We start from the raw sequence: 72,089 nt of genomic DNA, 5'->3' as shown, positions 1-72,089 counted from the left end.
CTGTGCGAAAGAGTGAGAGAGAGCAAGTGGAAGTCGTGTGAGCTGCTGATCATCATCACCTTCGTCAACTCCAGCCATAAAAACCGCAACTCCACTCCACAACTCCATTGGGTTTCGGACCAAGAACAAACGAGAGAGAGAGACTTACCTCGTGAGTATCGAAGAGGAAAGAAAAGAGGAGAAACCGCGAGCTGCAAAAAATTTCCTGTTCTGTCCGCGAGCTGAGGGAAGAAACCAGGAGACCACCGCGTGAGAACAACCGATCCTACACCCTTCCCTCTCCTAGCTGTGGTCATTTTCAACCTCAACCAAGCTGCACTTTACCATTTCCAGCCGCAACTCATCAAACCAGGCGGCAGGTTAGGCGACGGGCAAAACGAAAGCTAGAGGGAGAAGAGCAGAGGAGCGGCTGGAAAAGGTTGGAGCTTGCCGGAATCTACTGCCATCACCGACGAACTGTCACCGAGAGGATAAGGTAAGCTATCCCTTTCCTTCAAATTTCATGCTCAGACTCTTAAAACTCAAAGCAGATTTGTTACCATAATTTTCCAGCTTTGCCGAGAAGCTGAAATGGAAATGCAATTTTAATTTCGTTCCCCTGAGGCAGGCTGAGCTTATAAATGTGATTAACTAGCTAAGAAGTAGGTGATTAAGCTTTGCATGAAGTTCATTAGTTCGGCTAAGCAAGGAAAAAATATGAAACAGAAAACTGCTACATGCAAGTTCATCCGAGGGTGGTGAACAGAATTTCTGGAATTGTGGATGATTATAGTTGCTGACCGAACTTGATTTGAACTAGTTATGATAGTAATTTCATTAAGTAGCCTTGCATGTTAGTTTTGGGTACTTAGCACAATGATTCAACCAAGGTAAATTCGGATTTAAGACCAACTAAGTGCTGGAAAATTTATGTGATTTGCCGGGGGAGTGAAACTGGAATTTGCAGTTGTTTTTTTGGAATTTTTCCCTGGAAAATAATGCTTGGAAATGCATGAAAAGTTAGAAAATGGCTGTCTTTTGCTTGCTTGGTGCTGAGTTTTGTGTGTTTGGGTTTAAAAGACATTTGAATCATGCCCAAGTACCTGCTGGAGAATGCATATTCATTTTGCTGCACCAGAAATTTACGGTTGTGTCTTGCTATTTTCTTCCATTGTGGTTCCAAGCTTTGCTGTTTTTGTTAGATAGTAATTCCAGCCTTAGTTTGCAAGCATGATAAGCTTAATAGGAATTTGAGTTTGGGTTTGTGGTTTGAGATGTTTGAGTGCATCTTGTCATGCAAAATGCTGAAGTTCAAGAACACTGCTTGTTGAAGTTTAAAAGTTTCCTGTATGCTTGAATAAAGTTGTCAAGTCTTTTTGTTTGTTTGGTCTGAATGAAGTTTATTGGAGTTGAAAACATCTAATCAAAGCTGTTTTTGAATCGAAAATCTAAGTTGAAAGCAAAGTGCAGCAGTTTTTATTTTCGGTTGTTGAAGCTTAATTAAATCAGTCACATAAGCTGCTTGTTTTCGTTCATTGCATGAAACTTAGCATGAAAATCCTCCAAGAGTCCCATGGTTCATAGGTGTTTAGCCATGTTGGATTGGAGTAATTTCAAGGCTGTTGTACGCATTTGCTTTGCTGAAATGCAGAACTTTGCACATGAAAATTTGCAGCAGAAAAAAAAGTTGTCGCATTCTCTTTGCTGTTTCCTTACCTGCATTGGCTCACTAAAGTGTCGGCCATTCAGTTTGTTAGTTAACCTTGTTTGCAAAAAGAAGATTTGGAAGACTGGTTTGGGTTTACATGTTTGGGTTTTGGAACATTTGAACCATGACCAGACAATTGCTAAAAAGGAATGAACTAGAATTCTGCCAAGCCATCTTCTAACATTTTGAACAATTTCCCTGCTATGTTTTTGCTTTGCTTGGATGTTGAAATCATGTTGCATGTTGCTGGGATAAGGGTTTTGGATGTCTTGGTTGAAATGTTTTGATCAAACTTGTGCTGAAGTTGGAGTTTGCTTGCAAAAAGTGTAACCTGCGGTAATATTTCTTGATTGCAGAAACACTTCTTCATTGCAGAACCTGTTTCACGTTCTTGCATGTTTTGCATGAAAAAGCTTTTCAAAATTTGCACTTTGGCCCCCCAAGTCTCCCTTTGTTGCATTGTGGCCCAATTATGTGCTGATTTCTTGCAATTAGATCCTTGGATAATTGCAATTGTACCATTTCCCAACCTTTCCTTTGCCCCTAGACCTTTGAAGTTCCTAAAAATATTTAATTAAGCTTGAGTGCTTGGTTAATGTTCGCAATTGGGTCCTTGGCAGCTTTATTTTTTTTAATTTAATTTCATTGTTTGTTTGCTTCAATTAACCTCCATGCTTTGTTTAAATTGCACTTCATGCATGAATTTAAGAGCTTTATGACCGAATGAGCTCGTGTTTGCCTATTTTCTTTAATTTCCCTAAATAAATTGGTTGTTTGACCTTTTCTTGGCTTTTGGAACCGTTAGAGTGCTTAAATGTTTCAATTGAATTCGAATGGTTGACTAAGGTTTGTAATTGGGTCTTTAGTTGGTAATTGGGTCTTTGGTGGATCCCTTTATTGAGAACTTATGCATTGTTTGATTTCATTTAAATTGCAATTAGGGGAGATTTAGTGACTTTGTGTTACTTTACTATTTGAGGTACCTTGACCTTTTTATTGTTTTGAAGCCATTTTTCTTTCATTTGGTCATCACTCGAAGGGGGCGGTATATTTTCTTTATCCCTTTTTGTGTCTCTCCTATGTGAACCAACATGCTACGTGAGAAATACATGTCTACTTTGCTTTCTTAGCCTTTCCTTAATTTCTTTTATTTATGTCATTTACTCTTGCTTTTCATTAAGTTATTCTTTTAATGGGGTATGTGTACACCTCTTGGCTTGTAATAGATAGGGCTTGGAGGAGCATTCAATGAAGACCTATCGAAGTCATGTGCCTAGCTAGCAAATGTAATAGTTAAGGCTTTAATTGTCTTATGTGTCTTGCATGCTTAGTTACTACGTGTTAATTTGCTTTGTTAGGGCCTTGCATCTAGTCGAGCATGCTAAATGTTATGTGCTATGTGTTTATAAGTGTTTGGCATGTCTACTCGCTTTCCATAGCCTGAATGAATGTGATGAATGAATGTACGTTTCCACTAGTCCAACGCTAGTCGGAATTCATAGAATGGGCTAGTCCAACGCTAGACCCTTAGGGACTTCCCCTCGTTAGTACATGCTTGCATGTTCATTACATGTCATGCATTTTTTTTAGTTTTATCATTTTGCATGCCCCTCGAACCCCTTTGCCCTCCATTTTAGGATTTTTGCATTTCATGCTAGTTATAGGGTCCATTTGCCTGAGAAACCCCCTTGGGTAAGGGAAACGAGCGAGTGTGGCTTCAAAATAGCCTTAGCACGCTAGTTTTTCCTTCTAATCAAAGGGAAAATTAAAATCACAAAAACTAGAGGTCATTCCCGTACCCGACCTGATGCATTCCTCTAAGTTCATGCATTTTCATATCATTTTCTCACTATTTTCCTCACTAATTATATATTTTAAATCCACATGTCATATTCACACACTTATTCACTTTCTTTACTTTTCACTTCACACATTGCACCTATTTTACTTATATATTTACTATTTTCATTCACTTGCACACGAGCATTTATATTTCATTCATTTGCACACAAACACTTTCAAATTGCACACATGCACTTTTTTCTACACTTTGCACACTTACACTCTCATTTGAGTCCTCATTTGCATCATTCATGATTTTCTATGAGGACTTTCCTTATTGGCCGTCACGACTCGTGTGAATGGGACCAAAAGCCTCATAAGAAACATTTCTTAGACTTAGGATTGCATTTCTCATTCATTAGTCAAATCCAATTTGCAATACATACTTTGGGTAGAAAATATAGGAAAATAAGGGTTAAATCACGCAACTAGCCTTGGTTAGGTCGAAGGGGTGCCTTGGATTTTTATCCTTGCCTTCCCCTTCGTCAAATGTGACTCCCGAACCTTTTTCTTTGTTTTACGTGGACTAGGAGTCGTTTAAAAAGGGTTTTCTTACTTTTTTCTTTAAAAAATTCATTTTTTGGGTGACTTGGTACACCCTAACTCTATACCAAGTGGCGACTCCATTTTTCATATAAAAACCCTTTTTGAATTATTTTTCTTGGGTCAAATCGTCGCATTTTCAAAAGTCCCATTTAGACCCATTTTTGTTTTTATCAACAAAATTCATTTTTCCCAAATCAATAAAATTCAACAAAAAAACAATTATTTTATTTTTTCCAAAAAAAGTGGGGCGCGACAGGTGGTGCTTTGTTCTTACAAACGCCGGTTAACCCAGATTTGTCGTTCCGTAATTTCATCATCAATGGTCATTGGGATGTTAATTTCTTATGTCACACAATACCAAGGGAGAATGTATCCTCTGTTTGAGAGCAACCCATCCCAGAAGAAGGGAGTGAAGTGGAAGTCATTTGGATTCCCACAACATCTGGAAAATTCCCTACAATCAGCTTTTGGAGATATTAGACAGGCCCGAAACAAGTCGATGGTGTTTACATCAATTTGGCATCCTTGTATTCCTTTGAAAGTTTCATTTTTCATGTTCAGATTGTTGCGAGGGAGGATACCAGTACCAGATACATTATGTAAACTTGGTTTTCATATACCCTCCAAGTGTTTTTGCTGTCCTTCGGCATCTGAGGAGTCTACCAGTACCAGATACGTTATGTAAACTTGGTTTTCATATACCCTCCAAGTCTTTTTGCTGTCCTTCGGCATTTGAGGAGTCTATTCTCCAATGGCCACACGGCGTCTGTAGTTTGGAGTTATTTTGGAGGTTTATGTGGATTGAGTCCAAGATCTTCTTTGCGGTCTCGAATAGTAGGGTGGTGGTTGCGGTCATATGATTCTGAGCTATGACGGCTTATGGGCCGAATTCTTCCTACTGTAATTTGTTGGCAGATTTGGAAGGCAAGGAATAAATCAATGTTTGAGGGTGTTCAAATAAGACCATCTGCAATTTGCCATGCAATTTTCATGGACATTCAGTCCATGGTGGGGATTCATTTCAAACAAGGGTTTCGACTACAGTTATTCTGGCAATTGTATGACTCGCCGAATTTGAATGTTGGTAGGGTCGCATTCAAAGCTATTCGTTGGGAGACAAAAGAGCCAGGGCGGTTCATACTTAATACGGATGGCTGTGCTAAGGGTAATCCAAGAGTGGGTGGAGGTGGTGGAGTTCTACGGGATTCGACGGGATTACCACTCTTTGCTTTTTCGGCCTATCTTGGAGAAACTACAAGTCTCCATGCAGAGGTTCGTGCCCTCCTCATTGGTCTTCAAACATGTATACAAAGGGGTTTTGTGAATATATGTATGCAATCATATACATTGGTCTTAGTTCGAATTATTCATCGCCAAATTCAGTGTCCATGGCAGATTCGAAGGGAGGTCAGGCAGATTTGGAATTTCGTGGAGGATTCGGCTTGTCTTTCACACTATTATCGGGAGGCTAACACAGTTGTTGATGCATTCTCCAATGTGGGTGCATCTCATCCACAGCAACAACTCAAGATATACGATAGCTTTTGTACATTCCCAAGATTGGCTCGTGGGGGAATACGCCTAGACAGATTAGGGATGTCTTCAATTAGGAAAATTAACCGTATGTAAAAGGAAAATCTTTGTGTGTTGTTGTTTTATTCCATAAATAAAAGGATGATTTTATAAAAAAAATGGTAGGAAATATACATTGTTTCATTACCTAAGTTTAATCCTCTGTTGCCTCTCGATTTGCGACCTCGGCTTGAATTTTCACTCTTATCCATTTTCTCTGTAGTGTGAGAGAAAACTTTCTAAATCTTTGTTCTTCATCTATTATGACACAAACATTATGTGACAGCTTGAAAATTTATCCACATATTACATTTATCCAAAAGATCAAATGCATTTCATTTATCTTATTATTGAATGATCTATGTGTTTAATTGTTTCTTTATAGTTTAAATGCATAAGAATGATTTAAATTATTGCATGATTATCTCTATAGGAATTGTACTAATTAGAACAAATTAATGGGGTAATAGTGTGACCACTAAAATTAGTTTGGCCCTAGTTGAATAAAGTTTTGAAACAACACATGCAATTGACAAATGTCCAACTTCTTGGCAGGTGTCAAAAATTTTGCCAAATGACCAAATAACCAAGGGAATGTGTCTAAACTACCATACACCAACCTGCCCCATTTCTTGTCTTGTAACCGAAAGGAGAAAAGAGACTGAGTCATTTCGTTCTTCACATCAAGACACAATAGAGAAAGCCAAGGGAGAAGATTGAGCTGCCTGCATTTTGAAACCGAGAGGAGAGAGAGTTTAGCCTCATTTTTCTTCTTCACTCCAAGACCAAAGACAAAGAGAGAGCGAGAGAGAGTCGAGGGAGAAGAGTGAATTGCCCGCATTTTCCAGCTTTGATTTATGAGGAAAAGGGAAGTAAAAATTGCTATAAACCACTCATTTTTTCTATTACTATTTAGCACTCTAGTTGTATGTTAATTTTAAGCCAAAATGTAGGAGGTTTATGAAAGAAAAATTCACTTTTCTAAGCTATATGTTGCTGGAATTTCAATTTAGATGCATGTGATGAATAGTTTTGATTTTCAACTTTGTATTCGAAACTTTGATGGATTTCTTTGCTAAGAACTCATGTCATATGCTTCTTCTTATGTTAAAAATGATATATGGTGTATTTGCCATGGATATGAGTGAGAAAATTAGTAGTTTGGTTGAAAAATTTTGAAAGAATCTGGTTGGAAATCTGTTGAGCTAACCGAACAAGTCACCAAAGTTTTACTTCCAAATCTGGAAAATTGCCTAACAATCTCGATTTTGACCAACTTTGAGCTGCTATATCTTGGTGCTCAAAACTCCGATTCTTGTTCCGCTTGTTTTGTTTTAAACTTTGATTACAACTCTAATTGAGTTTCAAACCTGAGAGACTAGTTCAAATTCTGTGAATTTTGCCAAATTTCCAAAGTTGACGAAAAACCAACCTCAAAACTGTCTCGCAAGCCTAAAACAATAACTTTGAGCTAATTTTTGAATGCCTTCCGTTAGGAATCATGGGAAAGTGTATTCTAGAAACTTTTAGTACTTTAGAAGTAGTTTTCAACAGTACCAAGTTTTCTAATTTTGGACTTGTAGAGAGTGGGATATTGATTTTTCAAAGGACGTGTAATAAATCTGAAAATTCCTAACTTAAAGGGAATTGAGTTTTTGGAACTCATCTTTTTCCTTCGATATTACTCGATCATTTTACACTTGATTTCAAAGATAAAAATCAGATTTCGCTTGTGTTTTAAAACCCCACTTTTAAGGCTCGTACTTGTGAGATTTTCTTAGATTGTACAAGTGTACAATCTTTCTTGATAATTAGGGGTTTTAAGCGATAGTGCGTAATAGTTTAATTATTAATTACTCAGGCACTCAAGAGAACCTTCGAGAGGATCCTACGGTGGACGGCTGAACCCTCAAGTAGGCATTTCTTTTTTGTTTACTTGGTGAGTGTCAAGTGCATGAATTTGTTGCTAAGTGGTTAACTGTTTCTCATCCGTTATGTGAATTGGAAATTTTGAGATGAGTGTGTACGTTACCGCACTCGTTCTCTTTCGAACGAAATTATATTCGTATTGTGCTATGTGAATTCATATTCGACTTGTACATAATATTATGGATGTGATTCGTATTTGTGATTCGTATTGGTGATTCGTATTTGTGATTCGTACGTGTGATTCGTATTTGTGATTCCTATTTGAAATCGTCGATTTGAGCGTTGCTCATCGACTACTGAACGATTGTAAGTACCACACCGATTTGGTGGGAGGTACCTCTCGAGTCGTCTTAGTACCCGAAACCATGCTAAGTCGATTGGAGCGATGCCTCATCAACCACTGAACGATTGTAAGTACCACACCGATTCGGGTGGGAGGTACCTCTCGAGTCGTCTCAGTACCCTAAATCTCTGAACGATAGCAAGTACCACACCGATTTGGGTGGGAGGTACCTCTCGAGTCGTCTCAGAACCCTAAAGCATTCTAAGTCGATTGGAGCGATGTCTCATCGACCTCTGGACGATAGTAAGTACCACACAAATCCGGGTTGGAGGTACCTCTCGAATCGTCCCAGAACTATAAATTGAACGATAGTAAGTACCACACCGATTTGGGTGGGAGGTACCTCTCGAATCGTCTCAGAAACATACATGGAATACGTGAAAGGCTACGAACTCAATTACCTACCCGGAGGACGGGGTGTCGTCCCGAAAAGATATTTAAAATTGAATTAGGGCAAAATAAGAAATCATTAGCTCCGGAGAGCTTCTGCATCCTACTCAAGGGTGTTTATTAAAATTGTGAAATTTCTTGAATGTTATAGTTGTCACTATTGTGTAAGTGTTATTGCTATTGAATAACTTGCCTTGCATGTTTTCTTGGCCTCACGAGCGTCCGCTCACCCCGTTAGATTTGTTTTCCCTTAACAGGAGCTAAAATGGGAGGAATTCTGGAGAAGCTTACTTGATGCTTCACTTGATTAGAATTGTGAATGTATTTGTTTAAATTTCATTTTAGAAACTGTATATTTTGGGAATGTAAAGTAATTGGGTAGATTATGATGTAAGACTTGAACGTTTATTGAGGAATTAACATTCCTTTATATTTTCGACTTTTAGTACTGATTGGTTATTCTTACGTTTGAATTGAATTTGTACCGAATCCTGGCGAGAGTTGGGCAGGCGTCCCGCAGATACCCTTGGGTTCGCCCTTGGGAGAAGTGGGGGCGTCACAGTTGGTATCAGAGCTTAGGCTTCAGATCTTTGTAGTGTATCCTAGGCCTAAAAGTTTAGGATGCCAGACTGTGGGATTTGATTGTGTATTACGTGCAATGTGATCTTGGTGCTGGAGGTTGTAGCACTATTTTTGCTCACAAAATACTATAAGACTTTACTCTTCAAATTAGGATGGAGGTAAGTCAAGATTAGGAAATTTAAATGGCCATTTGGTGAGTTTAAAGATTAGAAACCTTGCCTCCTCCATTATTTTGCTTGCCGAACTTTCCGAAGGAAAAGTTGAACCATTTGAACAATTTTGGGCTCCACTTTGAACTTGAAAATGAGACATCTATTGCATTCCGTTTGGTTTGACTTATTACCCTAACTTGTATAAGAACTTTCACCTTGAATCTAGTGAGGAGGCTAAGAATTTAGAAAGTAGCTTAGGCTTTTGGATGGAATTTGAAATTTACAATTACTCAAATGATGTGATTTGGTATCGTGGATTCTTCTAGTTTTGCCCTAACTAGGCTTATGGTTTTCCTCCTTTTGATCCCGCCTATGATAGCAGGGGTAATGCACGCCGTGAGGTCATTTGTAATTTGTTTACATGTACTTTTGTTTTTGTGACGCTTAGTTGTTTATGTCCTATATTTGACATACTTGACTTGTTTGCGATCTCTTGACTTGTACTATGACCTTTGATATATTCAAAGAATTATGCTTTAATTCTAAATGTATTTGTAACTTGTATATACATCTTGAACCTACGTGAGAATCGAAAATGACGCAGAGCTTAAATTCGGATCTTTTCTTAGGACTAAAAATGAAAATTTGTTGTGAATTGGAGAGTAAAATGACTGAAATTTATGCAACATTAGAATTAGCTCTCGAATTAGAGATGAAGAGTGATAAAAGTGTTGGATCGAAATTTATGCATATATGAACTTGTATGTTTACTCATATTTCTTAAAAGTGTTTTCCAGAATATACGCTTACTCAAACGCAACTCTTAACTCGAAACTTTGAGAGAATTTTTGAAATATCCTCCATGTATATGTTATTTTATCATAGATGTGTTTTAATACCATGCATTGAGTTGCATGATTAATCTTCTTAAACAAATTTGAGGAATTTGCAATATGTATTGATGAGGGTTGCAAAACACATTATTTGAAGTTTCTTACGAAGAAAACTTAGTTTCGGATCATGAAGAAAAGTTTGTATCTTTTAACTCTAATTTTGAAATTGTGAATCGCATTTTGCCACATATATATCCAAAATACGTTAAAACCCTCGATTATATCTCGTATGTTATGATTGACTTGATTTGAACAAAATTTGATTGGTCGTTTGGGACAAAAGAAACCAGGTCATTTCTAAAATTGTCAATTTAGAAAATCGAATGCCTGTAGATGGTTTTGGACAAATTGAATTCGAAAATTTTGATAAGCATAGCTAAAAGGGTATGATATTATCCTAGGTGTGAATTTCGAGGACGAAATTCTTTTAAGGAGGGAAGGTTGTGAGGACTCGCAAATTTTCTTATTTTAAATTCTTATTTCGAGCTTATTTAAATATTTCATTGCCCGTTCACTCCGAATATTATTTTCTAGTCTCTTGAGACCTAATTACATTGATCTATGACTTACTTATATTTTTAGCGTGGCTCGTTTCAAAAATTAATTTTTCGAAATCCGATAAGTGAAAATAGTGAATGCACGTTTGGGAACGATAACCGATTTAAGAGTACAATGAGGTTGGAAAATTGGAGACATGTATATTAGCCTTAAAATAGGTATTTTCACGTTTAAACGTTCAAATGTTAGTTAGTTATATTATCGTTTTAAGAATTTCTTAGAAGTTTCACTATATCGCGCAAAATCGGAAATACGCGTTTTCGCGTGCGCGATTAATTGAGGAATTTAAAACCATTATTTTTAGACCATTAAGAGTGAACAATAATTATATGAATACAAGTGCATTGGAGGTTTAGTGCACAAGTGAAACAAACTCGAGAGGAATCGAGCGCGAAACGCGCGTATACGCGCAAGTGAGAGTTGACTTTTGTGCCAAAAAGGGCACCAACCACCAAGCTTCCTCAAGAAGATTTATTCATCACAACACTCTCTCTCTTCTCTCTCATTCTGGACGTCCAAAACAGCAAGGAAGAAGGAAGAAAAGCTTCACCATTTTCACTCCAAATTTTGCACCAATCTTCCTCCATTTCATCTCAAATTTTCATCCAACTTGCAAATAACTTGGAGACTACCCTTGGACTAGGAGAGGAGCAGCTTATCCACGGTTTTTTTGGAGCTCTAAGGGCCGAAATTTCTGATTAAGATCATCCAAGGAGGTAATCAACAATCAAACCCTTGAATCTTAGTTTTTGTAAGTTATATTGCACCTAGAAGCTTGTAGCTTCAAGTGGGTAGCTTTGGATTGTTGTAGATCTTGATGTGTGGGCTCTATGAACTCCCACTATGGTTGGTGGACTGATTTGATGAGTTTTGATGTTATTAATGTTGGTTTAGTGGTTAATTTAGTGGATAAATGTTGTGTTGTTGAAGGAAAACTCAAGGGAGTGAGTTGAGCAAAAAGGGACCATTCTGCCCTTGCTCCTTCCGTGACCTTTAGTGCAATTTTAGGTGGTTCTAATGACTTGTTTCTGATGGATATGTGTAATATAAGTTGTGTATGAAGTTTCATCAAAAAAATTCGTGATTTGGTTGGCCAAATGTGATGTTTTCGGAAATCAGCAAAACTGGAAATTTTTCCCGTAACTGCTCTGGCAGTGTTTTTCAAACGGCTATAACTTTTTGCTCCAATGTCGAAATCGAGTTCTGTTTTTGGAACTGGAAACTAGACATTCCCAGCTTTCCAACGGTATAAAATTCACATTCTGATTCTACCTGAGTAGTCCATACCAATCATTTGAACATGACTGTCCTGTTTCACGTCTACACTGGGAGCTCTGTTTTGAGCAGCGAATGGATGCTCAAATATGAGCTAGCTGTGGACAGATTTTGAAAACGATTTATTCTGAGAAATTGTAGCTTTATGAATCTAGTTTTCAACGCCACTAACCATGCTTGATTCCAAGTTGAATTGAGTGAGTTGTGACCGAAATACGAAATTGACTCAATGATTTGAAAACCCTTACCTCGGACTGGTTTATAGCAAATCTTGACTTGGGACTTATTATTCGAAATTCTTGGCGATAACCACCTACCAAACGTATATTGGATGTTTCTTAGACAATGTCTACATAAATGAACCAGATTTGAGATGATTTCATTGACCAAATGTTTGAAAACGGAAAACAGAAGCTTGAAGACAGATTTGTCTTCGGATTCCCTTGAACTTTGGTAGTTTAGTTAACTACCTTCCCTTGTGAATTTTTAAGTGAAATTTCGTATAGGAGTAGTCCTCATGTGCAATTTGAAATGTATCAATTTTGGTGTCATTCTAGGACTGTTTTGACGTACGAACAAGTCACCAAAGTTTTACTTCCAAATCTGGAAAATTGCCTAACAATCTCGATTTTGACCAACTTTGAGCTGCTATATCTTGGTGCTCAAAACTCCGATTCTTGTTTCGCTTGTTTTGTTTTAAACTATGATTGCAACTATAATTGAGTTTCAAACCTGAGAGACTAGTTCAAATTCTGTGAATTTTTCCGAATTTCCAAAGTTGACGAAAAACCAACCTCAAAACTATCTCGCAAGCCTAAAACAGTAACTTTGAGCCGATTTTTGAATGCCTTCCGTTAGGAATCATGGGAAAGTGTATTCTAGAAACTTTTAGTACTTTAGAAGTATTTTTCAACAGTACCAAGTTTTCCAATTTTGGACTTGTAGAGAGTGAGATATTGATTTTTCAAATTACATGTAATAAATCTGAAAATTCCTAACTTAAAGGGAATTGAGTTTTTAGAACTCATCTTTTTCCTTCGATATTACTCGATCATTTTACACTTGATTTCAAAGATGAAAATCAAATTTCGCTTGTGCTTTAAAACCCCACTTTTAAGGCTCGTACTTGTGAGATTTTCTTAGATTGTACAAGTGTACAATCTTTCTTGATAATTAGGGGTTTTAAGCGATAGTACGCAATAGTTTAATTATTAATTATTCAGGCACTCAAGGGAACCTTCGAGAGGATCCTACAGTGGACGCCTGAACCCTCAAGTGGGCATTTCTTCTTTGTTTACTTGGTGAGTGTCAAGTGCATGAATTTGTTACTAAGTGGTTAACTGTTTCTCATCCGTTATGTGAATTGGAAATTTTGAGATGAGTGTGTACGTTACCGCACTCGTTGTCTTTCGAACGAAATTATATTCGTATTGTGTTATGTGAATTCATATTCGACTTGTACATAGTAATGTGGATGTGATTCGTCTTTGTGATTCGTATTGGTGATTGACAGGGTGTCGAAGCCTGCACAATAATAAAATTAAACCTAATTGCCAGTTAAAATGACCAAAACCCAATTCCAAGTACTGGAGCAGGGACTCTAGGTGTGCAATGGGTTACTTGATTCACCCTGTTCCCGAAGAGTTTGCTTGATCCAATATACCCGAATGGGATGGTTATTTTTTTTTACAAATAATTATGTATTTGTAGACAGGGCAAGTAGGGTCGTATCCACTGGGACTGGGTATATTTGTTTCTTGAGAAATCCAAAATAACACAGGGGGGTGATTTTGTCGGAACGACGACAATCAAATAAATTCAAATAAGAAAATAAAAAATAACTAACTAGAAATTAAACAACAATTCACTGAATTAAGAGTAACAATAATTAAAGGCCTAAATCAATTAAAACAAGAAAACAATTAAAAATGAAATAAAGTAGACAACTAAGAACCAAATGGCAATTCACTAAAATCAAGATAATACTAATTGAAGATCTAGCCAAGAAATAACTTCAGCAATGGTTCACCTAATTGATCATTGATGCAAAGGCAATTCCAGTTATTTACTGATAAATAGGTTATAACTGTCAAACAAGCGATGACAGTCAACCCCTCCTTACTGTGTCGGTGATTAAGGTACGCCCGTTAATCACTGCTCTAATTGGAAAATAATCCTAGGTACGCCCGTAAGATTTAATTTCCCAATTGCCTTACGTATTAGAGGAGCCCTATTCTAACCAAATAACACACTACCAGGGTTATTTTAAGTTAGCCCGCGTATCCCCCTGACGCGAAGCTAATCGTGCCAGTTGTCACTATTTCAGGACAATTAAATAATTACGGATTTAATGCTCTAATTGACAATAGGTTACCAGATCAATTAATTATCCGGATCCAAGACAATCAATTAATTGAATAACCATAAGCATAGCAATCAAGGAATATACGAATACCAATAAATAAAAGGGAAAGATTAAATTAAATCGATCTCACAATTTTTAGGTAACCCAAAGCATCCGTCGTTTCTTGAATAGAATGAGGAAATTAGTACATATTTGATGAACTAAGCCCACGGGAAATTTCAGCAAAAATCGCGGCCTTAGTCTGCATTTCAGGAATCCGCAATTCGTCGAACAATTAGAAAGCAAATGAGAGTCACAGACAGCAATTGAATCTCTCTATTATTCCTAGCATCCATAGAGCAAAGCCACTCAAAAGGTAAAAGGAGGAAAAGTCAAAGCTAGAGGAAAAGTTGCTTCCCTCCTGACAAGCGTGGAGCAAAGCAATGAAAAACTAGCAAGAAAAGTCAAAGTGAAGCTCTTAAGCCTTCCTCCATGCGTAAGAAGAAACTAGCTAAACTACTAAGAAGAAAAGTCAACAACTGCGGCTAAACTAAAGACGAAAAGCTCTGCTCCCAGTCCGCCGCTCACTGATCCTCTTTTCTTTCTTTTTAATTGCGGCGGCACATCAGCCGAACGAAGCCCTCCAGCCATCCTTCCTTCCTGAAATTTACCAAAATGGGCGTAATATCTTCTTTTCCAAAAATACCCCTGGGGCAAGCTCTATCATCTGGACTTCTTTTCTGTCAAATTGGTACCTGTTATCATATTTTCGTTCTACTCCCTGAAATAAATGCAAATTACGAGAAGTGAGTAGAATCTACTAATTAATCCACATCAGGTCAGGTAATAGGGGAAATTAATTATAAAATAAATGATAAAATTACACCCTATCAATTTTCCCCACACCTAAACCATGCTTGCCTTCAAGCATAAGAAAAGTGCACAGACACCAAAATTTGATAATGGTCATTGCTCTATCTACCAAATTGCCAAGATATCAAGAAAATCATAAATCAAGCATCAGTGATAAAACTCCAAAGAACATCACCCCGGTTAGCTTTTAAACTACAAACTTCTTCAATTTCCAAATTAGCTAATCTAAGAAAAAGGAATGACGGATGACATTTATCAGCAAACAATCCAAATATTAACCAAAGCCTCCATATTCAGTCCATAAATCGGCAAGCTGACCTCTAACATACTACAAACCTGCACTTTGCTGTTTTTTTTTCATTTTCTTTTTTTTTCTTTTATTAAAAATAACAATAACACGAAACGATTTAGTCTCTAGCCGTTGGAGCCTTTTGACGCGAACTCCAACATTTTTAGATGAAGGAGCCCGGTTACTTAGCTCCTACAACTATACGACCACGTACTCATAGAAAGTACTACTTTTTGACGCGAGAATCGACACTTTTAGGTGCAGATCCCCGGTTACTCAGTAGTAACTAATAGCGGAGTACAGTCAAGCTTATTCACAGCCAAACAACGTAAAAACGCGAAATAACAACACTAACAAACAAGTATAGGAGCAGCTCGCCTCATTATTGCCAAACATGGAGAACTCGAGTCAATATTGGACCAGTTCACATTAAAACGCCAACAGTCATTCCCTATGCCTAGAAAAGTTAACAAAGAAATCAAGAGAGTCAAGCAGTCCGATATTCACCAAGGAGATATCTTGGACCCAACCACATTAACTCGATACACATTTATTTTAAAAAAAAACTTGGCAAAAGTAGCATTAGAGGCAATAATCCAGCAAATTTTGGCATTCACGTGACAGCTCATCACTAGAAAGAAAGAAAATGACTGAATGGAAATAAACAAAGAACAAACTAAAAGTTAAGGACGCACCTAAAAACTAAAAATTACTAAAAACTAAAACACTGGCACCTCATTAGAAACCACCCCACACCTATAGGACACATTGTCCTCAATGTGACAAATAACCAACAAAAGTGGGTGAGAGGACAGCAAAACTTCCCTGAAGTCCGGTCAAAGTGGTGGGCGAGGCGGAAATGGAGGAGGAAAGCCCGCATGATGCAAAAATTGCGCCAAATTCTGCGCTATGCCAGCTACATTGAGGTCGACGTTGAGCATTCGAGCCTCCAAATTCTGAACCCGCTCCTGGAGTTGTTGCCATTCAGGAGTCCCAGGTGGCGGAGGTGGTGGGGCGAAGGTAGACGGTCCAGCAATGTCCTCGGCCGACCCAGGGAATGAAGAAGGCCCCGCCTGTGTCGAAGGGTGTGCCCCCGGAGCTCGAACTGGGCCCATTGGGGTAAACAGGTAGGAACTGTCGGGCAGGCGCTCGACGACTCCCATCTTCTCCAAGCAATCCACGTCCAAGAGCTCCATCTCGAACGCCAAATGTAGGTCATGGTCCTCCAAGTTAAGAACCCCCAACTGTGTCGCCAAGTGGGTGATATAGGACCCAAGGATTAGGGGCTTGTTCTTTTTGGCTAAGACGGTCTTGAACTGCGCCGCCAACCAACACCCCAAGTTGACCTTGATGTTATTCTTCATACTCCAGATGAAGAAAAACTCGGGTCGAGAGAGAATGCCGGAGCTGTCCTTCCGACCGGAGTAGCTGTAGGCTAAGAATCGATGAACGTATCGGGCGCTAGGGTCCTTAAGAAAGGAGCTCCTAGATCGAGAAGGGTCGCAGCGGTGCCGATCGGTAGACATGTCTTCCCACATAGTGCGGTAGCGGGAGAGAAAAGTTTCTATTTAGTCACAAGCACTCTCACCATACTCCCTAGTCTCAGCTTACGCTTGAGTAATGAACCCAAATACCAGATTAAATTGGGTAATCGAAAAATTAAATTCCCGACCCATCAGACGGAAGCGGATGACATTGGTTGTCTCAACGGTGTACCTCGTGGGCAGCTCAAACTCAAAGGTAGAATAAAATTCCCGAGTCAGCTCGACAAAGGCGGGGCAGAAGATATCAAGATACGGGCGCCACCCAATGGCTGTAAACATTTGCTCGACCTCCTCTCGTATGCCTAGACCCATCACGGTTAATTTGTCCCAAGTTTTGCAAGGTATAATACGCCGCTCACAGACCTTAGCATATCTCTGCTGATCGGCGGGTCTAGTGAAGGTTAGGTGCCCTCCAAAGTGAGGTGGGGTATCCACCTGAGCACCCCTACCCCTACCCAAGCGGGCTCGAACACTAGAAGAAGAGGGTAGGTTGGAAGGTGTATTCACAGGAATAGATGCATGTGGAGGGGGTTGAGAACGAGGGGCCCTAGACCTAGAGGATGATTTTGGTCTCACCATGTGGAAAATCTAGTAGAAGCAACTAGCAAAAGAAATTCAGCAAAAACAAAGCAGAAATCTCCCAGTAGTAACCCAATCAATAACAATCAAAAGGGTTTCAGCAATTAAAAATGCCCAATGCCCCACAGAAGGCGAACAAACTGTTATGAGCTCAATGATTATAGCAATGAAAGTAACCCCAGCAAGTGTGCCAGTCCACAGAAGTCAATAAGTATCCCGATATAGTAAGGCCCCTCCCAATCAGCAATTCAACAAGTAATTAAACCGAATATTACCAATCTCAACAAGTAATTCACCCGGCCAGCCTCCCTAATTCAACAAGCAATTTCAGAAATAACTCAACCAAAATCCCAAAAGAAACCTCAGCGAGTTATCCAGCAATTCAAGCAAAATAGTGCCCAGCAATTCACAACGAGTCAACCAATGTCCACAATCAACGTGTGCTTCAAAGTGTCCTCCAAAGTTAACAAACAATCACAGCAATTCAGTTCACCCAAAGTCCCAACAAATGGCTCCAGTTGGCCAATTAATTGCATAATTTAACCCAACCCAAAAGAAATAGCAGTTCCAAGCAAAAATAGTCCAACCAGTACCACTGGCGGAAATCACCAATTGAGAAAATAAACTCCAACCGTCAACAATGCCAATTGGGGAAAATCTGAAACAGCACCAATCAATATTAGAAATTGGGGAATGAAGTCCAAATACCTCCACCAGTACCTCGGCAGTCGGTGGACACAGCAGCAAGCAGTGTCGCGGAACTGGGGTGAGAGGGAGCAATGCAAACGGCCGGCGGTGAAGCGGTTGTGGTGGAAGTGGAGGAAACGGAGGACGAGCTGGAGGGAGAAGGAAGGGCGAGACTTGGTGGTGGCGCGCGCAGAGGGCGGCAGCTTGCTGTCGTTGCTGGCGGCGTGGGTGGCGCGCGTGTGGTTGAAGAGCGGCGGCGGTGCACGATGGATCTGCGGCGGTGGAAGTCAGCGGCGGCTACTCGCGCTTGGCAGAGAGAGCTGGTGGTGGACAGCAGCGGAGAGAGAGGGAGAGAAACACAGCGGACAGCAATTGGTCTCCAGTAGCGGCGGCCCGCGGCGTCGGCGCGTGCGCGTGGAGGAAGATGAGAGCTTGCGCCTGCGGCGGCCGTGGATGACGGCGTACGGCTGGGAGATCGAGGAAGACGGTGGCGCGCGGTGTAGGTGGAGCAGGAGGCGCGCGGTTGGGGAGCACAACGCGAGGTGGGTGGTGGACTTTAAGTGCGGCGGCGTGTGGAACAAAAGAAAGAAAGGGCGAACAGAGGCAGCGGGAAGAAGAAAGAAGAAAGAAAGAAGAAGAGGAAAGAAAGAAAAGAAGGAAAAAGAAAAAAAAAATTTTGTTTCTCTTTTTAGGCTCTATTTGAGCTACGGTGAGAAATATTTTTTTTTCTTTTTTTTTTGTTTGTTTGTTTGTTTGTTTTTTTTTTTTTTTTGAATCCTTACCTTTCTCGCGAACGTGACGCGGGCACGTCAAGAGGGCCAGAGGGCTCTCTGACCGTGAGCTTTCTGTTCGTCATGACGCGGGCACGTCATGAGGGCAGGATAGCTCTCTGACCGTGAGCACTCCCTGCGAGATGACGCGGGCGCGCCGAGTCAGATAGACACCTACAACTCACCAAAAACGAAAATTTCAAGCCCGAAACCAATCAAACTCAAGGAAAACACAGTGAGATTATCACACAAAGCCAAACAAACAAGTAAAAGAGATTGGGTTGCCTCCCAATGAGCGCATTTCTTTAATGTCTTTGGCTAGACATAGTAAAGTGTCACTGATTAGGACACGGTGGTGCGTCTAGACTTATTGTCTGCACTTCTCCACTTGAAAAACTTTCGTAATAATGTTTGAGACGGTGTCCATTCACTACAAACTTATTGTCTGATTTAGCACTCTGGATTTCAACTGCACCATAGGGAAAAACATGAGTAACAATAAAAGGTCCAATCCAACAGGAACGTAGCTTACCTGGAAATAGCTTGAGCCTGGATTGGTACAAGAGGACCTTCAGACCAACTTCAAATGTTTTTCTAGAAATTTGCTGATCATGAAATGCCCGACTTCTCTCCTTATAAATTAAAGCGTTTTCATACGCTTCGTTTCGGATCTCCTCGAACTCTTGCAAATCCAACTTTCGTTGGGCACCGGCCTCTTCCAAGTTCATGTTACATTGCTTAATCGCCTAAAAAGCCTTGTGCTCGAACTCCACTGGGAGATGGCACGACTTCCCAAATACCAACCTGTACGGCGACATCCCTATAGGAGTTTTGTACGCCGTCCGATAGGCCCAGAGTACATCTTCCAACCGTTGACTCCAATCTTTCCTATCGGGGCGCACCATTTTCTCCAAGATGGATTTGATTTCCCGATTCGATACCTCCGCTTAACCATCGGTCTGAGGGTGGTACGACGTTGAGACCCTGTGGAGTACACCATACTTGCGAAACAACGCAGCTATGGTTTTGTTGCAGAAGTGCGTTCCCCTATCACTGACAATAGCTCTTGGCATTCCAAATCGCACAAAAATATTAGCCCTGATAAAATCTGCAACTACTTTCGAGTCATTAGTCCTAGTGGCCTTAGCCTCCACCCATTTAGACACATAATCAACTACCAGCAAAATATATATAAAATCAAAGGAAGTAGGAAAAGGCCTCATGAAATCTATACCCCAAACATCAAAAATTTCCACAAAAATCAACAGGACTTGGGGCATATGATCTCTACGGGCTATATTACCTACCCTTTGACAGCGATCACATGACTTACAGAACACATAGGCATTCTTAAACAACGAAGGCCAATAAAATCCACTTTCTAAAACCTTATGAGCAGTTCTCTTGGGTCCAAAATGACCTCCACAGGCAAAAGTATGACAGAAAGCTAAAATCGATTGAAATTCCACTTCACTTACATATCTTCTCATCACTTGATCTGCACATCTCTTCCACAGGTACGGGTCATCCCAGATGAAGTGCTTGGCGTCGCTCTTCAATTTATCCCTCTTCGATTTTGGCCAACCTGCAGGAAAATTACCCGTTACTAGATAATTGACTAAATCAGCATATCAAGGCAATTGAGAATCTAAGGAAAATAAATGCTCTTCAGGAAATGCATCTTTCAACGGCTCGCTCTCCTCTCCAACTGGTATGCGACTCAAATGGTCTGCTACTAGATTCTCTGATCCTTTTTTATCTCTTATCTCTAAGTCAAATTCCTGCAGTAGCAATATCCACCTGATGAGCCTCGGTTTGGCATCCTTCTTGGTCATTAGATACCTTAATGTTGCATGATCAGAAAATACAATTACTTTAGCACCTAGCAAATATGACTTGAATTTTTCTAAAGCAAAAATTACTGCAAGAAGCTCCTTCTCAGTGGTAGAGTAATTCAACTGGGCCCCATTCAAAGCTCGAGATGCGTAGTAGATGACGTGAGCTGCCTTTCCCATTCTTTGCCCCAACACAGCCCCTACAGCATGATCACTGGCATCGCACATGATCTCAAACGGTAAACTCCAGTCAGGGGGCTGGATGATTGGGGGTGAGGTCAACAACTCTTTCAACTTGTCGAAGGCTTTCTCACATTTGTCATTGAATTCGAAGGTCACCTCCTTTTGTAAGAGTTGGAACAACGGGGCTCCAATTTTTGAAAAATTCCTGATGAACCTTCGATAGAAACCTGCATGTCCAAGAAAAGAGCGTACCTCCGGCACACTCGCGGGGTAAGGCAAAGCAGATATAATATCTATTTTCGCCCTGTCAACTTCAATACCCTTAGACGACACAACATGACTTAAGACTATCCCGTGGTCAACCATAAAATGACATTTTCCCAATTGAGCACAAGATTAGTCTCTATACACCTTATCAGGATCAATTTCAGATTATCTAGACATGTATCAAAACTATCACCATACACACTGAAATCATCCATAAAAACTTCAATTATTTTCTCCACATACTCAGAAAAAATACTTACCATACACCTCTAGAATGTTGCAGGTGCATTGCACAACCCGAATAGCATTCGTCTATAGGCAAAGGTCCCGAACGGGCACGTGAAAATAGTCTTCTCTTGATCCTCTGGTGCAATTGCTATCTGAAAATATCCTAAAAATTCATCCAAAAAGCAATAGTAAGCTCTACAAGCCAATCGTTCAACCATTTGGTCAATGAAAGGGAGAGGAAAATGGTCCTTTTTTGTGACGGCGTTTAGCCTACGGTAGTCAATACATTGCCTCCATCCAATGGGTTTACGCACTGGCACGAGTTCACCCGTTTGGTTGGCTTCCACCGTCACTCCTGCCTTTTTCGGGACTACCTGGACCGGACTCACCCAAGGACTATCTGATATTGCAAAAATGATCCCCATACCTAGCAATTTTAAAATTTCTTTCTTTACAACTTCCATCATGAGGGGGTTGAGCCTCCTTTGAGCCTGCCGAACAGGTTTAGCATTCTCTTCCAGTCTAATCCGGTGCATACAGATGGCCGGGCTGATCCCCTTAATGTCTGCGATTGTCCAACCTATCGCCTCTTTATGCTCTCTAAGGACCCGGATCAGTTTCTCCTCCTGGATTTTTGACAGTGCCGATGAGATAATCACCGGGAGTGTCTTATTGTCACCCAGATATGCATACTTCAGGTGCTCTGGTAAGGGGTTCAACTCCAAAACAGGCGTCTGCACCACCGATGGCAATACCCTCTGGTGAGATTCGGGAATCAATATAGGTGAAACTTCGTACCTTTTTGTGGAGGTTGGCAATGAGTGTAGTGCTCCTATCGTGCATTTTAAATCTTCACTCCACTCCACCTCAGGAGTTGTCTCCAACTCGAGGTACTTGGTCAAAACTACCTCCAACTCATCCCTGCCAACAGTTTCAAATACTTCCTGCATCGCAGGGTCAATAGCACTCACAGAGAAAACTGAGCTAAAGTTGGAGTTTGAGGGATATTTCATAGTATCAAAAATATTAAAGTGCACAATTTTCCCATCAAATTCCATGGACAAGGTACCCTTATTAACATCAATTTTTGTTTGTGCTATGCTCATAAAGGGTCTACCTAATAACAAAGGTGAGGAATCGGGTGAGTGATCATCATCCATATCAAGTACATAAAAATCAACTGGAAACACCAAATCATTAATTTTTACCAACACATCTTCAATCAACCCATCAGGATATGCATTGGTTCGGTCAGCTAATTGAATAATTATTCCAGTTTCTTTTAATGGATCTAGTTTTAGAGAAACATAGATAGATTTAGGTATGACATTAATTGATACTCCCAGATCCAACATGGCCCTTCTAATCACAGTGTTGCCTATCCTACAGGGGATAGTAAACATACCTGGGTCCCCGCACTTGGGTGGAAGCTTTCTCTGCAGGACCGCTGACACATTCTCCCCAACAATGACCCTCTCATCTCCCCTCAACCTCCTTCGGTTGACACACAAGTCCCTTAGGAATTTGACATATTTTGGTACTTGTTTGATTGCGTCTAACAGGGGGATATTTATCTCAACCTTGCGAAAAACCTCCAAAATCTCCTTCTCCATATCCTGCTTCTTCGATTTTTCTAACCTGCTAGGAAAAGGAGGCGGGTTAGTTTTAACTGTAATTATTGGGTCTGGAAGTACCTTTGGACCAGCACCATTGCTGTCCTCCCTCTCAAGTTCATTTTCGATCTTTTCCTCATCCTTACCCTTAGGGATCACAGGTTCAGGCCCTTGAATTTTCTTCCCGCTCCTTAGGGTTATTGCGCTCACATTCTTCGGATTTAATTCAGGCTGAAACGGCAATTTACCTTGGTTCTGGGAATCCAAACGGTTGATGGTAGTAGCCATTTGACTTATCTGATTCCTTATGTCCTGCATTTCGGAGTCCGTCCTTTGCTGATTTTGCGTAATGGTTGCCATCATTTGTTTCATCATCTCCTCCAAAGATGGACCAGAGCTTGGGGGCGGAGGTGGTCGGGGTTGGTATTGCTGCTGGTACCCTGGTTGCTTATTTTAGATAAATTAGACTGCCTGTTCGGTGCAAAGTTGGGCTGCCTATTTCCTCCATAACTGAGGTTGGGATGATCTCTCCACCCGAGATTGTAGGTGCTTGAGTAAGGGTCGTACTGCTTTCTTGACGCGGGCGCATGGCCAGCCATGTTCACCTGTTCTGCAGTTTCTTCCTGAATCATTGGGCACATGTCTGCAGAGTGACCCATACCAGTGCAAATCCCACACACCCTAGCCTGAGATGCATTCCCTACAGCCAGTTGCCTAACAAACGAGGTCAACTCAGTTAGCTGCTGCTGGATAGAGGATGTCTCTATCTCATTCACCTTACGTATTGGGACATCCTCTCTCGTACCGAATTGTTGTGAATTCTCTGCCATCCCTCCTATTAACTCCCATGCTTCCCGAGGGATTTTGTTCACCAGTGCCCCTCCACTTGCAGCATCAATTATGCTCCTGTCTCTGAAAAGGAGCCCCTCATAAAAATACTGTATGAACAACTGCTCACTTATTTGGTATTGGGGGCACTTGCTGCACAAATTCTTGAACCGTTCCCAATACTCATAGAGTGACTCCCCTGGGTGCTGCTTGATCCCGCAAATTTCTTTCCTTAGACTCGCAGCCCTGGATGTAGGAAAATATTTATCTAAAAATTTTTTCTTCAATTGGACCCACGTGGTGATGCTACCTGGCGGTAGGTAGTACAACCAGTCCTTTGCAGAATCCTTCAAGGAAAAGGGGAATGCCCTCATTTTTATCTGCTCTTCTGTAATTTCCGGGGGTTTCATACTGTTGCAAACGACATCAAACTCCTTCAGATGCTTATACGGCTCCTCGCCTGGTAAACCATGAAAAGAAGGTAAAAGGTGAATTAGACCCGATTTCAATTCGAATGAAGTGTTATCACCCAAACTCGGGAAAGTAATGCATAAAGGCTGCTGATTTAAATCAGGAGCAGCCAACTCCCTTAATGTCCGTGCATTAGCCAGAGCAATCTCCTATCTCCTCTTGATCAGAGTCACTCGAAGTGTCACCAAACGAATCCGTCGGTTCTACTCCTGGCTCAGGTATCTGAGATGCAACACTGGACTGCTCCTCTCTGAGCCGTCTGGTTTCCCTTCTCGTTCTACGCGCGGTCTTCTCTACTTCAGGGTCAAAAATCAAATCACCTGTACGAGAAGACCGAGGCATACACTAGAAAAATACCAGAAAATTAGAATAAAAATGAATTTAAAAAAAACAAATAATAACGCCAGTCCCCGGCAACGGCGCCAAAAATTGACAGGGTGTCGAACCCTGCACAATAATAAAATTAAACCAAATTGCCAGTTAAAATGACCAAAACCCAATTCCAAGTACTGGAGTAGGGACTCTAGGTGTGCAATGGATTACTTGATTTACCCTGTTCCCGAAGAGTTTGCTTGATCCGATATACCCGAATGGGATGGTTATTTTTTTTTACAAATAATTATGAATTTGTAGATAGGGCAAGTAGGGTCGTATCCACAGGGATTGGGTATATTTGTTTCTTGAGAAATCCAAAGTAACACAGGGGGGTGATTTTGTAGGAACGACGACAATCAAATAAATTCAAATAAGAAAATAAAAAATAACTAACTAGAAATTAAACAACAATTCACTGAATTAAGAGTAACAATAATTAAAGGCCTAAATCAATTAAAACAAGAAAACAATTAAAAATGAAATAAAGTAGACAACTAAGAACCAAATGGCAATTCACTAAAATCAAGATAATACTAATTAAAGATCTAGCCAAGAAATAATTTCAGCAATGGTTCACCTAATTGATCATTGATGCAAAGGCAATTTCAGTTATTTACTGATAAATAGGTTATAACTGTCGCGCCCCACTTTTTGAGTAGTGAAAGTAGTGTGTGGGATATGTATGTGAATGTCTGTGAAAATGAAAATAAAAGGCCGTGGGATTGTGAAATGCGACGGTTTGGCCAAACAAAGTTTTAAAAAGGGTTTTTTGAATGAAAAATGGAGTCGCCACTTGGTATAGAGTTAGGGTGTACCAAGTCACCCAAAAAGTGATTTTTTGGAAAAAAGTAAACAAACCCCTTTTAAAGAATTTTTAGGTCTACGTAACCAAAGAAAGGGATCGGGGGTCACATTTGATAAGGGAGAAGGCAAAGGCAAAGCCTAAGGCACTCCCTCACCCTAGCCAAAGCTAGTTGCGTGATTTAGCCCTTCTTTTCCCAATTTTTTTTTCTACCCAAAGTATGTGTTGCATGTCGGATATGACTAATGGATATGAAAAAAAATGCAATCCTAAACCTAAAATGTCTCGTATGAGGGTTTTTGGTCTCAATCACATGAGTTGTGATGGCCAATAAAGAAAGTCCTCATAGAGGTCACGCGTAATGCAAATGAAGACCCAAATATGAGTGCAAGTGTGAAAATGTAAGAGGGATGCAAAATAAAATAAAATAAAATAAAAACAAATGTAAGTGCAAGTGTGCAAATGTAAGAAAAGTGCATGTGTGCATATTGAGAAAATAAAGGTGTTTGTATGCAAGTGGATGAAAATATGGTATAATAGTAGTAAATGCATATAAGTACAATTGGGTGCAATTTGTGAGGTAGAAAATAAATAAGTGATAGGGAAAGAAGAGAAGTGTGTGAACATGGCATGTGGAGTGAGAAAAATATAAGTAGTGGAAAAATGTAGATAAAAAATGAAAAAAGTGATATGCATGAACCTAGAGGAGTGCATCAAGTCGGGTACGGGAATGACTTCTAACTTCATGATTTTAATTTTCCCTTGGATTAGAGGGAATACAAGCGTGCTAAGGCTTAGAAAAGCCACACTCGTCTATATCCCATATTTAAGGGGTAACTCTCAAGCAAATGTACCCTATAACTAGCGTGGAGATGCAAAAAGCCTAAAATGAAAGGGAAAGGGTTGGAGGGGCATGTCAAATGCTAGAAAACTAAGAAAAATGCATGAAATGTAGTGAAACATGCAAGTATGTACTAACGAGAGGGGACGGCCTATTGGGTCTAGTATTGGACTAGCCCTTTTCTAAAATTCTCTCACAAGCATTGGACTTGCGAGAGCTCGGGGGGAAGACCATGACCAGCGTTGGACTAGCCACGGTGACGTGCATTTGCATCCATCGTACACATATATAAGTAATATGCACAATTAAAGCAAGTAGACATGTGAACACGTAATTCACATAACACATAAGCATGCATATCTAGATGCCAAAACCTAAGAAAGCAATTAAACACATAGCACATAGACATGCAAACACCCAAGGCAATTAAGGCCCTAACTATTATATTTTTAGGGGGGGAGGCCTGCTACAATCTAAAAGGGGAAATAGAAAGAATAAAGCAATTAAATCCCTAACTATTACAATTTTGGCATTCGAGTGCCTCCCAAATGATAAAATTGAAGCCCAAAAATAACTATATGAAATTAAAACGACCAAAGCGAATAAATAAATAAAATAAAAACATTCAAAAGGCATGCAATTAAACCCATAGATCACATAAGTACACATAGGGTCAAATAAAGTGCAAATAAAGGGTTAGCGTGTACCTCCCTTGAAATGGTGTCCCTAGTGAGGCGAAATTACTAAATTACCCTCCAAAATAATAAAAAGGTCAAGACATCACTTTAATTAACGAATAATCATATGAAATGAAAATAAACATGAAATTGAATCAAACAAATCATTCAAATGAAAATAAACGACCCCTATTCATCAAATTAAAACAAACGAGGATCCATTTGAAGGATTAAAGAAAAATTCAAGGGATTAATTTATTATTTGCATGAAAAGTTAAGAGCCTAATAGGGAATAAAACAGAATTAAGGACCTAGAGTGAGGCCCCCCAATCAAATGATAAAAATCACATAAAACAAATAAAAATCCATTTGCTAGGATTAACACCAAAGATTCCAAAATCTTACTAAAAAACGAAATTAAAGTCGTAAATCTCTTAAAAGCTATGGAACCTCAAAAAAATTCATCCCAAGGGCTCATGCATGCTTTGTTCATAATCATATGAAAGCCAACCAAGAGAAAACAGCATGTTAAAGGGGGCAAAATTGACTAACTTTCAAAAATTTCTGGGCCGTAAGGGAACAAAGGGAACTTCAGGGGGTTAAAAGCCATTTTTAGAAGCTCATCATGCACATTCCATGCAAGCTGCGAAGAAGTTTTACTTTAGCAAACATTCGCATGCAACTCTGCAACTTTCAGTTGTGCACCTTTCGGATCCATGGCAACATCAACAGAGCAAAAGTAGGAAACTATGGCATGCCATTTTAACGAAACAAACCTTCCAACCAAAGAATCAACTACCCCAAATCTGATAAACAGAATTCCAGAACAAGAAGCACACAAATCTGGTCTAACCGACAGCAAAAGAAAGAAAAAAAGAAAAGAAAAAAAATGCGGCGAGAGCTTCTCTGCAACTTCGCACCTCTTGCTGCGAAATTGCAGCTTATCAAAACACAACCAATACACAGCAAGAAATCTTATTATTTTGCTTGAAAACATTAAGCTACAACATTCAAGAAAACATCCCAATCCTAAGCCAAGCCATGAGCTCCTCATGAATGTATAATGTTGACACACCAAAGACAGTTTGGAACAAACATTTGCTGCTGGAAAACACTCGCACAAACAGCGAAGGATTGGGAAGAAAAGATTGCATGCCCTTAGTTCAAAGCTAATAGCTTTTCTAAATGCAAACTTTAACAAAACTAATCAAAAAAAGAAACATTGTTCAGGTTGCTTCATACAAACAGCAAACAATCAAAGGAAAAGAACAGCTGTTGCAACAAGTCGATTGCTTTAAGTTTATTGCAGCAGACTTTAGACACGAAGCTCAGCCCAACAGGAATAAAATTCAACCCTCTTCGAATGCAGAAACAGACGTGAAGTCGAAAGTGTTGGATAGAGCATTACAAGCACAAGACAGATTCGGACTGCAAAAATGCAAATGAAGTGCAAGAAAACAGCGAAAAGTCTCCTTTTTATTTCGTGCACTCGAAGAACTGGGAGCTAACATGAGGAAACAGTCATCAACCTGGTGACAGACTTCAATACAAATAGAAGCGAACCAGGGGAACCAAAACAGAAATAAAGGTCATGCAAGTCAAGGAGGCTTTCTGCCATTTCCTCGGTATTCTTAATCAAGCACAGAAAATCAGCATTATCTATTTTATTATGAGCCAAGTAGTTTACACACAAAAATCAAATCATCCTAATGAGGCTGATAAACGAGTCCAGACCACAAACCAAAGGCATACAGCTTCAACTTGGATTAAAAATAAACCCCAACAATTTGAGTTGGTCAGACCCAAACACATAACAGAATACCAGAACAGAAAAATAAGGAAAACGTCAAAACCCAAGTTCCTTCCACGTTTCTGGTTAACAACTTTTGCAAACAAACTCACCCCAACATTCACCCATTACCCAATACCGAACCCAAAGTAAGAGAAAGGAGAACCATCTGCACTTATGAATATGAACATAAGTTTCAGTTAGAGCAGCTAAATTTTTTCAAAATGCAAAAGATCCTGTTGCTGCAATGAACTTGCCATATTGCAGCCGACTATGACATCACACCTTGCTACTCTATGATTTTCGACAAACTGGTACATGATATCACAACCAAACAGCAAACAGACCCAAAGACGTCAAGCAAACCAAAACCTTCGGCAACCAAAGAAGGAAAAATCTGTTCACACTGCTACAACAAGTCAAAAGTTGGCGCTTGTTGCAGCAAAATCTCTCATATGCGCAGGTCTCTTTCTAGGAGTCCTAATAGACTAGACCCTGATAAAGGATCCAAGAACAGGGGTATAATATCATAGTCATCAGAAATCAGCAACAAATCGCAATCATGAATAAACAAACTAGAAAGCTGCAAACTCTCACACAACCATCACCAGATCTTGAAGATAAAATGAAAGTTTTGCTAAAACCCAAAGACAAAGATATATTACCTCTATCCCAGCAAGAGTTTTGGACGTGGAATAACCCCAGGAGAATCGTGGGAATGGTGAAAAAACCTTTGACCCGCAACTTGAAGCTCTTCCTCCTCCCGGTCTTCTCCTTGCTTTCTTTCTTTTCTGGTTTTTAGCCGAAGACTCCTCTCGAAGCCTCTCCCTTTTTGCTTTTCTTCCAATGTTTTCCTTTCTCCCTCACCAGAGTCTCTCTTTTCTAGCTTTGCTTTCTACCCGTGACTTCCCCCAATCTCTTCTCACAGCTTTTTCTCAGTTTTTTGGTTCTCTCCGCCGCCTCCCTTTCTAGCCGTCACCAAACTCCTCCTTTTCTTGCTATCTTTCCTTTCTTATATATGGGGAATCATACCCCTAAACCCTCACCTCAAAGGTGGGGATGAAGGGTTGATTCCCATATAAAAATTCCAGCCATCCGATCCCCGCAAAAACCTCCATGACAAAGGACCATATTATGCTGCTGCATGTGCGGCTTTTCCCCCCCCCCCTTTTTTTAGTAATAATTTAACAAAATATAAATAACTAATTAAGAAAAATAACTAATTAAGAAAGATTGAATAAAATGAGCGGAACTAGGCATAAAAAGATAAAAAATGAAATGCTAATTTTTCTTTCTTTTTTCTTCTTTTTTTTCATTTTTCATATTTTTTCCAAGAAAACATTGAATTTAAACCAAAACAACTAAAACATAATTTTTGAATGCTTTTTCTTTTTCCCGAGAAATTCTATGCTAAAACTTAAAAATAAAATACATAAAATACATAAAATAAAAAACTAAAAAACCTAAAAAGTGAATAAACCTTGCACAACAAATAAAAACTAAAAAAAAAGTAAATGAAATTACACTGAAAATTTGGTGTCTACAGTTTGCCCCTCTTTGTCTGAATTTTGGAAAAACTTGAGACAAAGAAATAGACACCAAATACTACCTGTGCCATTCGACCACAAAATGATTCCGACGGACAGGAATTTAAGACGGGACTGACCCGAACAGGAAATTTAAAACGGGATTGACCCGAACAAGAAATTTAAAACGGAATTGACCCGAACAGGAATTTAAAACGGGACTGACCTGAACAGAAAATTTAAAACGGGACTGACCCGAACAAGAAATTTAAAACGGGATTGACCCGAACAGAAATTTAAAACGGGACTGACCCGAACAGGAATTTAAAACGGGAATGACCCGAACAGTAATTTAAAACGGGATTAACCCGAACAAGAAATTTAAAACGGGAATGACCCGAATAGTAATTTAAAACGGGATTAACCCGAACAAGAAATTTTAAGACCCGAACAGTAATTTAAAACGGGATTGACCCGAACAAGAAATTTAAAACGGGAATGACCCGAACAGTAATTTAAAACGGGATTAACCCGAACAAGAAATTTTAGACGGGATTGACCTGAACAGGAAATTTAAAACGGGATTGACCCGAACCGAAAATTTAAAACGGGAATGACCCGAACAGGAATTTGAAACGGGATTGACCCGAACAGTAATTTAAAACGGGATTGACCCGAACCGAAAATTTAAAACGGGACTGACCCGAACAAGAAACTTAAAACGGGATTGACCCGAACAGGAAATTTAAAACGGGATTAACCCGAACAGGAATTTAAAACGGGACTGACCCGAACAGGAATTTAAAACGGGACTGACCCGAACAGGAATCTTAAAACGGGATTGACCCGACCAGGAATTTAAAACGGGACTGACCCGAACAAGAATTTGAAACGGGATTTCGCTGGGGAGGTTTAAATAATGAATTGAGTTTTTACCTGGGAGCAGTTCAAACTTTTTGTACCAAGAGGGAGATTTGACCTCTGTGGCTGAAGCGATAGCTGATGTTGTTTCTTATGGTCAAACTTTGCCAATAGCATTATCACTTCGTCTTGCTTACTGGTGAACTGTTTCTGACATCGATTTAGGTGCGAAAAGGAGGGTGGTTGTTTCCGTTTGTAAATGCAACGTTCCTGCAAAAAAAGAAGAAATAATGGACTTGCCACCATTATTTGATCCGATTTGCCTTAAAAATCGTGTAAACATGAGTCTTGTGACGCCTTTGCCTCTGTTCTGCGGCGTCTATCTTAGTCGAACTTGTAATTTTGAAACCTTTCAATTTCTGAGACTGATAAAGTACGTATTTACCACGTCACCAAATCGATGTAGCAGCTTTGTTGCACTTTACCCACTTTAGTAGATGATTGAATCCCCTATCCTTGCACAAACTCTAGGGTTTATCATCCATTCGAATCCAATGGTGAAAGAATGATGCATGAAAATTTGTCATATAAAAATCAATGATGTATGCAAGATGATTTCCTATGTCAGGTAAAGATGAGCATGCAAAAGAATGCAGACAATCACAAGCAGTCGAACGCAAATAATCGAGAGGAACCAAGGGGTTTATAAAGATACATTTTACAAAAGAATATTCGTAAAGAAAAATGCAAATTTGGCCAACGAATATCATATTCAAGACTTGGGATATATTTGCTTCGGAATTCGATACTGGCAGAAGTATCACAATCATGAAGAAAAGTCCAAATGAACCAGGTCACCAGCTGTTCCTTCTCGTGTTCGTCTGTTGAGAAAACCTGTCTTGGCGCCCTTTCGGGTTTTCACCAAGGTTACCCCCACCCTTTTGTTTTTTTTTTATTTTATCTTTTTTTTCCTCTTTTCTCTCTTTTTTCCTTTTTTTTCGAGGCGCCCTTTCGGGTTTTCACCTAAAGAACAATGAAATATCTCGACCATGATCGACTCAGAAATATGAGTTAAAGATTTCGGGTATCAGTAAAATGCACTTCCCTTGTAAGATTAGGCGAAGGCATTATGGACATCACTTGCCAGTTGATTACCAAATTTTCTAATAGAAATACAACAAATGACGAAAGCCAGGACTTTGGGCTTTGTAATGAGGTCAGGTGGGGTGTTTTTCAAGAAAAGTTGAGGCTTGAAAGCAAATTTTGATGCGAGGTGTGAAATAACTTGATATTGCACTATTTTGAAATCGTTTCCGATTTTGAACGAAACTGAGGAAAATTTGCCCCAGTTTGATCGGATTTTCTCTCTTCGCATTTTCTTCATTGCATTTTCCTCACTTTTACATTTTTCTTTAAAAACTAAATTTGCCCCAGTGTGAGGTTCTTCTTTCTTTTTTGTTTTTTCTCTCTTTCAAAATAAATTTACCCCAGTGTGGGGTTTGCAATTCTCAGGGGTTGTCAAACGAAAATTTGTCAATTCTGATGGCTCAAAGGGGACAAGTAGAGATAAAATGTTTTAAGTGTAAAAGAAAATGGCCTGACTTGCATTTCGCCGTTTGTATGAATTTCTAAAGAAAATTTGCATAATCAAATGAAAAACTTCTTACACATGTCTGAGTTGATGGGTTGAGGGAATGTTCGTCCATCCATTTCTGCCAAGATAAGTGCTCCGCCAGGTAATACCTTTTGGACAATGAACGGCCCTTGCCAATTTGGAGCAAATTTGCCTTTAACTTCATCTTGCATCGGCAAAATTCGCTTTAGTACTTTGTCACCTTCTTCGAATGCACGCCGATGGACTTTTTTGTTGTAAGCCCGGGCCACACGTTTCTGGTAGCACTGACCATGACAGATAGCATTGAACCGCTTTTCATCGATCAAAGTCAATTGCTCATGGCGCTGCTTTATCCAATCAGTCTCCTCCAATTTAGCTTCCATGAGGATTCGTAGCGAAGGAATTTCAACTTCGGCTGGCAATACAGCTTCCATTCCCTACATGAGTGAATATGGCGTTGCCCCAGTCGATGTCCGGATAGAAGTCCGATACACCATTAATGCATAAGGCAACTTTTCATGCCAATCGCGATGCCTTTCAGTCATTTTGCGGATAATCTTCTTCAAATTCTTGTTTGCGGCTTCTACAGCTCCATTCATCTGAGGCCTATAAATGGTAGAGTTGCGGTGTCTGATCTTGAACTGCTCACACAGTCCATCTACCATGTCATTGTTCAAATTCTTAGCATTGTCTGTAATAAGCGTTTCGGGTACTCCAAAACGACAGATGATGTGATTTCTCACAAAATTGGCAACTACTTTCTTCGTTATATGTTTGAATGACTCCGCTTCAACCCATTTGGTAAAATACTCAATTGCCACCAATATAAATCGATGTCCATGATAAGTGACTAATTTACGTAATAATTGTATGACATTTTATATTATTTTTAGTCACTTTGGTTATATTATTGGAAGAATATGAATCATTTTGGCTATAATTGGTGAAAAATGCTTTTAAGTGATTAAATGAGGTTTTTATCACTTTTTACTGGGATTTTGTGTATTTTGACAGTTTTGACACATTTTCGTATTTCGGCTATAACTTGAGTTACAATGATCGGATTGGGATGATTCTTGAACCCATTTGAAGATAAGAGATAGATCTACAACTTTGGTGAAGACATCTAAATCCAGTTTGAAGGTTTTCCAGGTCAAAATGCCGAATTACAATAGCAAATTTCTACTGGTCGAAACTGGAACAGGGCAATGAGCAGGCAAGGGTATTTCAGTCATATCTCAGCCTACACAGATCCAAATGAGGTGATTCTTGATGCATTAGAAAGATAACTCAAAAGGCTACAACTTTCGTGTTTTAGACATGAGCTGGTTCAGCCTCTAACATCAAGAAAAGATTGGTTGAAGTTGGGCCAAAAACAGAGCAAGTGATCCACACTCGGATCCACTATTCATCCGAACCCTCGGTTGTTTCTGGGTTAGTGGATCCGAGCTCGGATCCATACGGATCCGAGGTACTGTAGCAGCTCGGATCACTGGTCAGAAAAGGCTGCTCTGTACGCGTAAAACTCAATTTCACCTCCACCAACTCACATTGGATGCTAGACATGTGAGAAACATTCCCAGCTGTAAAAGGGAGATGTAATCCTCATTTCTTGACCACCTTTCATCATTAAATAGCCAAATGCATTGCAAAAATAGAGATGGGAGTTCATAGCAGAAAATAGAGAGAGACATACGGGAGAAGCTGGAAGTTGTAGAAATGTAGCTCTTTCATCTCCTTAGTGTTAGTTTAGCTTAGTATAGAGTAGTGTAGCTTTTCCATTCTTGTTTATTATCTAGATTAGGATGAAGATGGAGGATGAAGAAGGCAAGGAAGAAAGCTCATGTGACAAGGGTTGTATTCCTTCCAAACTCTTTATCTTTTGTATTTGATTCCAAGTTTAGTTAATATACAAGTTCTGGATTTTGTGTTCATTATGTGTTTCTAAAGTTTATACCTTGGGTTTGGTTGAACTTTCTATAATTGTTAGTATTTATTATTTGGTTATTTGATTGCTATGATTTGAGCAAGTTATTTAGCACTTTAGCTCTTGAAATCATGATTAATCTGGTACCATTAATTGTGATTATCTAAGGTGTTGTTTCTGCAATGAAAATTGAGATTTAACACTAGTTCAAGAAGTGCTAAACATAGGGAGTACACTCACGAAAGTAGAGGTGCACTTATGTGGTTTTTAGTGATTCATTTCATGTAATTTCATTGAAGAAATGAACTTGTAGCTAATTTCATAACCATGAAAATAGGTATGGATTAGTTATGAGTATAATTGATTCACTACGAAAGTAGGATTCAAATGCATAAGGAAATTACACCATAATTAGCCTAGATGTAGTATTCAATGATCCAAATATAGCACTTGCATGAGTAGTTAGGGATACCACAACCCAAGGAGCTTTCATTTGTTATTTTGTATAATTTCAGTAGGTTTAATTTGTTATAATTCATTGATAGTCTAAATAATAGAGAAGCTTTAGTAGTACCGGTAATTGCAATCTTCCTTGTGGGATCGACCCTTAATACCCTATACTCGCTCACGATTCGTATACTTGCGATAAATCGCGTGTGGGGTATTTAGGAGTTTATAAATGTAAAACTTGATTAGGATGAGCTTAATTGTATATGTATACTCCGCGCACGTCAAGTTTTTGGCGCCGTTGCCGGGGAAGATTTGGCAATATCGGTGTGAAGAGCAACTTTATTAGTTTAGACATTTTATTAGTTATAGTGTGAATGTTATTTTCTGTTATTTTAGTGTTTTTATGTGTATGTGTTTTATAACTTATTCTTCTTACTAATCTTGCTCTTAAGTTGTTTAAAAGCAATTTTAGGTGATGAGAAGGGTAGGTCAATTTGGAGGACAATGCTTGAGAAATGGAAGATTGGTAATGGATGGTTACCAAGTGCAAAGCTCCTTTAATAGAGGTAACCAAGAATTTACTGAATGTATGTCTTTTGAAGATGGTTTAAGGTGCTTAAAGGCAAAATTTGATGTAATTAAGTTACAAGTTCAAATGGACACCATGATGCATGAAATTGAGCAGAGGAGGAATGTTAATGTTTTTAATTCTTATCATGTGATTTGTGACTTGTGTGGAGGTTATCATGCTACTAATACATGTATGCAAGCACAAAATGTGGATTATTATTATGAATTAGAGCATTACAATCCTTGTTTTGATCAATATAGTGCTAATTGGAGCAATTCTCCTGCTTATGGTTGGGATAATCAATGTACTTATAATAATTCTTCATATTTTTACGATTACCAACCTGAATGTGTCCAATATGAATCAAAACCATCTTGGGAGTTGGCAATAGAGAAGTTAGCTAATGCACCTCTACCTTGGGAGTTAGAAAATGAACCATTAGCTAATGATTCTAATGCATCTTGGGAGCTAGCTGTAGAAAATTTTTCTAATCAATTTGATTTAGCCACAGAAAAGCTAGCAAATGCAACCTCCGACCGTTTTGATAGGATTGAGGAAAGGTTAGATGAATTAGCTTCTCACTTTGGTGATATACATGAGCAATTGAGTGCATTGTGTGAAGTTATTTCTTCTAATAATTTGCAAAATGATCCTAGCATGAATGGTGGGAATGTTGTATGTGAAAATGGGTTGCATTTTGATGAAAATGATGAATCTCAATTGTGTTTCAATGAGCAAATGTCCATTTCACATGATAATATCTTTGGAACTAACTTTGAGCCTCAAGAGGTGAGTTTTAATGACTCATTTTTCACCCCTCTTGAGGAGTGCATTGAAAGTATAGGTTCTAAAGGTATTCCTGCTCAAGATACTCTCATGACATTTCCTTTGGTAAGTTCTCAAGTGGTGCATATTCAAGGTAATATCTATGAAACACTTGGAATATGTAAGTCACTTCCATCTCTCACATCATTAGATCATGTGGCTTTTTCTATTAAGTCACCTTACAATGATCCACCAAGGCCTAAAATGGTGGATTATTCGTTAACTAAACCTCCTTGAAAAATGAGGAGAAATAGTCAAGCTATTGACTTTAAAGAAGCGCTTATTGGGAGGCAACCCAATGCTTGTTTAAGTTGGTGTTACTTTGGAGTGATTTTATGTTTAAAGTATGAGTTTGAGTTATTTTGTTATTTTTTCATTTGTAGGTTTTGGAAAAAGATGCAAAAGTGACCAAATGAGGTGAAAAAGGCGAAGTTTGATCAAAGATCTCAATACCTCAAATTCAGTAATTATGGTTTTTGATGCATTAAAGAGGTTTAGAATGCATGTTTAGATCATTTTACATGTGTGTGAATGGTTTATTTTGACATAGAAATGATCTAGGGTGTATTTTGAAGAATTGAGGTCAAACTGAATATTGCAAAAATTCTGCAATAAGTGCAGATTCAATGGATCCAAGGCCTCGGATCCATATGGATCCAAGGCCTCGGATCCACTTCTGCAATCAGAGAAAAACTTCGAGCTTCTTGATCCGAGCTCGGATCCGTATGGATCCAAGGCCTCGGATCCACTTCTGCAATCAGAAAAAATTCGAGCTTCTTGATCCGAGCTCACTTATCATGATCCGACCTCGGATCCTTTCAAAAACGACCTCGGATCCTTTCCAAACGAAGCCTCGGACCACTTTTCTTCATTCTTCCCTCTTTTTCCTCCTTCAACTCCACTTTTCTTCTTGTTGGTTGCAAGCTTTTATTCTTAAGAATTGTATTTTTGTTTTTTTTTCAAGGTGCATTAATTGAAGTCTCCATTCTTTCAAGTAAAGTTGGAAATTCATCACTTGGACATGGATTCGGATTGCGCAAGTCATAAGGGGAGTATTTTCTTTTACTCTTTCTTTATTTTCCTTTTCTCACATTGAGGACAATGTGAAGTTTAAGTGTGGGGGAGGAAATATGTGAACTTGCATTCTAATGTTATGTGATGATATTTTGTGGATTTAAATGCTTAGAAATATTGGAATTGTGTTTGAATTATTTGCCATGTGGATAATTTGCCTGAAATTGGGTTTGTTGGCAGGGAGTTTTCTTCCATTTATATGGGGAAACTCCGTCAAAATTTGTCTAACATCTTGTCCAATATGTCACTATGGCCCAAAAGTTCTTCAAATTTTTGCATTTTCATTCAAAAAGGGCTAATTTGTTCCAACTTTAAATGTTTTTATTCTTCCAATTGTTGAAACTTTATGTGTATTTTGGAAGGTTTAGTCCTCATTTAACTTGGAAATAGTTATTATGCAATTAGAATTTTTACATTTTAGAAAGTATATTTGGTAAAGTGAGGAAAATTATGCCTATAATTTTACATGTTTAATGAGATTTCTTCTCTTTACTTAATTTTGCAAGTAAGTGATTGACATAGTTGATAAAATGTTATACTCCTCCTTTGATTAGTCTTATATATTTTCTAAGAGGGAATATCTATTTATTGTCCTTTAGTTAAAAAAAAAAAAAAAAAAAGAAGAAAAGAAAGAAAAAATTATTCTACTCCAATGATTTTTGTACCGAGTAACCGGGGGTTGGCATCTACAAATGTCGATTTTCGCGTAAAAAGGTACTTGAATTAAGAGTATGCATTGCAACTTGAATAAGTGAAATGTTGAGTACCCGGGGATCTTCACCTAAAAGTGTCGATTTTCGCGTAAAAAGGCATTTTCACTATTTAAGTAAAATTAGTATGAATAAATCCCTCATAGATGTAAAATTTTGAGAAAAGGATGATTATAGGAGGAGGAAGGCTATAAATCGACTATGTGGGTTGCTTATTTGTGAAATTAGGTTAGGGTAAGAGATTAAGTTTAACTTGTTGAATTTAGGGTATAATTATCTTTTCTTTACTTGATATTATAAGTATTTAGTGTAAATTGAATAATTGTATAATGATTATTTTCCAAGTCTTGAGGAATTAAATTGGACAAAGTGCATATATTGTTTCACCTCTTGAATCATTGCATTTGATTATGTGTGAATTGCTTGAGGACAAGCAATGATTTAAGTGTGGGGGAGTTTGATAAGTGACTAATTTACGTAATAATTGTATGACATTTTATATTATTTTTAGTCACTTTGGTTATATTATTGGAAGAATATGAATCATTTTGGCTATAATTGGTGAAAAATGCTTTTAAGTGATTAAATGAGGTTTTTATCACTTTTTACTGGGATTTTGTGTATTTTGACAGTTTTGACACATTTTCGTATTTCGGCTATAACTTGAGTTACAATGATCGGATTGGGATGATTCTTGAACCCATTTGAAGATAAGAGATAGATCTACAACTTTGGTGAAGACATCTAAATCCAGTTTGAAGGTTTTCCAGGTCAAAATGCCGAATTACAATAGCAAATTTCTACTGGTCGAAACTGGAACAGGGCAATGAGCAGGCAAGGGTATTTCAGTCATATCTCAGCCTACACAGATCCAAATGAGGTGATTCTTGATGCATTAGAAAGATAACTCAAAAGGCTACAACTTTCGTGTTTTAGACATGAGCTGGTTCAGCCTCTAACATCAAGAAAAGATTGGTTGAAGTTGGGCCAAAAACAGAGCAAGTGATCCACACTCGGATCCACTATTCATCCGAACCCTCGGTTGTTTCTGGGTTAGTGGATCCGAGCTCGGATCCATACGGATCCGAGGTACTGTAGCAGCTCGGATCACTGGTCAGAAAAGGCTGCTCTGTACGCGTAAAACTCAATTTCACCTCCACCAACTCACATTGGATGCTAGACATGTGAGAAACATTCCCAGCTGTAAAAGGGAGATGTAATCCTCATTTCTTGACCACCTTTCATCATTAAATAGCCAAATGCATTGCAAAAATAGAGATGGGAGTTCATAGCAGAAAATAGAGAGAGACATACGGGAGAAGCTGGAAGTTGCAGAAATGTAGCTCTTTCATCTCCTTAGTGTTAGTTTAGCTTAGTATAGAGTAGTGTAGCTTTTCCATTCTTGTTTATTATCTAGATTAGGATGAAGATGGAGGATGAAGAAGGCAAGGAAGAAAGCTCATGTGACAAGGGTTGTATTCCTTCCAAACTCTTTATCTTTTGTATTTGATTCCAAGTTTAGTTAATATACAAGTTCTGGATTTTGTGTTCATTATGTGTTTCTAAAGTTTATACCTTGGGTTTGGTTGAACTTTCTATAATTGTTAGTATTTATTATTTGGTTATTTGATTGCTATGATTTGAGCAAGTTATTTAGCACTTTAGCTCTTGAAATCATGATTAATCTGGTACCATTAATTGTGATTATCTAAGGTGTTGTTTCTGCAATGAAAATTGAGATTTAACACTAGTTCAAGAAGTGCTAAACATAGGGAGTACACTCACGAAAGTAGAGGTGCACTTATGTGGTTTTTAGTGATTCATTTCATGTAATTTCATTGAAGAAATGAACTTGTAGCTAATTTCATAACCATGAAAATAGGTATGGATTAGTTATGAGTATAATTGATTCACTACGAAAGTAGGATTCAAATGCATAAGGAAATTACACCATAATTAGCCTAGATGTAGTATTCAATGATCCAAATATAGCACTTGCATGAGTAGTTAGGGATACCACAACCCAAGGAGCTTTCATTTGTTATTTTGTATAATTTCAGTAGGTTTAATTTGTTATAATTCATTGATAGTCTAAATAATAGAGAAGCTTTAGTAGTACCGGTAATTGCAATCTTCCTTGTGGGATCGACCCTTAATACCCTATACTCGCTCACGATTCGTATACTTGCGATAAATCGCGTGTGGGGTATTTAGCAGTTTATAAATGTAAAACTTGATTAGGATGAGCTTAATTGTATATGTATACTCCGCGCACGTCAGTCCATTTGAAGCGGGAGGATCAATTGTACCAATCACGTCCATACCCCACATTGAACAGGGCTATGGGGCGATCATACTATGCAATTCAGTGGGCGGAGCGTGTATAACGTCACCGTGCATCTGACATTTTATACATCTCCGGACAAAATCTATACAATCACGCTCCATAGTAAGCCAGAAGTATCCGATTCTCATGATTTGCTTTGCTAGCAAATGGCCATTCATGTGAGGTCCACAAACGCCACTATGCATTTCTTTCATCATGTATTGAGCTTCGTCTTCATCAACGCATCTTAAAGGGTTCAAATCTGAGGTTCTTTTGTACAAAACTTGTCCACTCAAGAAAAATTTTGAAGCCATTCTACGCAGAAAACTCTTGTCTTTTGTACTAGCATGCAGAGGGTAAGACCCAGTTTTGAGAAACTTCTTAATATCATTATACCAAGGAATATAGTCAGAGGACTTGTCTACAACCCAACAGTGGGCAGGCTTGTCTTGAAGTTGAATCTGAATAGGTTCGATCTTCAATTCATCTGGATACTGGATCATAGAGGCTAAGGTGGCCAAGGCATCAGCAAATGCATTTCGGGCTCGTGGGAGATGTCTGAACTCCAAATTTTGAAATTGCTTGGCCAGAGTGAGCAAACTACAATGGTAGGGCAAAATTTTTGAATCTTTGGTTATCCACTGCTTCAAGGTTTGATGCACGAGCAAATCTGAATCACTGAAAGCTACCAACTCTTTGATTTCTATTTCTAAAGCCATTTTGAGACCAAAAATGCAGGCTTCATATTCAGCCATGTTGTTTGTGCAAGCAAATTGCAATTTGGCAGCGGCAGGGTAGTTCTTCCCTTCGGGTGAAACTAAAACAGCTCCAATTCCAGCTCCGAGAGAATTCGAAGCTCCATCGAAGAAAAGCTTCCATTCAGGGCTTTGCTCACTTATATCGTCCGTGGCGCCTACAAATAAGACTTTCTCATCAGGGAAATAAGTATGAAGTGGTTGATAATCATCATCCCTTGGATTTTCTGCCAAATGATCAGCTATAGCTTGCCCCTTGACAGCCTATTGTGAAGTGAAAACAATATCGAACTCTGAGAGAATTATCTGCCATTTAGCTAGACGTCCAGTTAGCATCGGCTTCTCCAAGAGATACTTCAAAGGATCAGATCGGGAAATAAGATAAGTGGTATGGCTCAACAGGTAGTGTCTCAGCTTTTGAGTTGCCCAAACCAATGCACAGCAGTTTTTCTCAATGAATGAATAATTAGCCTCATACTGCGTGAACTTCTTACTTAGATAGTAAATGGCTTGCTCCTTCCTTCCAGAGTCATCATGCTGCCCGAGGACACAACCAACTGCTTCTTCAAGCACAGATAGGTACATGATGAATGGTCGACCCGGCTTGGGTGGCACCAAGACTGGCGGATGTAACAAATAATCCTTGATTTTATCAAAAGCTTGTTGGCATTCTTCACTCCAGTACAAAGGCACATTCTTTCTTAACAATTTGAACAACGGCTCGCATGTGACAGTTAACTGGGCAATGAATCTCCCAATAAAATTGATCTTTCCCAAGAAGCTTTTCACGTCCTTCTGAGTTTTCGGCACTGGCATATCTCGAATTGCTTTGATTTTTACTGGATCTATCTCTATGCCTCTTTTACTAACAATGAAACCCAACAATTTACCAGCTGGTGCCCCAAATGCGCATTTTGCAGGATTTAGTTTCAAATTGTACTTTCGCAACCTTTCGAACAGCTTCTTCAAATCAACCAAATGGTTCTCTGCTCTTTTAGACTTGATTATGATGTCATCTACGTAGACCTCCATCTCCCGGTGGATCATATCATGAAATAGGGTGGTCATGGTCCTTTGATAAGTAGCTCCGGCATTCTTTAAGCCAAATGGCATCACTCGGTAGCAAAACGTGCCCCAAGGGGTGATAAAAGCAATCTTCTCCCTATCCTCTTCTGCCATCAAAATCTGGTGGTATCCAGCGAAACAATCGCAAAAAGATTCAATCTCATGCCCAGCGGTATTATCCAGGAGAATGTGAATATTTGGCAAAGGAAAATCATCTTTAGGACTGGCCTTATTGAGGTCTCTATAATCAACACAAACTCGCACCTCTCCATTCTTTTTTGGAACAGGGACTGGATTCGAAAGCCAAATAGGGTAATGGGAAACAATGATAATGTTGGTTTTGAGCTGTTTTTCAATTTGTTCTTTTATTTTGAGGCTCATATCTGGTTTGAATTTTTGGGGTTTTTGTTTTACGGGTGGAAAAGTAGGGTCTGTGGGCAACTTATGCACTACCACATCAGTTGAAATACCAGTCATATCATCATAGGACCATGCAAATACATCCTGGAACATAGTAAAAAATTCAAGCATCTCCTTTTTCTGCCTCTCATTCAAATGAATACTGATTTGCACTTCCTTAACTTCATCTTCAGTGCCAATGTTAACCTTTTCTGTTTCTTCCAGGTTCGATTTTGGTTTCTCCTCATATTGTTCAAAGTCCTTTGCAAAAGAATCGAATACCTCCTCATTATCACTCTCGCTTTGGAGCTCGGATTCCCAGACCTCCAAGTCGTGAGTGATATAGAGATTGCCATTATTGAATTCCAGAATAGTGATATCCAAAGGGTCAAATAATTTTATTTTTGGCCATCGAAACTCCTTCCGAATGGGCAGAAACTCGGCTGTCCAATTGGAAATTGATCCTTCAGGGATGTCGGGAAACTCAGTCTCATCTGGGAAACTGTCTTCAAATGTTGCCCCAACGAACAATTGGGCCAAACTAGTTTCGATTCCGTCAATTGGGTTAATCTCTGATGTAATCACCTCGATTGGTCGTGGAAAAGTATAATGCAGTGGTGGAATATCAAGGGCCTTTTGCCTGCCTTCTTTCTCTGCTCTTTTCCGTTCCTTCATTTCTTTGATGTTTCTAGCGGTTGGTCGGAAACCCAAACCGAATGAATCCTTTTTCTCCATAATTTTCACTGGTTTCAGAATTTCTTGTAGATCACGTCCCAGCCCTTTGTCAAACTTATATCCTCCGCGGATCATTTCCTTAGCCATCATGACACTGGCCTTTGACAGAGCTCGTTCCTCTTTGGTTATCCAACTTACAAAGACGATATCAGCTGTGTTATGAGGGGTTACTGTGGCGCTTCGGCTACCATCTTCTTTGGACCCAGAATCAGCAATCCTCCTCGGCAAAGATAGTTATCAATTTGTCATTTACTATGAATTTCAACAATTGATGCAATGAAGAAGGCACAGCCCCAGACTTATGAATCCACGGCCTTCCAAGCAAAACATTGTAAACACTAGGAAAGTGCATAACTTGGCAGGCTATTTGAAACTGTGCGGGCCCTATCTCGACTACTAAATCCACTTCTCCTATAGGTTCTCTTTGTGTTCCTTCAAAACCTCTAACTATGGTCCTTGAAGGCCTCAGCTTGATATCTTGCAACCCTAGCTTTTCCAAGGTACTCCAAGGACAGATATTAAGCGCAGATCCATTATCAATCAACACCTTTGGCAAAATTTTCCCATTGCACCTCACAGCTATGTACAGAGCCTTGTTATGTCCAATGCCTTCTGCCGGTAGCTCATCATCAGAGAAAGTGATTTGTTTTGTAAATAACACACTCCCAACTATATGTGAGAAATTAGCAACCGAAATGTCCTTAGGGATTTGAGTTTTGGTCAACACTTCGAGCAACGCATCCCTATGCATATCCGAAGAAAAAAGCAGATCCAACATGAATATTTGGGCGGGTGACTTGCTTAGCTTCTCGACTACATTATATTCACTTCTTTGGAGTCTTTTAAGAAAATTCAAGGCTTCCTTCTCAGTAACTGTTGGTTTAGCGGGCAGCTCGGGGTTATTTGTTTGAATCGAAACGGTAGCTCCAAACGGACTTACAACCCTCCCTGATCTGGTGACCACTGACACCTCTTCTTTGGCAACTGACTTTTCTCCAATTTGTATGACAGGTTCATCGTAGTTCCATGGCACTCACTGTAAACTTAGAACAGGCTCCTACTCTGGAAATTCGATGACCACTGGCTCCAAAGCCTTGCTCTCAGCTAGAGTGAGATCCAAAATAAAAGGCCTTTTATCCTCCTCAAATGGCACCTCTATTATAAATGGTTGGTCTGTGACCCCAAACACCTTAGCTTCCCTTGCCAATTTATGGACTTCCTCCTCATACTCTGCGTCGTCCAGAATGACCCCAATGGTATTAGTGTGTTCCGGCAAGGGGTTCCTATTTATATTCGGCCCTTGTGCCTTCTTTTTTCTGATTACAATCTCTCCGGCTTCAATCATATCTTGAATTTTATGCTTAAGAGCCTTGCAATCAACAGTTGAATGTCCGGGTGCCCCTGAATGATAAGCACAGACGGCTTGTGGGTTATATCCAGCGTATATGCCATATGGATAGGTCGGAGGGGGTACCGTGCCAATCTTTCCGGCGGCCTTCAACTGGTCATACAATTGGTCTAGAGGCCTGCCTAAATCGGTAAAGGTACGGCTACGGGATTGGTTGAAAGGTTCAGGAGGTTGAGGATGGCTATAAACAGGTCTATTTGGGGGAGAAAATCTTGGGTTATATGGAGGGCGAGGTCGGTTTTGGGGTGAATTTGGTTGAGAGATTTGAAAAGGGGCTAAAGGTGGGTTAGGATAGCTTGGGCGAGGTCGAGAGTGATGGATATTGGTAGTATATACATGGTGCGGGTTTGAATAATAAGGGTAATGTGGTTGGTAGGTTGGATTGTGTTGGTATTGGAGTTTGGGTGAAGGGCTCTGGTTCCAGATAAAAGTTGCATCCCCCTCTTTCTATTTAAACTGCGGCTTCTTTCCACTGCTCCCTTGCCCTTGCAAAGCTTCTACTTGTGATTTTAGGGCAGAGACGTTAACAAATTTTCTGACTCTCACAAAATCATCATACTTTTCGAGTTTATTCACAATCGTAGCAAATGTACACCCGATCATACGGAAGATTTCTTCGAAGTATGGAGGATCATGCACCTTTATGAAAGTGCGAATGATTTCACCTTCAGTCATCGGAGGCTCAACCTTGGCAGCTATCTTCCTTCATCTTTTGGCGTATGTCTTATGATCTTCAGATGGTCGCCTCTTGGTGCCTTCCAAAGTAGTTCTGGTCGGTGCTAGCTCGCAGTTATATTCGTATTGTCTGATGAAGGCGTTGGACAGATCAAGCCAAGTCTTCACCTCCTCTGGCTTTAAGTTTGAATACCAATCGAGGGCGTCTCCTTCTAGACTCTCTGGAAATAACCTTAATGGCAAGTTTTCGTCATCCACCGGCTTGCCCAACTTGTTGGCAAACAAACGCAAGTGTGTCTTAGGATTGCCCGTACCATCATATTTATTGAACTTCGGGGTCTTGAACCCCACGGGCAACTGTACATTTGGAAACAGGCACAGATCATCGTAGTCTAACACCCCTTGTTTGCTTTAACCTTGGCTTTTCCGGATGAACTCATCGAAACGATCCAACCGCTTGAGTAACTTCATATCAACCGGGGCAGACGACTCTCCCATTTCTGGTTTGGCTTGAACAGTGTGCTCTGGCACAACAGGCTCTGCGGTAGTCTGATAAAAAACTTGTGGATCCGGAGGCATGTTTGGACCACTTTGACCACCTTGAGGCTGAAATCCTTGCCTATAGGGAGGATAGAATGGAGGATTTTGAGTGTAAGTATACTGCGGGTTGAAAACTCCCTCAAAAGTGGTTTGAATTGGAGGAATGACAAATGGTTCGGATTCCGGTTGTTTGACGGGCGGAGGCTCGGGCTGCACTCCGCTACTAATGAGCTCGTCAATCAACTTCTTCCGGGCGGCCATCTCAGACGCCATTTCCCCAAATTTGGTGAGCAATTCAGTCAACTGAACCCCGGGACTTGTGGCCTCCGGCTGGGTAGTTGCAACGGTCTTATCAGACGATTCTGGCTGAGTACTCATGTCTACACGATTCCTTTGGGCTCGACTACGGGATCGCGTTATGATGGGGTTTCGACGAGAAGTTATGTTTAAATATTACCTGAAAATACGAAATGGCGTGCTTTAGATTTAGCCCTGGCTTAGCTTTTTTAACAAAAATAAAACAAAGGAAAAGAAAAAGACAAGAGTTAGTAGATGTTCCAAAAAATTCGGATGCATGTCCTATCGGGGGGCCCTTTTTGTGCCAAGGGTAGGCCTAGCATGATGCGACACCTTCGAAATGGGACCCGTAACACAAACCTGTTTTTGACAACAATTCCAAATGAGTGCAAGAGAAAAATCGCTTTCATTGATAAACTTGCCAATATTTACATCATGTCACGAAGACGATTCCGTACAAGATTGCCAAAACTTTTAAGCCTATCTAATACAGAGTCCCTGGTCTCTCTAGCATATGGAATTCTAACACGTTCAGTTTAGTCATATAATTCTCCGCATTTCCTTTTCAACTCTTGACGCTTTTCTCGTTCATTTTCATACAATTGCCTGTTTTGCTCCGCCATCCCTTTGTATGCTTCGACAGACTTACTTAATTGCAGAATTTCCTTATCCTTTGCTTCGATAATGGCTTTCAACCTTCCCACCTCCTCGGTTGGTTCATCTTGTGTTTCTTGTGTAGCGGACCTTCTCACCCAGTCTTCGTATTGCGTAGTGGTCAAACCCTTTTGCTTGAGTTCCGGGATGTATTGAAATCTCTCGTCATCCGACAGTGTCACCCATGTCTCGATAATCTGGTCTTTCATAGGGAGCTCGTTTGGGCACATTCCTTTACTGAAAACGACGGTAAGCTTACTCATATCAACCACAGGCGGCACTTCTTGTGTACGTCCTAACTGTCTGAGGAATCTCTTTGGAGTGTATGAGGCGATTCCTTGGGTACCCAATAGGAGAACAAAATCTGACACTTTAGTGCGGAGTATCGGCCTAATGCAAATCATCCAGTCTAACACCCACCTAATGTCTTGATCTGGCAACATCTCTAAGTATTTGACGCATTCAACCGCATCGCTCGGCAGACCCCCGTCGTTGACTCGCTTATGATGCGTGATTACCCAATTGTACCCAGCTACTGGCAAACTTTTCGGAACGGACGCTCGTCTCTTAAAATGTTCTAGAGCCCAGATATGCAAAACTATATTAGTCCCGTAGAAGAACTTTTCCCCTTTCTGGCAGTTGGTACAAGCTAGAAAAATGTCCGCAAGGATGGTCGGGATTATGGTGCATTGTTTACTTCGGATTCCTGAAAAGAGGTCTTGTATAACCTTTGCTACCTTGAAAGCTATTTTCTGATCTCTTCTCGGGAAGAAATAAACTCCCGCCATAACTATTGCATACACCACTGGCCTTTTGCGTTTCCAAACATCCTTGGATTTGAATGAAAAATCCTCCCTATATCTCTCGAACCCATTTCGTAGTGCAAAATGCTCAAACAAAGTGTTCACGGGGACTCCCTGATCCGACCCTCGCAATACAGCCTCTCTCAATCCTATGATCATGCAAAATTCTATCTTGTCTGAAACGTATGGAAAAATCAAGGCGGTTCCATGCAAAGGTAAATTGAAGAGACCGGCTATTTCCTCCAGTGTCACTGTCATGTGCTTATTGCCTACCCTAAAGGTCGAATATTCCGGATCCCACAGATGTACTAATGCCTCTACTAGATAGCCATTGGGCTTGATCTCCTTAAGGTCTCCAATTGGCCCTAAATATTGAGCTACTTGATGTAATTCGCTAGGTAGCATAAGGGCAGGCCATCTTTGAATCTCGGCCGACGGTACCAACAACTGGCAAATTCGACGGGGGCACTCCATCTAAAAATGGAAGATGCGGGTTGTCAAATTACCTTATCTACGAGTCCCATTCTCCGGTTGGCAAGAATTTAAATGTGCAATCCCTTGAAGGGTTATGTACCCATGGGAACAATCAAGGTGAGTTTAATCCTAATAGCGGGATCCCCTAAATGGCATTCCCCTTCTAGGGTTTATGCATGATGCCAGTTTATTAAAGCGATAAAACATGCAGTTTGAAATGAAATATGACCTAAGGGACCCTTTATTTGCCAGGGTAAGCCTAAAATGATATGGCATTATTAATCTAAGAATGCAATATACCAAAATCTTTAAACGTGCAATAGCCTATCTACAAGGGTAAGTTCTAAAAGAAGGTCATGCCAGACCTCTTATTTGCTAGGGTTTGTAAATGCAATGAGGACAAAACCAAGAAAGTTAGTTCAGCCAGATAAATACACATAACACATTGTAGCAACGAGATAAAATAAAATCAATACAAAGAAATAAAGCAATAAAAAGGAAAAAGGGGTTGGATCCCTCCCCTCGTGAATAGTGTCCCTAATAAGGCAAGGCAGACTCTACCCTAGGCAAGCTATTATGGATACATGAGGTATTGGTTCACTAATGCATCTAGACTCGATAGGTTTTAGGTCCCCGAGCCTTCAGACTTGGAAGCCAAGGGTCATCAATCCCAAGGTTCTTTGTCGGTGGCTCGAGCGATTTCCCAAACATTGCTACGCACACATCATGTCATGGCTACATGTCATGAGTGAATCTATCAAAAATTCTCAACCTTCAACTAAAAGCTAAAGGCTATGAACCCAAGCTTAAAATGGAAGATTGAGTGACTCCTAGGATCATGCTACGCACACATCGTGTTGCGCTCACACGTCCAAGTGAGTCGCCTAAAATCCTAATAGGGTGGAGTGGCGTGACAAGCCACTAAAGAAAAATAAAGGAGGGATAAATAATTAAAGCGTATGCACGTATGCTAGTGCTCGTTTGGAGGGGAGGGATCAAGAACCAACGCGAGGCTTTAGGGTAATATCCCCCACCCAAATGCAATGCAAAGCGCGGAATAAAACAAGTACAAAATACATTCAAACAACCAATCATACATACGTGAATAAGGGAATAGTTTGATACGCGCGCGAGGTAAAAAGTTCTAAAATGGAAAATGCAACCCTAATATCCAAATGCTATGCATAAAAAGGGTAGAAAAAAGGAAAAGAATAGCTAAATCAAATGCTTGGACCCACTTAGGAAGTCCCCAGTGGAGTCGCCAACTGTCGCGCCCCACTTGTTGAGTAGTGAAAGTAGTGTGCGGGATATGTATGTGAATGTGTGTGAAAATGAAAATAAAAGGCCGTGGGATTGTGAAATGCGACGGTTTGGCCAAACAAAGTTTTAAAAAGGGTTTTTTGAATGAAAAATGGAGTCGCCACTTGGTTAGAGTTAGAGTGTACCAAGTCACCCAAAAAGTGATTTTTTGGAAAAAAGTAAACAAACCCCTTTTAAAGAATTTTTAGGTCTACGTAACCAAAAAAAGGGATCGGGAGTCACATTTGATAAGGGAGAAGGCAAAGGCAAAGCCTAAGGCACTCCCTTACCCTAGCCAAAGCTAGTTGCGTGACTTAGCCCTTCTTTTCCCAATTTTTTTTTCTACCCAAAGTATGTGTTGCATGTCGGATATGACTAATGGATATGAAAAAAAATGCAATTCTAAACCTAAAATGTCTCGTATGAGGGTTTTTGGTCCCAATCACATGAGTTGTGATGGCCAATAAAGAAAGTCCTCATAAAGGTCACGAGTAATGCAAATGAAGATCCAAATATGAGTGCAAGTGTGAAAATGTAAGAGGGATGCAAAATAAAATAAAATAAAATAAAAACAAATGTAAGTGCAAGTGTGCAAATGTAAGAAAAGTGCATGTGTGCATATTGAGAAAATAAAGGTGTTTGTGTGCAAATGGATGAAAATATGGTATAATAGTAGTAAATGCATATAAGTACAATTGGGTGCAATTTGTGAGGTAGAAAATAAATAAGTGATAGGGAAAGAAGAGAAGTGTGTGAACATGGCATGTGGAGTGAGAAAAATATAAGTAGTGGGAAAATATAGATAAAAAATGAAAAAAGTGATATGCATGAACCTAGAGGAGTGCATCAAGTCGGGTACGGGAATGACTTCTAATTTCATGATTTTAATTTTCCCTTGGATTAGAGGGAATACAAGCGTACTAAGGCTTAGAAAATCCACACTCGTCTATATCCCATATTTAAGGGGTAACTCTCAAGCAAATGTACCCTATAACTAGCGTGGAGATGCAAAAAGCCTAAAATGAAAGGGAAAGGGTTGGAGGGGCATGCCAAATGCTAGAAAACTAAGAAAAATGCATGAAATGTAGTGAAACATGCAAGTATGTACTAACGAGAGGGGACGGCCTATTGGGTCTAGCATTGGACTAGCCCTTTTCTAAAATTCTCTCACAAGCATTGGACTTGCAAGAGCTCGGGGGGAAGACCATGACCAGCGTTGGACTAGCCACGGTGACGTGCATTTGCATCCATCGTACACATATATAAGTAATATGCACAATTAAAGCAAGTAGACATGTGAGCACGTAATTCACATAACACATAAGCATGCATATCTAGATACCAAAATCTAAGAAAGCGATTAAACACATAGCACATAGACATGCAAACACCCAAGGCAATTAAGGCCCTAACTATTACATTTTTAGGGGGGGAGGCCTACTACAATCTAAAAAGGGAAATAGAAAGAATAAAGCAAATAAATCCCTAACTATTACAATTTTGGCATTCGAGTGCCTCCCAAATGATAAAATTGAAGCCCAAAAATAACTATATGAAATTAAAACGACCAAAGCGAATAAATAAATAAAATAAAAACATTCAAAAGGCATGCAATTAAACCCATAGATCACATAAGTACACATAGGGTCAAATAAAGTGCAAATAAAGGGTTAGCGTGTACCTCCCTTGAAATGGTGTCCCTAATGAGGCGAAATTACTAATTTACCCTCCAAAATAATAAAAAGGTCAAGGCATCACTTTAATTAACGAATAATCATATGAAATGAAAATAAACATGAAATTGAATCAAACAAATCATTCAAATGAAAATAAACGACCCCTATTCATCAAATTAAAACAAACGAGGATCCATTTGAAGGATTAAAGAAAAATTCAAGGGATTAATTTATTATTTGCATGAAAAGTTAAGAGCCTAATAGGGAATAAAACAGAATTAAGGACCTAGAGTGAGGCCCCCCAATCAAATGATAAAAATCACATAAAACAAATAAAAATCCATTTGCTAGGATTAACACCAAAGATTCCAAAATCTTACTAAAAAACGAAATTAAAGTCGTAAATCTCTTAAAAGCTAGGGAACCTCAAAAAAATTCATCCCAAGGGCTCATGCATGCTTTGTTCATAATCATATGAAAGCCAACCAAGAGAAAACAGCATGTTAAAGGGGGCAAAATTGACTAACTTTCAAAAATTTCTGGGCCGTAAGGGAACAAAGGGAACTTCAGGGGGTTAAAAGCCATTTTTAGAAGCTCATCATGCACATTCCATGCAAGCTGCGAAGAATTTTTACTTTAGCAAACATTCGCATGCAACTCTGCAACTTTCAGTTGTGCACCTTTCGGATCCATGGCAACATCAACAGAGCAAAAGTAGGAAACTATGGCATGCCATTTTAACGAAACAAACCTTCCAACCAAAGAATCAACTACCCCAAATCTGATAAACAGAATTCCAGAACAAGAAGCACGCAAATCTGGTCTGACCGGCAGCAAAAGAAAGAAAAAAAGAAAAGGAAAAAAATGCGGCGAGAGCTTCTCTGCAACTTCGCACCTCTTGCTGCGAAATTGCAGCTTATCAAAACACAACCAATACGTAGCAAGAAATCTTATTATTTTTGCTTGAAAACATTAAGCTACAACATTCAAGAAAACATCCCAATCCTAAGCCAAGCCATGAGCTCCTCATGAATGTATAATGTTGACACACCAAAGACAGTTTGGAACAAACATTTGCTGCTGGAAAACACTCGCACAAACAGCGAAGGATTGGGAAGAAAAGATTGCACGCCCTTAGTTCAAAGCTAATAGCTTTTCTAAATGCAAACTTTAACAAAACTAATCAAAAAAAGAAACATTGTTCAGGTTGCTTCATATAAACAGCAAACAATCAAAGGAAAAGAACAGCTGTTGCAACAAGTCGATTGCTTTAAGTTTATTGCAGCAGACTTTAGACACGAAGCTCAGCCCAACAGGAATAAAATTCAACCCTCTTCGAATGCAGAAACAGACGTGAAGTCGAAAGTGTTGGATAGAGCATTACAAGCACAAGACAGATTCGGACTGCAAAAATGCAAATGAAGTGCAAGAAAACAGCGAAAAGTCTCCTTTTTATTTCGTGCACTCGAAGAACTGGGAGCTAACATGAGGAAACAGTCATCAACCTGATGACAGACTTCAATACAAATAGAAGCGAACCAGGGGAACCAAAACAGAAATAAAGGTCATGCAAGTCAAGGAGGCTTTCTGCCATTTCCTCGGTATTCTTAATCAAGCACAGAAAATCAACATTATCCATTTTATTATGAGCCAAGTAGTTTACACACAAAAATCAAATCATCCTAATGAGGCTGATAAACGAGTCCAGACCACAAACCAAAGGCATACAGCTTCAACTTGGATTAAAAATAAACCCCAACAATTTGAGTTGGTCAGACCCAAACACATAACAGAATACCAGAACAGAAAAATAAGGAAAACGTCAAAACCCAAGTTCCTTCCATGTTTCTGGTTAACAACTTTTGCAAACAAACTCACCCCAACATTCACCCATTACCCAATACCGAACCCAAAGTAAGAGAAAGGAGAACCATCTGCACTTATGAATATGAACATAAGTTTCAGTTAGAGCAGCTAAATATTTTCAAAATGCAAAAGATCCTGCTGCAGCAATGAACTTGCCATATTGCAGTCGGCTATGACATCACACCTTGCTACTCTATGATTTTCGACAAACTGGTACATGATATCACAACCAAACAGCAAACAGACCCAAAGACGTCAAGCAAACCAAAACCTTCGGCAACCAAAGAAGGAAAAATCTGTTCACACTGCTGCAACAAGTCAAAAGTTGGCGCTTGTTGCAGCAAAATCTCTCATATGCGCAGGTCTCTTTCTAGGAGTCCTAATAGACCAGACCATGATAAAGGATCCAAGAACAGGGGTATAATATCATATTCATCAGAAATCAGCAACAACAAATCGCAATCATGAATAAACAAACTAGAAAGCTGCAAACTCTCACACAACCATCACCAGATCTTGAAGATAAAATGAAAGTTTTGCTAAAACCCAAAGACAAAGATGGATTACCTCTATCCCAACAAGAGTTTTGGATGTGGAATAACCCCAGGAGAATCGTGGGAATGGTGAAAAAACCTTTGACCCGCAACTTGAAGCTCTTCCTCCTCCCGGTCTTCTCCTTGCTTTCTTTCTTTTCTGGCTTTTAGCCGAAGACTCCTCTCGAAGCCTCTCCCTTTTTGCTTTTCTTCCAATGTTTTCCTTTCTCCCTCACCAGAGTCTCTCTTTTCTAGCTTTTCTTTTTACCCGTGACTTCCCCCAATCTCTTCTCACAGCTTTTTCTCAGTTTTCTGGTTCTCTCCGCCGCCTCCCTTTCTAGCCGTCACCAAACTCCTCCTTTTCTTGCTATCTTTCCTTTCTTATATATGGGGAATCATACCCCTAAACCCTTACCTCAAAGGTGGGGATGAAAGGTTGATTCCCATATAAAAATTCCAGCCATCCGATCCCCGCAAAAACCTCCATGACAAAGGACCATGTTATGCCGCTACATGTGCGGCTTTTCCCCCCCTTTTTTTAGTAATAATTTAACAAAATATAAATAACTAATTAAGAAAAATAACTAATTAAGAAAGATTGAATAAAATGAGCGGAACTAGGCATAAAAAGATAAAAAATGAAATGCTAATTTTTCTTTCTTTTTTCTTCTTTTTTTTCATTTTTCATATTTTTCCAAGAAAACATTGAATTTAAACCAAATCAACTAAAACATAATTTTTGAATGCTTTTTCTTTTTCCCGAGAAATTCTATGCTAAAGCTTAAAAATAAAATAATAAAATAAAAAACTAAAAAAACTAAAAACTAAAAAGTGAATAAACCTAGCACAACAAATAAAAACTAAAAAAAACTAAATGAAATTACACTAAAAATTTGGTGTCTACAATAACTGTCAAACAAGCGATGACAGTCAACCCCTCCTTACTGTGTCGGTGATTAAGGTACGCCCGTTAATCACAGCTCTAATTGGAAAATAATCCTAAGTACGCCCGTAAGATTTAATTTCCTAATTGCCTTACGTATTAGAGGAGCCCTATTCTATTCAAATAACACACTACCAGGGTTATTTTAAGTTAGCCCGCGTATCCCCCTGACACGAAACTAATTGTGCCAGTTGTCACTACTTCAGGACAATTAAACAATTACGGATTTAATGCCCTAATTGACAATAGGTTACCAGATCAATTAATTATCCGGATCCAAGACAATCAATTAATTGAATAACCATAAACATAGCAATCAAGAAATATACGAATACCAATAAATAAAAGGAAAAGATTAAATTAAATCAATCTCACAATTTTTAGGTAACCCAAAGCATCCGTCGTTTCTTGACTAGAATGAGGAAATTAGTTCATATTTGATGAACTAAGCCCACGGGAAATTTCAGCAAAAGTCACGGCCTTAGTCTGCATTTCAAGAATCCGCAATTCGTCGAACAATTAGAAGGCAAATGAGAGTCACAGACAGCAATTGAATCTCTCTATTATTCCTCTCATCTGTAGAGCAAAGCCACTCAAAAGGTAAAAGGAGGAAAAGTCAAAGCTAGAGGAAAAGTTGCTTCCCTCCTGACAAGCGTGGAGCAAAGCAATGAAAAACTAGCAAGAAAAGTCAAAGTGAAGCTCTTAAGCCTTCCTCCATGCGTAAGAAGAAACTAGCTAAACTACTAAGAAGAAAAGTCAACAACTGCGGCTAAACTAAAGATGAAAAGCTCTGCTCCCAGTCCGCCGCTCACTGATCCTCTTTTCTTTCTTTTTAATTGCGGCGGCACATCAGCCGAACGAAGCCCTCCAGCCATCCTTCCTTCCTGAAATTTACCAAAATGGGCGTAATATCTTCTTTTCCAAAAATACCCCTGGGGCAAGCTCTATCATCTGGACTTCTTTCCTGTCAAATTGGTACCTGTTATCATATTTTCGTTCTACTCCCTGAAATAAATGTAAATTACGAGAAGTGAGTAGAATCTACTAATTAATCCACATCAGGTCAGGTAATAGGGGAAATTAATTATAAAATAAATGATAAAATTACACCCTATCAGTGATTCGTATTTGTGATTCGTACGTGTGATTCCTATTTGTGATTCCTATTTGGAATCGTCGATTTGAGCGTTGCTCATCGACCACTGAACGATTGTAAGTACCACACCGATTTGGTGGGAGGCACCTCTCGAGTCGTCTCAGTATCCGAAACCATGCTAAGTCGATTCGAGCGATGCCTTATCAACCACTGAATGATTGTAAGTACCACACCGATTCAGGTGGGAGGTACCTCTCGAGTCGTCTCAGTACCCTAAATCTCTGAACGATAGCAAGTACCACACCGATTTGGGTGGGAGGTACCTCTCGAATTATCTCAGAACCCTAAAGCATTCTAAATCGATTGGAGTGATGTCTCATCGACCTCTGGACGATAGTAAGTACCACACAGATCCGGGTGGGAGGTACCTCTCGAATCGTCTCAGAACTATAAACTGAACGATAGTATGTACCACACCGATTTGGGTGGGAGGTACTTCTCGAATCGTCTCAGAAACATACATGGAATACGTGAAAGGCTACAAACTCAATTACTTACCCGGAGGACGGGGTGTCGTCCCGAAAAAGTATTTAAAATTGAACTAGGGCAAAATAAGAAATCAATAGCTCCGGAGAGCTTCTGCATCCTACTCAAGGTTATTTATTAAAATTGTGAAATTCTTTGAATGTTATAGTTGTCACTATTGTGTAAGTGCTATTGCTATTGAATAACTTGCCTTGCATGTTTTCTTGGCCTCACGAGCGTCTGCTCACCCTGTTAGATTTGTTTTCCCTTAACAGGAGCTAAAATGGGAGAAATTCTGGAGAAGCTTACTTGATGCTTCACTTGATTAGAATTGTGAATGTATTTGTTTAGAATTTGATTTTAGAAACTGTATATTTTGGGAATGTAAAGTAATTGGGTAGATTATGATGTAAGACTTGAACGTTTATTGAGGAATTGACCTTCCTTTATATTTTCGACTTTTAGTACTGATTGATTATTCTTAAGTTTGAATTGAATTTGTACCGAGTTCTGGCGAGAGTTGGGCAGGCGTCCCGCAGATACCCTTGGGTTCGCCCTTGGGAGAAGTGGGGGCGTCACAAAAACAATTGTAAGTTTCGACAGATTATTTTTGGCATGGCTTGTTCTCTCTTAATGGAGAACTAATTTCATATTTTTCTAGTCAAGGGACAACTGAAAATTTGGTTCAACTATCACTGTGAGATCTAACTGATTTTATTTATTTCTTCTATTCGCTGGTATTTGTAAGTTTTCTGCTTTTATAGGCTATGATTATTGTGTGTAATTGAATAGGTGTGCAATATTTAATTATTTATGTAATCTATTTGCTAATTAGAGTAGTTGAATCCGTAATTGTTTGACTACTCTAATCCCAGTAGCAACTGACATAATTGGATTTGTGTTAGGAGAACGTACAATCTAATTTAAATAAACTCTCGTAGCATGTTTATTAATTAGAATAGGGTTTCTCTAATTTTTAATGCAATTAAGGAATTAAATCCTATGGTCATACCTAGAATTATTTCTAAATTAAGGAAATAGTCAATGGTCGTACCTTGACTATCGAAACAGTACGGAGGCCAATGAATATGTTTATTAATGAATGTTGGAATTATATTTGAATCAATGATCAGTTGCATGAACCATCTCTGAAGTGTTGTCTTGGCTAGAGTTTTTTCCATTATTTCTCTCCCTTAATTATTTTTCACAGTTGATTAATTTGGTTAGTAATTCGTTAGTGTTAATTCTCGAAATCCCCGTTTCTTCTTGACTTGAAAAAGAGCGAACTTTCCCCAATCCCTGAGGATACGACCCTACTTGCCCTATATACAAATTAAAAATTTCTCGTGAATAAATTCTGGTATATCGGATTTAGCAAACTCTTTGGAATCAGAGTGAATTTAGTAACCCATTGCATATCGAGATTCCTTGTTCCAGTACTAGAACTGACTCGAAACTGCTTTTGTTGGCAATTAGGATTATCATTATTATTATTGCACAGGCATCGACCTGTCAATTTTTGGCGCTGTTGCCGGGGGCTGATGCCTGAATTATTTGTTTCTTTTTTAGTTCATTTTATTTTTGATATTTTTGCTAGTTTATACCTCGTTCTTCCCGCAAAAGTGAAATGATATATGATCTTGAGGTTGAGAAGACAGCACGTAAGCTGAGAAAAGAGACTAGAAATCACAAGGATGGACAGTCGTCTACTGCATCTCACGGGCTTAATTTGGCAACTGTACTAGTAGAATCTTCAACTGACTATTCAAGTGATTCGGGACGAGAAGAGAATACCATGACCAATAACAAGACTCTAAGGGAATTGGCTGCTCCTGAGTTGACCCAACAATCCTTATGCATTATTTTTTCAAATTTAGCTGAAAATACTTCTTTTGAACTGAAATCCGGATTGATTCACCTCTTGCCCTCTTTTCACTGTCTTACAGGTGAAGAAACCCACAAACACTTTCAGGAATTTGACATGGTCTACTTGAGTATAAAGTCGTCCGGGGTTACTGAAGAACAAATAAAGCTTGGAACTTTTCCCTTCTCACTCAAGGATACCACAAAAGATTAGCTATACTACCTACCGGCAGGTAGTATCACCTCATGGGTGCAGCTAAAGAAGAAATTTCTGAAAAAATACTTCCTTGCTTCTCGGGCTCCCAGCTGAAGAAAAGAAATATGTGGTATCAAGCAAAACCCCGAGAATCCCTGTATGAGTATTGGGAGAGGTTCAATAAATTGTGCATTAGATATCTGCAACATCAAATTAGTGAACAATTATTGATCCAATATTTTTATGAAGGACTCCAATGGTCTAATCGGAACATCATTGATGCTGCAAGTGGTCGAGTATTAGCAAACAAGACCCCTAGAGAGGCATGGGTGCTAATCGAAGAAATGACAGAAAATTTTCAACAATTTGGTTTTCGTGAGAATACACTCATCCGTAGAGTGAACGAGGTGGATGTGTTGTCTATTCAGCAATAGTTGTCTGAACTGATATCTTTTGTTCGACAACTAGCTATAGGGAATTCTCAAGAAACTAAAGTGTGTGGAATCTGTACAAACGTGGGGCACTCTATAGACACGTGTCCAATGCTGCAAGAAGATAGGGAGGAACAGGTGAAAATGGTTGGTGGCTTGGAATCAAGATGTTGATGGATTTTCGTTGCGAGTTTTATGCTCTAAATTATTGGCAACGAGAAGGGCTATTCAATCATGGAACAAGAAACACTTTGGGAATGTCATAGACTCTGTGCGTTCTGCGGAAATGGCGGTACAACGGGCAGAGGAGATGGTTGATCAAGATGACTCCGAGGAATGCCAGATTGAGCTAAACAAGGCTCAAGCGGAGCTCCATCATGCATTGTTAATTGAAGAGCAGTTATGGAGGCAAAAGGCTAGAGTCAAATGGCTTCAAGAAGGAGACAAAAATTCAAGGTATTTTCACGCGGTAGTAAGGCAGAGACGTGTTCAAGGAATGATACACCGCATCAAAAATTCCAATGGAATTTGGGTGGACACGGATGATGATATAGCAAGTGAAGCAACAACATATTTTCATGATCTTTTCACAGGCCCTTTGGATTCATATTCCAATATGTCGTACCTAATCCTGCATATGGTTTCTCGAGAGGAAAATGGGAAGCTGGAGTCAGTGCCTACGATCGAGGAGGTATATCGAGTAATAAAATCAATGGATGGGGATAGTGTTGCTGGCCCGGATGGTTTCACAGGAAAATTTTTTACATTTGCATGGGACGTGATCGCCCAAGATGTATACAATGCAATACTCAGTTTTTTCTGTGGGGCGGAGTTATCTCGGTTTATCACTTCTACCTCGATTGTATTAATTCCAAAGATGCCAAATCCTTAGGAATTTTCTCATTTTAGACCAATCAGTCTATGTAACTTTTTCAACAAGTTGTTATCTCGGATCTTGGAGGATAGACTAGCTAGTATATTGCCAAAAATAATTTTCCCCCAGCAAACAGGCTTTGTGAAGGGTCGTAATATAACGAAAAATTTTCTACTTGCTCAGGAGGTGGTATCGAGTATGGAAAAAAAGATTAGAGGAGGTAATTTGGTTATGAAATTAAACATGTCTAAGGCATATGACCGGGTGGCTTGGGGTCACATCATCAATGTTCTGAGAAGATTTGGTTTTGGGGAAATATTTATTGATATGGTATGGCGTTTGTTTTCTAATGTCTGGTTTTCGATCATTATAAATGGGTCTTCGCATGGTTTTTTTAAGTCCTCGAGAGGGCTTCGTCAGGGTGATCCATTATTACCTGCGCTTTTCATTATCGGAGCTGAAGTGTTGTCTAGAGGATTGAATAATCTTGTAGTGCAGTCAGACTTCATGGGTTTCAAAGTTCCATATGGATGTCCAGCTATAACTCACTTGGCGTTTGTGGATGATGTTCTCATATTTGCAAACGGATCCTCCTTTTCTCTGAAGGCGATCATGCAGGTGTTAGAGGCGTATCAAAGGTATTCGGGGCAGCTGATAAATGTGCAAAAAAGTTGTTACTTGGTCCATCCAACGGTGTCTCTGGCGAGAAGAAGGGTGATTGATCGTATCACTAAGTTTGCTTGGAAGTCTTTTCTGATACGTTATTTAGGGTTCCCGCTCTATTTTGGAAGATGTAAATCATCATACTTTGGAAGAGTTTGTCAGTCTATTTTAGGGAGGATTCTGTCATGGAAATCAAGGTTGCTTTCCTTTCGAGGCAAGATAGTTCTAATCAAGCATGTGTTGGCATCAATGCCAGTGCATCTGATCTCAGTTGCTGTGATCCCGGGTTCGATGTTTAGAACTATAGAAAAAGCCTGTTCGACATTCCTGTGGGGGTCATCACCCAACGAATCAAAATTTCATTAGATAAGGTGGTCTCAACTGTGCTATCCGGTTGATGAGGGGGAGTTGGTTTTCGGAGACTACGAGATGTATACACAGCCTTTTCTTCCAAGCTTTGGTGGAATTTCCGAACAGGATCGTCGTTGTGGGTGTCATTCATGAAAGCAAAGTACTGCAGACAGCTTCATCCTTATCAGGTAGAACTCAGAACCACGGACTCGGAAATATGGCGGAGAATGGTAAATATGAGCCGACAAGTGGAGCTTTCAATGTTATGGGTTACCAAAGAAGGGGCGTGTCACTTTTGGTATGATAACTGGCTAGGATGTGGTGCTTTGTTCTTACAAACGCCGGTTAACCCAGATTTGTCGTTCCGTAATTTCATCATCAATGGTCACTGGGATGTTAATTTCTTATGTCACACAATACCAAGGGAGAATGTATCCTCTGTTTGAGAGCAACCCATCCCGGAAGAAGGGAGTGAAGTGGAAGTCATTTGGATGCCCACAACATCTGGAAAATTCCCTACAATTAGCTTTTGGAGATATTAGACAGGCCCGAAACAAGTCGATGGTGTTTACATCAATTTGGCATCCTTGTATTCCTTTGAAAGTTTCATTTTTCATGTTCAGATTGTTGCGAGGGAGGATACCAGTACCAGATACATTATGTAAACTTGGTTTTCATATACCCTCCAAGTGTTTTTGCTGTCCTTCGGCATCTGAGGAGTCTACCAGTACCAGATACGTTATGTAAACTTGGTTTTCATATACCCTCCAAGTCTTTTTGCTGTCCTTCGGCATCTGAGGAGTCTATTCTCCAATGGCCACACGGCGTCTGTAGTTTGGAGTTATTTTGGAAGTTTATGTGGATTGAGTCCAAGATCTTCTTTGCGGTCTCGAATAGTAGGGTGGTGGTTGCGGTCATATGATTCTGAGCTATGACGGCTTATAGGCCGAATTCTTCCTACTGTAATTTGTTGGCAGATTTGGAAGGCAAGGAATAAATCAATGTTCGAGGGTGTTCAGATAAGACCATCTGCAATTTGCCATGCAATTTTCATGGACATTCAGTCCATGGTGGGGATTCATTTCAAACAAGGGTTTCGACTACAGTCATTCTGGCAATTGTATGACTCGCCGAATTTGAATGTTGGTAGGGTCGCATTCAAAGCTATTCGTTGGGAGACAAAAGAGCCAGGGCGGTTCATACTTAATACGGATGGCTGTGCTAAGGGTAATCCAGGAGTGGGTGGAGGTGGTGGAGTTCTACGGGATTCGACGGGATTACCACTCTTTGCTTTTTCGGCCTATCTTGGAGAAACTACAAGTCTCCATGCAGAGGTTCGTGCCCTCCTCATTGGTCTTCAAACATGTATACAAAGGGGTTTTGTGAATATATGTATGCAATCATATACATTGGTCTTAGTTCGAATTATTCATCGCCAAATTCAGTGTCCATGGCAGATTCGAAGGGAGGTCAGGCAGATTTGGAATTTCGTGGAGGATTCGGCTTGTCTTTCACACTATTATCGGGAGGCTAACACAGTTGTTGATGCATTCTCCAATGTGGGTGTATCTCATCCACAGCAACAACTCAAGATATACGATAGCTTTTGTACATTCCCAAGATTGGCTCGTGGGAGAATACGCCTAGACAGATTAGGGATGTCTTCAATTCGGAAAATTAACCGTATGTAAAAGGAAAATCTTTGTGTGTTGTTGTTTTATTCCATAAATAAAAAGATGATTTTATAAAAAAAATGGTAGGAAATATACATTGTTTCATTACCTAAGTTTAATCCTCTGTTGCCTCTCGATTTGCGACCTCGGCTTGAATTTTCACTCTTATCCATTTTCTCTGTAGTGTGAGAGAAAACTTTCTAAATCTTTGTTCTTCATCTATTATGACACAAACATTATGTGACAGCTTGAAAATTTATCCACATATTACATTTATCCAAAAGATCAAATGCATTTCATTTATCTTATTATTGAATGATCTATGTGTTTAATTGTTTCTTTATAGTTTAAATGCATAAGAATGCTTTAAATTATTGCATGATTATCTCTATAGGAATTGTACTAATTAGAACAAATTAATGGGGTAATAGTGTGACCACTAAAATTAGTTTGGCCCTAGTTGAATAAAGTTTTGAAACAACACATGCAATTGACAAATGTCCAACTTCTTGGCAGGTGTCAAAAATTTTGCCAAATGACCTAATAACCAAGGGAATGTGTCTAAACTACCATACACCAACCTGCCCCATTTCTTGTCTTGTAACCGAAAGGAGAAAAGAGACTGAGTCATTTCGTTCTTCACATCAAGACACAATAGAGAAAGCCAAGGGAGAAGATTGAGCTGCCTGCATTTTGAAACCGAGAGGAGAGAGAGTTTAGCCTCATTTTTCTTCTTTACTCCAAGACCAAAGACAAAGAGAGAGCGAGAGAGAGTCGAGGGAGAAGAGTGAATTGCCCGCATTTTCCAGCTTTGATTTATGAGGAAAAGGGAAGTAAAAATTGCTATAAACCACTCATTTTTTCTATTACTATTTAGCACTCTAGTTGTATGTTAATTTTAAGCCAAAATGTAGGAGGTTTATGAAAGAAAAATTCACTTTTCTAAGCTATATGTTGCTGGAATTTCAATTTAGATGCATGTGATGAATAGTTTTGATTTTCAACTTTGTATTCGAAACTTTGATGGATTTCTTTGCTAAGAACTCATGTCATATGCTTCTTCTTATGTTAAAAATGATATATGGTGTATTTGCCATGGATATGAGTGAGAAAATTAGTAGTTTGGTTGAAAAATTTTGAAAGAATCTGGTTGGAAATCTGTTGAGCTAACCGAACAAGTCACCAAAGTTTTACTTCCAAATCTGGAAAATTACCTAACAATCTCGATTTTGACCAACTTTGAGCTGCTATATCTTGGTGCTCAAAACTCCGATTCTTGTTCCGCTTGTTTTGTTTTAAACTTTGATTACAACTCTAATTGAGTTTCAAACCTGAGAGACTAGTTCAAATTCTGTGAATTTTACCGAATTTCCAAAGTTGACGAAAAATCAACCTCAAAACTGTCTCGCAAGCCTAAAACAGTAACTTTGAGCTAATTTTTGAATGCCTTCCGTTAGGAATCATGGGAAAGTGTATTCTAGAAACTTTTAGTACTTTAGAAGTAGTTTTCAACAGTACCAAGTTTTCCAATTTTGGACTTGTAGAGAGTGGGATATTGATTTTTCAAAGGACATGTAATAAATCTGAAAATTCCTAACTTAAAGGGAATTGAGTTTTTGGAACTCATCTTTTTCCTTCGATATTACTCGATCATTTTACACTTGATTTCAAAGATAAAAATCAGATTTCGCTTGTGTTTTAAAACCCCACTTTTAAGGCTCGTACTTGTGAGATTTTCTTAGATTGTACAAGTGTACAATCTTTCTTGATAATTAGGGGTTTTAAGCGATAGTGCGTAATAGTTTAATTATTAATTACTCAGGCACTCAAGAGAACCTTCGAGAGGATCCTACGGTGGACGGCTGAACCCTCAAGTAGGCATTTCTTTTTTGTTTACTTGGTGAGTGTCAAGTGCATGAATTTGTTGCTAAGTGGTTAACTGTTTCTCATCCGTTATGTGAATTGGAAATTTTGAGATGAGTGTGTACGTTACCGCACTCGTTCTCTTTCGAACGAAATTATATTCGTATTGTGCTATGTGAATTCATATTCGACTTGTACATAATATTATGGATGTGATTCGTATTTGTGATTCGTATTGGTGATTCGTATTTGTGATTCGTACGTGTGATTCGTATTTGTGATTCCTATTTGGAATCGTCGATTTGAGCGTTGCTCATCGACCACTGAACGATTGTAAGTACCACAGCGATTTGGTGGGAGGTACCTCTCGAGTCGTCTTAGTACCCGAAACCATGCTAAGTCGATTGGAGCGATGCCTCATCAACCACTGAACGATTGTAAGTACCACACCGATTCGGGTGGGAGGTACCTCTCGAGTCGTCTCAGTACCCTAAATCTCTGAACGATAGCAAGTACCACACCGATTTGGGTGGGAGGTACCTCTCGAGTCGTCTCAGAACCCTAAAGCATTCTAAGTCGATTGGAGCGATGTCTCATCGACCTCTGAACGATAGTAAGTACCACACAAATCCGGGTTGGAGGTACCTCTCGAATCGTCCCAGAACTATAAATTGAACAATAGTAAGTACCACACCGATTTGGGTGGGAGGTACCTCTCGAATCGTCTCAGAAACATACATGGAATACGTGAAAGGCTACGAACTCAATTACCTACCCGGAGGACGGGGTGTCGTCCCGAAAAGATATTTAAAATTGAATTAGGGCAAAATAAGAAATCATTAGCTCCGGAGAGCTTCTGCATCCTACTCAAGGGTGTTTATTAAAATTGTGAAATTTCTTGAATGTTATAGTTGTCACTATTGTGTAAGTGTTATTGCTATTGAATAACTTGTCTTGCATGTTTTCTTGGCCTCACGAGCGTCCGCTCACCCCGTTAGATTTGTTTTCCCTTAACAGGAGCTAAAATGGGAGGAATTCTGGAGAAGCTTACTTGATGCTTCACTTGATTAGAATTGTGAATGTATTTGTTTAGAATTTCATTTTAGAAACTGTATATTTTGGGAATGTAAAGTAATTGGGTAGATTATGATGTAAGACTTGAACGTTTATTGAGGAATTAACCTTCCTTTATATTTTCGACTTTTAGTACTGATTGGTTATTCTTAAGTTTGAATTGAATTTGTACCGAATCCTGGCGAGAGTTGGGCAGGCGTCCTGCAGATACCCTTGGGTTCGCCCTTGGGAGAAGTGGGGGCGTCACAGTTGGTATCAGAGCTTAGGCTTCAGATCTTTGTAGTGTATCCTAGGCCTAAAAGTTTAGGATGCCGGACTGTGGGATTCGATTGTGTATTACGTGCAATGTGATCTTGGTGCTGGAGGTTGTAGCACTATTTTTGCTCACAAAATACTATAAGACTTTACTCTTCAAATTAGGATGGAGGTAAGTCAAGATTAGGAAATTTAAATGGCCATTTGGTGAGTTTAAAGATTAGAAACCTTGCCTCCTCCATTATTTTGCTTGTCGAACTTTCCGAAGGAAAAGTTGAACCATTTGAACAATTATGGGCTCCACTTTGAACTTGAAAATGAGACATCTATTGCATTCCGTTTGGTTTGACTTATTACCCTAACTTGTATAAGAACTTTCACCTTGAATCTAGTGAGGAGGCTAAGAATTTAGAAAGTAGCTTAGGCTTTTGGATGGAATTTGAAATTTACAATTACTCAAATGATGTGATTTGGTATCGTGGATTCTTCTAGTTTTGCCCTAACTAGGCTTATGGTTTTCCTCCTTTTGATCCCGCCTATGATAGCAGGGGTAATGCACGCCGTGAGGTCATTTGTAATTTGTTTACATGTACTTTTATTTTTGTGACGCTTAGTTGTTTATGTCCTATATTTGACATACTTGACTTGTTTGCGATCTCTTGACTTGTACTATGACCTTTGATATATTCAAAGAATTATGCTTTAATTCTAAATGTATTTGTAACTTGTATATACATCTTGAACCTACGTGAGAATCGAAAATGACGCAGAGCTTAAATTCGGATATTTTCTTAGGACTAAAAATGAAAATTTGTTGTGAATTGGAGAGTAAAATGACTGAAATTTATGCAACATTAGAATTAGCTCTCGAATTAGAGATGAAGAGTGATAAAAGTGTTGGATCGAAATTTATGCATATATGAACTTGTATGTTTACTCATATTTCTTAAAAGTGTTTTCTAGAATATACGCTTACTCAAACGCAACTCTTAACTCGAAACTTTGAGAGAATTTTTGAAATATCCTCCATGTATATGTTATTTTATCATAGATGTGTTTTAATACCATGCATTGAGTTGCATGATTAATCTTCTTAAACGAATTTGAGGAATTTGCAATATGTATTGATGAGGGTTGCAAAACACATTATTTGAAGTTTCTTACGAAGAAAACTTAGTTTCGGATCATGAAGAAAAGTTTGTATCTTTTAACTCTAATTTTGAAATTGTGAATCGCATTTTGCCACATATATATCCAAAATACGTTAAAACCCTCGATTATATCTCGTATGTTATGATTGACTTGATTTGAACAAAATTTGATTGGTCGTTTGGGACAAAAGAAACCAGGTCATTTCTAAAATTGTCAATTTAGAAAATCGAATGCCTGTAGATGGTTTTGGACAAATTGAATTCGAAAATTTTGATAAGCATAGCTAAAAGGGTATGATATTATCCTAGGTGTGAATTTCGAGGACGAAATTCTTTTAAGGAGGGAAGGTTGTGAGGACTCGCAAATTTTCTTATTTTAAATTCTTATTTCGAGCTTATTTAAATATTTCATTGCCCGTTCACTCCGAATATTATTTTCTAGTCTCTTGAGACCTAATTACATTGATCTATGACTTACTTATATTTTTAGCGTGGCTCGTTTCAAAAATTAATTTTTCGAAATCCGATAAGTGAAAATAGTGAATGCACGTTTGGGAACGATAACCGATTTAAGAGTACAATGAGGTTGGAAAATTGGAGACATGTATATTAGCCCTAAAATAGGTATTTTCACGTTTAAACGTTCAAATGTTAGTTAGTTATATTATCGTTTTAAGAATTTCTTAGAAGTTTCACTATATCGCGCAAAATCGGAAATACGCGTTTTCGCGTGCGCGATTAATTGAGGAATTTAAAACCATTATTTTTAGACCATTAAGAGTGAACAATAATTATATGAATACAAGTGCATTGGAGGTTTAGTGCACAAGTGAAACAAACTCGAGAGGAATCGAGCGCGAAACGCGCGTATACGCGCAAGTGAGAGTTGACTTTTGTGCCAAAAAGGGCACCAACCACCAAGCTTCCTCAAGAAGATTTATTCATCACAACACTCTCTCTCTTCTCTCTCATTCTAGACGTCCAAAACAGCAAGGAAGAAGGAAGAAAAGCTTCACCATTTTCACTCCAAATTTTGCACCAATCTTCCTCCATTTCATCTCAAATTTTCATCCAACTTGCAAATAACTTGGAGACTACCTTGGACTAGGAGAGGAGCAGCTTATCCACGGTTTTTTTGGAGCTCTAAGGGCCGAAATTTATGATTAAGATCATCCAAGGAGGTAATCAACAATCAAACCCTTGAATCTTAGTTTTTGTAAGTTATATTGCACCTAGAAGCTTGTAGCTTCAAGTGGGTAGCTTTGGATTGTTGTAGATCTTGATGTGTGGGCTCTATGAACTCCCACTATGGTTGGTGGACTGATTTGATGAGTTTTGATGTTATTAATGTTGGTTTAGTGGTTAATTTAGTGGATAAATGTTGTGTTGTTGAAGGAAAACTCAAGGGAGTGAGTTGAGCAAAAAGGGACCATTCTGCCCTTGCTCCTTCCGTGACCTTTAGTGCAATTTTAGGTGGTTCTAATGACTTGTTTCTGATGGATATGTGTAATATAAGTTGTGTATGAAGTTTCATCAAAAAAATTCGTGATTTGGTTGGCCAAATGTGATGTTTTCGGAAATCAGCAAAACTGGAAATTTTTCCCGTAACTGCTCTGGCAGTGTTTTTCAAACGGCTATAACTTTTTGCTCCGATGTCGAAATCGAGTGCTGTTTTTGGTACTGGAAACTAGACATTCCCAGCTTTCCAACGGTATAAAATTCACATTCTGATTCTACCTGAGTAGTCCATACCAATCATTTGAACATGACTGTCCTGTTTCACGTCTAAACTGGGAGCTCTGTTTTGAGCAGCGAATGGATGCTCAAATATGAGTTAGCTGTGGACAGATTTTGAAAATGATTTCTTCTGAGAAATTGTAGCTTTATGAATCTATTTTTCAACGCCACTGACCATGCTAGAATCCAAGTTGAATTGAGTGAGTTGTGACCGAAATACGAAATTGACTCAATGATTTGAAAACCCTTACCTCGGACTGGTTTATAGCAAATCTTGACTTGGGACTTATTATTCGAAATTCTTGGCGATAACCACCTACCAAACGTATATTGGATGTTTCTTAGACAATGTCTACATAAATGAACCAGATTTGAGATGATTTCATTGACCAAATGTTTGAAAACGGAAAATTGAAGCTTGAAGACAGATTTGTCTTCGGATTCCCTTGAACTTTGGTAGTTTAGTTAACTACCTTCCCTTGTGAATTTTTAAGTGAAATTTCGTATAGGAGTAGTCCTCATGTGCAATTTGAAATGTATCAATTTTGGTGTCATTCTAGGACTGTTTTGACGTACGAACAAGTCACCAAAGTTTTACTTCCAAATCTGGAAAATTGCCTAACAATCTCGATTTTGACCAACTTTGAGCTGCTATATCTTGGTGCTCAAAACTCCGATTCTTGTTTCGCTTGTTTTGTTTTAAACTATGATTGCAACTCTAATTGAGTTTCAAACCTGAGAGACTAGTTCAAATTCTGTGAATTTTGCCGAATTTCCAAAGTTGACGAAAAACCAACCTCAAAACTATCTCGCAAGCCTAAAACAGTAACTTTGAGCCGATTTTTGAATGCCTTCCGTTAGGAATCATGGGAAAGTGTATTCTAGAAACTTTTAGTACTTTAGAAGTATTTTTCAACAGTACCAAGTTTTCCAATTTTGGACTTGTAGAGAGTGAGATATTGATTTTTCAAATTACATGTAATAAATCTGAAAATTCCTAACTTAAAGGGAATTGAGTTTTTAGAACTCATCTTTTTCCTTCGATATTACTCGATCATTTTACACTTGATTTCAAAGATGAAAATCAAATTTCGCTTGTGCTTTAAAACCCCACTTTTAAGGCTCGTACTTGTGAGATTTTCTTAGATTGTACAAGTGTACAATCTTTCTTGATAATTAGGGGTTTTAAGCGATAGTACGTAATAGTTTAATTATTAATTATTCAGGCACTCAAGGGAACCTTCGAGAGGATCCTACGGTGGACGCCTGAACCCTCAAGTGGGCATTTCTTCTTTGTTTACTTGGTGAGTGTCAAGTGCATGAATTTGTTACTAAGTGGTTAACTGTTTCTCATCCGTTATGTGAATTGGAAATTTTGAGATGAGTGTGTACGTTACCGCACTCGTTGTCTTTCGAACGAAATTATATTCGTATTGTGTTATGTGAATTCATATTCGACTTGTACATAGTAATGTGGATGTGATTCGTCTTTGTGATTCGTATTGGTGATTGACAGGGTGTCGAAGCCTGCACAATAATAAAATTAAACCTAATTGCCAGTTAAAATGACCAAAACCCAATTCCAAGTACTGGAGCAGGGACTCTAGGTGTGCAATGGGTTACTTGATTCACCCTGTTCCCGAAGAGTTTGCTTGATCCGATATACCCGAATGGGATGGTTATTTTTTTTTACAAATAATTATGTATTTGTAGACAGGGCAAGTAGGGTTGTATCCACAGGGACTGGGTATATTTGTTTCTTGAGAAATCCAAAGTAACACAGGGGGGTGATTTTGTAGGAACGACGACAATCAAATAAATTCAAATAAGAAAATAAAAAATAACTAACTAGAAATTAAACAACAATTCACTGAATTAAGAGTAACAATAATTAAAGGCCTAAATCAATTAAAACAAGAAAACAATTAAAAATGAAATAAAGTAGACAACTAAGAACCAAATGGCAATTCACTAAAATCAAGATAATACTAATTGAAGATCTAGCCAAGAAATAACTTCAGCAATGGTTCACCTAATTGATCATTGATGCAAAGGCAATTCCAGTTATTTACTGATAAATAGGTTATAACTGTCAAACAAGCGATGACAGTCAACCCCTCCTTACTGTGTCGGTGATTAAGGTACGCCCGTTAATCACTGCTCTAATTGGGAAATAATCCTAGGTACGCCCGTAAGATTTAATTTCCCAATTGCCTTACGTATTAGAGGAGTCCTATTCTAACCAAATAACACACTACCAGGGTTATTTTAAGTTAGCCCGCGTATCCCCCTGACACGAAGCTAATCGTGCCAGTTGTCACTATTTCAGGACAATTAAACAATTACGGATTTAATGCTCTAATTGACAATAGGTTACCAGATCAATTAATTATCCGGATCCAAGACAATCAATTAATTGAATAACCATAAGCATAGCAATCAAGGAATATACGAATACTAATAAATAAAAGGAAAAGATTAAATTAAATCGATCTCACAATTTTTAGGTAACCCAAAGCATCCGTCGTTTCTTGAATAGAATGAGGAAATTAGTACATATTTGATGAACTAAGCCCACGGGAAATTTCAGCAAAAATCGCGGCCTTAGTCTGCATTTCAGGAATCCGCAATTCGTCGAACAATTAGAAAGCAAATGAGAGTCACAGACAACAATTGAATCTCTCTATTATTCCTAGCATCCATAGAGCAAAGCCACTCAAAAGGTAAAAGGAGGAAAAGTCAAAGCTAGAGGAAAAGTTGCTTCCCTCCTGACAAGCGTGGAGCAAAGCAATGAAAAACTAGCAAGAAAAGTCAAAGTGAAGCTCTTAAGCCTTCCTCCATGCGTAAGAAGAAACTAGCTAAACTACTAAGAAGAAAAGTCAACAACTGCGGCTAAACTAAAGACGAAAAGCTCTGCTCCCAGTCCGCCGCTCACTGATCCTCTTTTCTTTCTTTTTAATTGCGGCGGCACATCAGCCGAACGAAGCCCTCCAGCCATCCTTCCTTCCTGAAATTTACCAAAATGGGCGTAATATCTTCTTTTCCAAAAATACCCTTGGGGCAAGCTCTATCATCTGGACTTCTTTTCTGTCAAATTGGTACCTGTTATCATATTTTCGTTCTACTCCCTGAAATAAATGCAAATTACGAGAAGTGAGTAGAATCTACTAATTAATCCACATCAGGTCAGGTAATAGGGGAAATTAATTATAAAATAAATGATAAAATTACACCCTATCAATTTCCCCCACACCTAAACCATGCTTGCCTTCAAGCATAAGAAAAGTGCACAGACACCAAAATTTGATAATAGTCATTGCTCTATCTACCAAATTGCCAAGATATCAAGAAAATCATAAATCAAGCATCAGTGATAAAACTCCAAAGAACATCACCCCGGTTAGCTTTTAAACTACAAACTTCTTCAATTTCCAAATTAGCTAATCTAAGAAAAAGGAATGACGGATGACATTTATCAGCAAACAATCCAAATATTAACCAAAGCCTCCATATTCAGTCCATAAATCGGCAAGCTGACCTCTAACATGCTACAAACCTGCACTTTT

This window comes from Coffea arabica, chromosome 10e, assembly GCF_036785885.1.
Source record: "Coffea arabica cultivar ET-39 chromosome 10e, Coffea Arabica ET-39 HiFi, whole genome shotgun sequence".
NCBI classification, from domain to species: Eukaryota; Viridiplantae; Streptophyta; class Magnoliopsida; order Gentianales; family Rubiaceae; genus Coffea; species Coffea arabica.
The sequence above is the reverse complement of the archived record's forward strand: the minus strand, read 5'-3'. Positions refer to the sequence as shown.